This window comes from Rhipicephalus sanguineus, chromosome 4 (assembly GCF_013339695.2).
Source record: "Rhipicephalus sanguineus isolate Rsan-2018 chromosome 4, BIME_Rsan_1.4, whole genome shotgun sequence".
NCBI lineage: Eukaryota > Metazoa > Arthropoda > Arachnida > Ixodida > Ixodidae > Rhipicephalus > Rhipicephalus sanguineus.
Window position 1 is genome coordinate 99,117,758 of NC_051179.1, and position 72,089 is coordinate 99,189,846.

At 45.7% G+C, this 72,089-nt stretch overlaps 1 long non-coding RNA gene across 1 annotated transcript; it reads right to left on the reverse strand.

Annotated features, from left to right (window-relative positions):
* Window positions 1–25,364: 25,364 nt before the first annotated feature.
* LOC119391434 (uncharacterized) lies at window positions 25,365–49,510 on the reverse strand. Its single transcript, XR_007415820.1, has 3 exons — window positions 49,418–49,510; window positions 48,234–48,518; window positions 25,365–25,498 (listed from the first exon to the last, which is right to left on the reverse strand). It is a non-coding gene; the product is annotated as an uncharacterized LOC119391434 (long non-coding RNA).
* Between the last annotated feature and the right edge of the window lie 22,579 nt (window positions 49,511–72,089).

Consider the following 72,089-nt stretch of genomic DNA (forward strand, 5'->3'; position numbering starts at 1 on the left):
GGCCCGTGCTGAACTCCGCTCAGCTAGCTTAAACGGGAACTCCGGGGGTTTCTCGATATTCACCGATTTCAATTAAACTTTCAGCATGTGTTCTCTTTGGTACCGTGATGATATGTGCCAAATTATACAACCGTAAGTCATTTAGCTTTTTCGAAAACAAATTTTAAAATTGGTAGCCAATTCTGCAATCACGCCTGTTAACGCAAGCCACCCTGTGTATGTCACGTAACGTGCCTACTTTTTCCCGACCCCGCCTCGCCCAGCAGACGGTTGCAGCGCGCGCTTTCTGCTACGAGGCGGCGATGACGTGAGCAAAGTTGTTCGGCTTTGTTAGCTGCATTGCGTGTTAGTCGTCGTTGACATCTGCTCTTACAGAAGCACGCACAATATTGAGCAACGAGGAGATCGATGCGGGACACGTCAGCTACTTCACACGCCTGCGGGTGGAAATCATAAGACGATGCTTCCGCGCTCATATAGTAGCTGCAATCATTGCTAAACTCGTCACTGGTAAGTTGAGACGGGTTGCCACAGCTTGATTTAGCGTCGTATGACATCGCCAGCTTGCTTTTCGCGTGATAGATGAAGCGCGTGTGCTATGTTTACAACCTGGCCAGCCGTGGTGGCGAGTAGCGTCCTTCGTGACGTCATCGCATACCCAGCATGGCGCAGCTCAGCTCCCAGTTTCGGTTTGGACTCATCGTTTATTGCTTATTTAAAATTATTGACGAGTGTCTGAGCAAAATGAACCATTCTTGCTTTTACAGGACTGTTAATACTATTTGAAAACAGCATTATCGCAATATGGTCGAAAATGCACCGGAGTTCCCCTTTAAGAGATTACTTCAAATGAAAGTGAAAGAAGGGTACAGTCCTTCTAATGCTGGTCCCCTGTGTTCGGCGCCGTTTTTATTTCAACCATTTCATATTACTTTGTCAAGTATCCACATTATCTAACGCGCACTTGCTCAACTCTGTGCGGCAAGCTTTGTTGAAAGTTATCGCTCGTCTTTGCCCCTTCTCTCGTCCTGTGTCAATGTTTTGCGCTACGTGATCAGTTATGCAGGACCAAAAAGCCAGACTTGTCGACTCTTCTCAGCTCGTGAACGCAGCCAGGATAAACATAAATAGGGTATTTTTTTTGCAGAAATATTGCGAATTAAGACTTACCCATGTTAAACTGGAATGTCCTAGACAGTGTTAATGCTTTCTGTGGAAGATCCAACTTTCGACACACACATCGCAAACTTTGCCACTATGTAGAACTGCTTTTAGAATGAAGTCGGCGCTGCCTTGTACAAAAGAACATGGCTGATCCCTCTGTCATAGGCATCGGTATAACATGAAAGTGAAACGTGTCTTCTCAGACGTAGTTGAGCGTTTGCTGCGCATTCTTTCGCCTCAGGGGCGAAGGAATGAATGCCACAGCAACAAATTGTAATGTCACGCGAAGACCGGCAAACAGCTCGAAACTTGCAACGCGCTGCTCAGGCAGAAATGACGCACGGAACCAACATACACAGGACGAGCGCAAACTGTCACAATTGAAACTTATATTTTTGTGAGCAGCGCGCTCCTTTCGCAAAAACGGCCGCTGCAGTGAACGAAGTGACAAGACGTGCAAACCACCGTCATCACGATATAAGCGCGCGCTAGCGACCACGCCCTGTAGAGGCGCGAAATCATCGCGACGCGTGGGGCGGCTTCTTTAAAGCGCGCTCTTCGAGCCCTTTGCTCCATCTGGCTAGTGATAACGAAAACACGCTGATGTACTATCGATCTCTGAGTAGCGCCAGAGGAAAATGGTGTATATAATTAGCTCGCCGTTAGCATGGCGGAGAACGCGCCGGCTGTGGCCTGATCGCTCGCCCCGCGCGCTGCGGAGCGAGGGGTCGTAGGTTGGACTCCCCGTGACGCAACTTTTTCTTCTAGTTTTTTGTGTGCAATCTTTTAGTCTTTATATTTTACAACGTCATATCCGTGACGGAAATACGTCAGTGGAGCCGTGGTGGGCGCCGGCATAAAACACTTTCGTTTTAAAATTATTTTATGAACACAAAAAGGTCCCAGTTTCGCCTAGAGGGCGACGCAATCAATGCGACAGCGACAAATGGAATTGTTGGAAGAAGCGAGACTGGCGGCTCACTTGTTCCGCATTGGATCCGGTGTAACTCAACAGTGCGCTGGCGTAAGGGAATGCGGCCCCTGCAATGAGCGTAGCTACCACTTTCTTCTCTATCACTTCATCGAAAAACGAGCACTTATACCACAACGCCTACGAACGTGTGAGCCGCCCGCTTATTCCTGTAAATACACGGCGCGTGTGTCCGCGACCGTCCACGCCCGGCAGGTCAACGTACGCAGTTCCTGCGGGAGGCCACGCCGCATACTGGCTCCCCTCCACACGCCTTCACCGTGACGGTGACGGCAAATGTGTTTTCGGAGTATGCATATTACTGCTATCCCATTAAAAATAGAAAAGACGTTCATTTCTGCACGCGACTTGGTAGGGCCATTTTTAAGTACTGTTGCTGGTTTCTAGATTTGTTTAAAGTTGATATGCCTTTGATAATCACCCACTTGACTCCGTATACGTAATAAAAATATATAACAATTAGTTAGGAATAGTATTAATATCTTCCATTAGTCGCTATCATACTGGGGGGGCACTGTAACTATTCCTCTTAGACGAGCTTACTTCGAAAGTTTTTCTAGAAGGTTGGTCATTTAAGTTATCTTCTTAAACACGTGACCAAAGGATTTAGCTTATAATAGCAACTAAAACAGAAGTACCCGTTTGATTTGAAAGATATGATGTATACATAGCCGTGAATAATGGATTAATTACTACCAAAGAAACTGGCATGCGGAAAAAAAACACTGCATACAGCACGTCTCATGTGCTGTAAGCGTTGTGCACGAGATCGAGCTAACTTGTTCAAAGTTCTCTATCGGACAAACTGGCCGATGCTTTAATGATCCTGCTTGGGAACCCGAGCTGTCTCTTTATTATAATTCATCATTTCATTCAACGCAATATTTTGAGTCGTGTGTCTGCGAGTCAATTTTGATTAGCCTTTGATTTTTCGGTAACAGTGGGAATTCAGCTGCCAGATAACTAAGGAACGTGTACCATAACAGAAAGGAAGCAAGTTATTGTGTCAGGGGTGCGTCTGTGCTCTTGCGCGACAAAGAGGAATATTTCGATATGATGCTCCAATCTTCACTTTGACGACCTAATGTAGTTGGGGCTATGATCGCTAGTGCCCTTGCGCATGATGGCTTTATTGCGCGTGATGACATGTACATGTATACATGTAGGAAACACTTTCATAATGAAGATAGTTGAGAATTGGCGCTTGTCATATGCTGTGCGTGTACTTCTGTGTCCGGTACGTAATTTACGCTTTGGTGTTTGTCATTATAGACCAAGTAGCCCAGCAATCAATTAACTTTAAGGCGCAGAGTGCAGTGCCGCCACGTCAAGGATGTCAAGGAGCAAAATATCAACCACTAAAATCCGGTGGACCGACGCATGTACCGACGCAACGTCGGCACTCACCTTGGCGCAGAGACCTTAGTTTCATCGCCAGGAAGTGCATGCTACGGTGTCATTATGTGCATAAGGTAAGTGGCTGTCGTAGGTATATTCGCGGAACGTTGTACTATGGCGTGAGGGGAGATTGATATGTAATATTTGTTACTAAAAATAAAAGCGGTTAGTTAATATTGCCGAAAAATTTGGCGTTGTCCAGACATAACGCTTGTATAGGGTACTTTGTCGCTCAGCTTCAATCACTGGTGAGGATGTGTGGTAGAAAATAGGACTGCCATGTAGAATGCCTGGGTTCGATTCCGGCTCGAGCCGTGATTTTCACGCTTTGCTTCCATCGGAATATTGCATCTCTCGGCAATGCTGTCGGCGCCGGCAACACATCGTCTGTGACACGCGCTCCTACACACTGTGGCGTTGAGATTTCCGAAGTATGGGTTGATATAGACTGCGAATCACCTTCGACGCCTACCTGCATAGAGTGTGCCGCGGTATTCAAGCATGTACCGCACGTGAGTGGTGGAAAGCAATTCATCAACTATTCGACAGGGAAGTGAAGTTATTCATGCCATGTGCCTGTGAACCGTGTTTATCACGAATTGACGTCCTGCTGTGCAATTTCGGCATGTACCAAGCTAATGAGGTGACCACGAAACCCCCCAATGTGGTCTGGTAGTTACAATGCTGGACTGCTGAACCGAAGGTAGCGGGATCGAATCCCGGTTGCAGAGCCTGCATTGTTCATGGCGGTGAAAATGCTTGAGGCCCATGTACTCAGATTCAGGGTCAAGTTAAAGAACACCCGGTGGTCGAAATTTCTGGAGCGCTCCATTGCGTCGTCTCTTAGAGACGACTATGAGAACGCCAAATGATAGATAGATAGATAGATAGATAGATAGATAGATAGATAGATAGATAGATAGATAGATAGATAGATAGATAGATAGATAGATAGATAGATAGATAGATAGATAGATAGATAGATAGATAGATAGATAGATAGATAGATAGATAGATAGATAGATAGATAGATAGATAGATAGATAGATAGAAACGGGCAAGGTCTCTTTGGTAGGGTAAGTGTTTCGCATTTGAATATAGCCGGGGCTCCTGAGGTGTGATAAAATGCTATCCTCTAGCACTTAAGACAAAGCCATCAAGCTTCGTCACTTGAAGACGCTCGATAAAAAAAACTCAACAGGACGCTGCAACTTTGTCTTCAAGAGTAAATTTCGAGAGCCTATCCGGGCCCCTGTGCATCACCTTCAACGGCGCCGCAAGGAAAGCAACGTTTCTGCACGTAAAATTGACTGTTTGAAACTATCCTACAATACCTACTGGAAGTGCAGTTGCAAAGTGCCCACTACGCCGTAATCCTTCCTTTTGAAAATTGACGAAGTACCCACCACTCGTCCATAAAGTGTCACGCGCACCTGCGTACTTTGTAATGTATGGGTAGCTTTAAACCACCCACTCTTTGAGGAATCAATATTTTTTGACGCCTAGTGCGATTCGTCGAGTCTGCAACGCGTGCGCATTACATGCGTTAAAGGGGTCATGAAGCACCCCTTGGGCTTGTTGAAAAAGCACATCCTGCGGAAAGCTGCCACGGCTATGAACTGCTCTGCAAAATATTACAGTCGTGCGCGCTGCGTAAAGGCCACAAGCGGAGCGCGAAGTTGCCGTTTCCTCAGGCGCCCTCTTTTCAAACAGAGGCCGGTTCTCACACTCGTCGGTGGGCGGGGCGCCTGCACGTTGACGTCGCAAGAGAGAAAGCATGCTTATTGGCCGATAGCCGGATGAGATGCGCTTCTTGCCACGGGGTGCCGCCACTTGCCCACACCGCACTCCTCAGTCTGTTAACGTTACACGGTAGGCGCACTAGCGCATCCGAATCACAGCGGGAGAGCAATCGCGTTTCATGACGCGCGCTGACGTAACTTCTTATCCCCGTGCCATCCCTCCCTGTGTAGCTTCCACTGCGCTCGTCGGCACGAGAAAAGAGAGAAAGCGCTGAGAGCGTGCGCCAAACCCCCGTAACTCCGCTCATTCTTGATGGATTCGAGAAATTTTTGCGGCAATCGATTCGGGAGGCAGTAAACTCCGATACTGAGGTCCTTAGATCATTACTTGGAAAAGTGTTTTATGACCCCTTTATAGAGATGCTTCCCCATACATGACATGCTTATAGCGTTTTGTACGAAGCAGTCTCAATCACAGGCATAACTCCATGTTACAACAGCTGCTTGCCACGAACAAGGCCTGGGTTCGATTCTCAATCCGACTGAATATCTTTTATTAGTTATTTATTCGCATCTGTCTCGAATTTTTTCTCACGGACCATGCCGATGGTTCACTGACAGCCAACAACGAGGCCGCCGATACCAGGATTTTTGCGAAACGAGCTCTCTGACGCTATCGCAATAAAGAAGGAGCAGTGCTCTCTGTAAGGAAAGCAAGCCTGACAAACATTGATCGTCCACATTTTACTTAATTACGCTAATTACGTTTTCTCCACGTCCATTCTACTGCCCATTTTTGGCGTGATTATGGTGAACAATACCACTCAATGTCAGCGCCGCCCCGCATGACTAAGGCAAATGTCCCGATAAGTTCATTCAACCAGCATTCATATATTATTTTGCGGCCTGCGATTCATTGACGATACGCCAATTTGTAGCAATGATTGCTTCGTGAGAGCGTATCCACGTTTCTTGTGCTTTAGAACGTTTATATTAAATTATTTTTGCAAATCATTTGTCTATGAAAGCATATTTCTTTGAAAAAAGAGTCCTAATATTTTTACATCTATAAAAAAATTGCCATCAGTAATATGAAGGGATTTAAGTTCACCTCAGGTTCGTACGACGAGACAAAATTCAAACAAGCATGGTACATCCCAGCTGCTTTCTGCCACGAACGTTGATTAGATTCTGGTATATACGGTACGATGAGACGTAACAGGGTGAAGAGGCGAATGGACTCCCGAGTCTGGAAGGAAGAACGAAACATGTTATAAGAACTTTATGGAGACTATGTTTTATTAGGTTAACTAAAGTTGTTTACCAATTCAGCGGTGTGCTTTCTTTAACCAGCTCACTAAGGCCCGATCTTGTTACATCCAAGTTTCCACCATTCAGTTTCCAAGCAAAAATCCGTTGAACATATATAAATTTGCCAAAGAATGTACGCACGCTTGCTGTTCGTAAACCTTTAATGTGTTTAGTGAAAAAAGGATACCACTAACCAGGACAAGTTTCGCTGGTGGGAACACACGTGAACGTCATGTCTGCGGTTCTGGAGAATGCAGAGGGCAAGAGATTTCGTCCGCCGCTTGACAGATTTGCCAATATAGCCCGCTATACTTGCTTTGGCGAAACAAGTTCGCGTTGCCATGAAAGCCAGATAATATAAAAAAGTCACAGTTTCGCCGCAACGGCGAACCAATGAATGCGACAGCAACAAATTGGACTGTAACGCGAAGAACGGAAACCAGCTCGAAATTTCCAGCGCGTCGCTCAAGCGCAAAGGACGCACGAAAAGAACACACACAGGACGAGCGCGAACTATCATGCGTCACAGCTCGACACTTGAAGCGCACTGCTCAAACATAAAGCAGGACGCACGAAACGAACGAACAGGTAGACACAGGACGAGCGCAAACTAACTGTCACAGTTCTTACTTATTTCTGTTTGAACAGCGCGCTACTTTCGCAAATGCGGCCGCTGCAGTAAGCGAAACGACCTTCATACGCTCTGTGACTTCAGCGCGGGCATCGCGGGGAGAGCACATGACTGACAACCCTCCGCTCTATCCCCCCCTCCCCGCCCGCCTCCTTCTTTCCTCGGATAAGCGCACGAATGCGCCCACGCCCTGCAGGGCGAAGAGCAACGGCGTTCGCAGGAGCGGGGCGAGCTCACCGACGCCTTTGAGTGCGCCCGTTGCGCTCCTAGCGCCATCTCGCTGGTAATGAAGAAACGCTTATAATCGCCTGCCGTCTCTTAGTACTGCGGTAAAGGCTGTGTAATAACGCTCACCGTTAGCCACCTGGACAATCTGTGCTTTGTGGCATAGTGGTTAGAGCCACGCGCTGCTGATCGAGAAGTCGCTGGTTGGATTCCGCGCTTCGGAAACTTTTTCGGAATTATATTTCTTTGGGACTTTCATATATATATATATATATATATATATATATATATATATATATATATATATATATATACTTATACAAATAAGGTGAATGACGGCGACGGCAACGGCAAAAACTAGCCGAGACTGTCCATATATTTGCTATCGCAATAAAAAACTGTGGAGCAAATATGACAGCGTACGTAAGTGATCGCGCATGGTTACAGACGCAGTTACACTAGGCACGTACTTACATGGCCACACATGGTAAGCGTAGCAGCAGTGTGCACATCGTGGGCTTACCAAGAACGTCAACAACACAGGCGTTGAAGGGGTAACTTATGGTGCGACGTAACGTCAGCCCTCACGTTCGATGCATACGTCAGCATTATCGAAACTAAGCGAACTTTATGGTGCAATCATGCGATTATCACACGTAACTTTCTATAAGCAATGCTTCAATGTAGCTTGCTCAATCATAGGAATAGAAATATAAAGTTTTTAGACTGCTTTAAAAGCGGAGCCAATGCTGGAACCACATACGGTAATCTTAACATGAGGCCTGTATCATAGGAGTGCATATGTAGTGTTTATTGCTTTCTTGTAAAATTATATAGCCAGCACCTCAACGACAATTGACTTTGCACCGACATTAGGCTTGCATAGGCTGTTTTTCCAAACCAGTTTATAGACCTGGCGTTGCTGTGTGGTAGAATATCTGATTGCCACGCAGAATGCTTGGGTTCAACTCCTGCTGGGATCCAAATTTTTATTCTTTCTATTCGCGGGGTGAACGCTGCCGATGTCGGTTTTTCTTAACGCTCTGACTTTTTAAATTACCAATGTCTGTTCTCCCCGTTCCTGGGTAGATATAAACTGTCAATCCTCTGTCGGGCATACCTGTACACCGCGGCCCGTGGTAAACGGGTATGTGCCACACGTGTCTGGAGGAAAGTGACGACGTACGCGACAGGGTTTTCACGTTATCCATGTCGTGACCCGATAGTAATATTCGTCAAATTCTCTTACCTTCCCATAAATATTTTGGTCTACACCAAGTTAAGGAGGCGTTCATGAGAGCACTCATACGTGGGCGGCAAAACAGATAGATATGGAGATAGAAAAGCTCAAAGGGCCAAAGGCTCGCTAGGAACTGCTTCGCATTTTAAAACACTGGGCTTCTTGCTTACAAAACCGAACGTAAATAATAATGAACATAATTTGGTAGTGAAATGTAGGGTTCAGTGGAAACCAGTCAAGTAAGGAAAATTCATGTCGGCAAATAACAGGCGCTGACGAATCGTTAAAACGCAAATGATATTTCGGCCCCGCTACGCGGACAATGCTAACGAAGAATGAAAAGTTTTTGATGACGCTGGTTACATGGGTTTGATGACGTGACGGAAACATCGAGTGTAGATCGGGGGTAGATTGCCTGAGTTGAGATTCAGCGTGTTAACTATTTTCTGAATGTGAAGAATTCCATATGAAGCCTTGCGATGTTGTCCTTTCCTCTTCGCGCTATCCCAGTCGATGTCATTGCTCGGGGACACTGCACGTTCAGCTAGACGTTTGTTGCCACGTGCTTGGTTTTTGCTTAACAAATTGTGCTGCTTAATTCCTTTTCCGAAGCCGCCAGTTTCACCGGTGTAAACGTTGTTAAAAATGGCGCAAGGGATACTGTATACGACGCCAGGGCACTCCTCTTTTTGTATCTTGTCTTTCACCGTCCCCACAGCGTGTCAGAGCTTTCGCTTAGGCAAATGAGCGACGTCGACTTCCTACCCCCGAAGAATTCGGGACAACTTTCGCTTACGCAGGAGACATACGGTACAGGAGTTCATTTTATTTTTCTCTCGTTATCGTGTGGATTGGAATGATTTGCCGTTGGATGAGCCAGGCTCTTTCAAGCAGCTGGGATGAACGAACTAGGGTAGCGCGAAAATCAGAGATCACGGTGTATCGTGGCTAGCTCAGCCGCTCGGCCGTTCGGAGTTGAGCAAAGTTTCTCCTCCCGACGCACAAGTGAGGCGACCACGGTGTTCTTGTGACAGACACTTAGGGTGCACAGAGCAGAAGCTTAGGTACATGCCGGTGTGTGTTTCCTTCCTGAAAACGCTCAACGACAATCTAATGCCGTCGCGTTTCTCGAGCACGTACAAAAATGGCAGACGTGTATCGATGCAGCACTTGGCTGTAGCAAGGTTGAACATGGCTTGACCTCGGCTGTAGCAAGGTGCGACTTGATTTGAACTTACCTGTCGCGAGGTTGAACTTCGCTTGAACTTGACCGTAGCGAGGTTGAACCTGGCTTCAACTTGGCTGTAGCGAGGTTGTTGCAGGTTTGGTCTCCATCTTTGCCTTATCGCCATCAGTTCTCCACCCGCGTTACTCGTATTTCACAAGGAGTGCGTTGTTTTGACAATGGTGGCGCCGGCGCCACCGGTAGAGGCACGGGCTTGCTCCGCTTCGGGGTAGGCTGGATCTTGCCGCAGAGACCCCATGTGAGCAGTATTTGTCGCACGTTCGCGCTCCCTGTATTCGGGATCTTGTTTCCAACGCAGCCTCTTCTGCTCCGATTCGCCGACCTTATACTCCGGATCTTCTCGGCACTGCCGGTGACGATTGCGCATAGCGGCAAGCCTCCTCTTCGGATCGGCTTTCTTCCCCGAGAGTGCGATCTATCTTCGGGTGACCCACGCCTGCGTACGGTTAGGCGCGAGTTGCTTCGCAGCCACTTGTTGGGCTAGTTGTTGCCTTCTTCATTTTTAGTGGACCAGCGGTGAGTATTGGGATTTACCCCATTTTTGAGGCACATAACATTTTATTGTGATGGTACTTTCGTGACATGAGATACAAGGAACGATTTGCAAAACTGCTTCGCTGTTAATATTCGGATCTGCGTCAATTGCTTTTGGTTTGGTTAAGCTTCTCTTGGGGGTGGTGTCCCCTTTCTCTCTACGAAAAATTTTGGTCGCGAATCAGTCAGTGAGAAAACTGAGTCGGTAGAATGAAATTGAAAAATCGTGATAGAAACGGGTTTCCATGGTACGATATTGCTAAAGAGCAAATGTATTGCGCAACGTAGTGGGTAGTTCTAACTGCTCTTTTAGCAAGTTCATTTTCACATGCGTAATTGTCTCTTAATATGGCAGTACATCACTCACTAAAGCGGTTGCATGATCTGTCTACCGCCTGGCACAATCCGCACCTGAATCTACCAGAAAACTAGGGAATGTTGCCGTTTGTTCTAATCTGCCCAAAACACAACTTGCGTTTGAGACTCGGAGACACTGGGGACCGTGCTCGCCGCTGTCATCTCCACTTTTCACACAGCGGCTGAACTAACGGTTTCAAAATATGCGATGTCGCCTTTCTCAAGTCAATATCAATCAAATGAATGGCAGTAGCGGTAATCATCCTGACTTACGTGGGTAAACTCGTCGTTTCCTCTGAAGGTATTGCAGACGTACGCGTAGAAATCCGTACAAGGGTTGACTCTCTGGTCGAGTTTCGCACGTATCCGCTGTGCCAATGCACGGCAGGGACAGCCTGTGCATATATTGTTACCTTGAAGAGTGGACGGAACGTTGTGCTGTTTGTCGGGTAATGCAGTCGTTGAGGTATTCGTGCCGTGCAATCGAGGCTCTTGCAATGGCTGCGTTACAGCGATCTCGGATGGTTTGGGAACATTCTGCGGCGGCAACGTGTCCACCTGGTTGTGGGGGCAGACAGCAAATTATTAGTCACATGCCGTCTCTTTATTTGCTTATTGAGTACGGCACTTCTTGGCCCAGTGGCAACATGCTCGCCAAGTTGCATTAACAGAACGACTGTAAACGGTCGTATCATCTGTAAACGGGCGCTCTTTCAGTAATACAAATGACTACTTCACGAGCTTCCTGTCTGTGACCGAAAATATAAGCTTGAACAGAAGAAGGTCTAATTTTTCACAATTGGTGATGATGATACGTTACACGAGCACGATTGTAACGCGAGGGGCGACTTCTCATTGCCTCCAGGAAAAAAAGATAATTATTTCGGTTTTCGATTGTAACGCGAGAGTCGACTTTAGGTCTCAAGAATGGTGTGAAAAACTCACATTACATTCTAGTAAATACGGTACTGTTTTCGGCGACTTTGTCAGTGCAGCTTGAGCTAAACCCTAGTCGAACATATATCGGTCCGTCGAATGCTTTGCTGACGTATGGGTTCATAATTTCTCCGCCTCAAAGAATTTTGGCGATAGCGCCGGTGCACACACCAGCTGATGACGTTGCTTTCCCAGACGGTTCTCCTCAAGAAGAAGCCTTCACGAATGTCGCCTGCTTGCTTGCAATCCCTCTGCATTGGTTCACCATGACCCATCTCCTGGTATTGAAATATATACTGAGGCCCTTGGCCACATAATTAAAGGTTGTTTCCATGCAACGGTGGAAAGAGCGCGTGACTAAATATCACAGCTGTCTCCTCTCGAAATTAGCGCAGCTATGTTACATAAGAAAAACAGGCACTCACTACATCTCTTTTTTGATAACGTGGCGTGAACTGCCCATAAATTCCCTATTCGCCTTTTTGTACTTAATCTTAGAGGTTGCACCAACGCCATTTAAAAGCCCTCAGTCAACCACAAGGCCTATCCTTTAGCAACTCATAGCCAGTTTTATGGCCATGACCTGTGACCAGTTTTTTCCCTTTTGCTTCTGGAATTGCTACCCTCAATCTTCGTATCGCGGCGTTAAAACATTAAATTGTTTTAATTTAATAGTAAACCTATTAGCTTTGAAACGGTAATAATAACTTCAACCTGGCTAAGAATAACTCCTCTTTCAGTGACAAATATGAATTACTGTTCAGGTACACCTACCCGAAGTTTAATCACAGACTTGTTCTCTAGTTCTCGCCGAACAACAGTTACATCATGCGCAACATTTGTGTTGCATTGTGTTTCAGCTGCCATTTATTCTTGCCAAGTAGTTTATTATGAGCGTTTCTTTGTGCGCATGTCAGAGCGATAGAAATCGAGGTGTTACATGAGGGCGAAAAGTCTGCTAATGTTCCGTGCTTCCAACGAGCTTACTGTGGTATTGATTTCTTGCGAGTGGATGGAACGCATAAATTGGAATACGAATAAGCAACAAAGGATTCCCAGTCCGGCAGCGAGCATGGAGACCAGGTACAGGTTGATGCAGTTGTACGCATGTCGTTTCTGAGTTTCGTCTTCCGGGAGTTGCTCGTTGCGTATCAGGTACCTCTCTGGATCCTGGCTTATCGGTGAAAGTGAAAAAGGTCACCCGTTATTACGTTATTACATTTGAAGCGGTATTTCAATAATTCTCAGGTGCTTGAACCTTCTATATATTTCTCAAACTTATAGAGACTGAAAATGTTAGGTAGTTGACTGAATTATTCTGCCGGATATCATTTTCTTATCCAGAGAGCGAACAGGTATTCCAATGAGGAAGGGTATAGAAAAAAAAAAGATACATTGTAGACTCAACAAATAATTAAACACAGTCACCAACATAGCGTTCTCATTTCGTTCCTAGTGGTTCTCTTTGTTCACCAGCCGTGCTCGGGAATAAAATTAGGAAGAATGACTGCTGGGTGATTCCACGTAAGATCGAACAAACGATGGCTGGGCGACCTCTTAAATTTATTTCATAATTTTATATGCTATTGCGTGATGAGTTGAAAGAAGAGATTCGCAATTTGTTTTTCCACCAAAAATTTTTTTGAAGCACAGAGAATTATTATTGACGCAGAGGTGAAGTGCAGGGCTCATCCGCTCTGCTGTTCGGGCCAACTTTCGTTATGAAATCCTCAAAATATATTGAAGTTAGGTAGCTGAAATTTCCTTAACTTAATATATGCATGTTCGTGCTTCTGCTCAGGCATTTTTAGTTTTTATGTGACGTGTGGATATTTTTATAAAAAACCTCAAATTGGCCCAGCAAACGTTATTTTCTTTATTTGAATGTCTTATCTAAAAAATGCTCAAAAAAGCCTTTGGCAGAGCGACAAAATTCCTGTGTTTTGAAAAAGATTTCCTGTGCTTTGAAAAATGTTTTGCCGGCAAAACCAATTGCGCATCTCTTCTTTGCACTAATCAGGCAATATACAAAATTTTGAAATAAATTTAAGAGGTCGACCAGCCATCGTTTGTTCGATCTTACGTGCAATGACCCTGCTATCCCATGAAACAATTCCGCGTTCATATCAAATATTATTACGGTTCGACAACCCTTTTTATCAAGTCGCTCACTCATTAACTTTAAATGAGCGCGTGGGCATTCTTTAGTGAATGGTGAAGCCCAATAAAATAGTTTAGTTGTGTTACGTGGTTAGCATAATGGAGCAGGAAGTCCCAAAGTTTCGGAGAAACTGACAGGGCGATCTGCCATCCGAAGGAGGCTGTTAAAGCTAAATATTGCAAAGATCGTGTATGTGCAACATGGCAATCTAATAAACTGAAGATTACACGTCAAAATGAGCTAAAAACTAGTGAACACTGCGCGAATTAAAAATCAGTGCTCAAGCTAAAGGGCGCAAATTAGAAAGGACTAAAGGTCCTTGAACTACTGTTCGTATTGTCGTTTAATTTTTGGGCCCTTCTGTTTCGGTAAAATGAGTATTAAAAAATCTTCGCAAGATGGCTCCGGTCCTTTTACAAAATATATAAGTAAGGAACATGCACGCAAAATTTGTTGAAAACTACAGCTGCGCGCGGACAAATGGCGCTGCCTTGACGAAAAAAAAAAATATTAGATGTGCAGCGAATTATGATGCAGAAGGCATGTCGTTGCTAGCAATATTGACACATGTACGTGTGTTCGATAACGACGAAGATTCAGTGGATAAAGCTGCACTGCATGTTGCGGTAGGGGCTTCTTTAGATGAAGCTGAAGAATGGCACTGAAAAAAACAAGCAGACAGGAAGAACGGGAGCAGTGCCACTACACTTCCGCCGTCATGCGCGTGGTTTCTCCACTCAATGTTAAGCTTGCAGTATGTTCCAACATACCCAGGAGTGTTTTAGCCAATTGTTTGAGATGTTTGTGGTGAATGTTCCTGAACGGTTAAACCTCGTTTCGTTATCGCTTGTTGTACAGTTATCACCTGTCCTGCTGAAAATAAAAACATTTTCTATAATAATGTCCGACTATGTGAACGTGTGCGTGCGCCGCTATCAGCGCTGCAATGTGCACCTGTACGTGCACACAGTGCGGAGGTGTTCAATTTGTGTATCGTATTTGCGACCCTGATAAACGCAGTTTTCATTGAGGTATATCGGACAAGTGTGGCAAGCTCGACGGGTTTGTAGAGTTGCGTGCGTGCTTCCTTTAGCACAGAGTGATAAGGTACGCGCAACACGACTATGATGTTGACCACGTTTCTCTGACCTTGTTTTCAAATGCGAATCATTGTCTAGCAGACCACAGGCACTCGACTGTTTCTATCTATATCTAGCTGCCTATACGTCCTGGCGCTCTCGTGGTCGTCTCTTCAACTTGGTGGATGCCAAATTGACACACGAGGATTTCAGTGTGTAACAAACACGATCCGCAGATCATGACATAAACAACGTGACTTGCGTGTAGCGTACGTCATGAAATATTATCCGCCAATCACGTGTGGCCCGTACCCGCGTATCTCTGACTCAGACCTCTTGTACGCGGCTATTCGTCACAGGTGATTCCTATTGTACATCAACCCAAACTTTGGAAAACATAGCGCGACAAGCGTGAAGGAGCCCGTGTCTTCGTTGTCGAAGGGTGCCGTATCCAGATGGAAGTCGAAGGGTGCAGTAACCAGATAGAAGCAAAGAACGAAAATGTCATGCGAAGCCGGAATTGATCCTGGCTATTCTGGTCGGCAGACAAGTACGATGCCATAGAGCCACGGCACTGCTTAAAGGGGTGGTGCCACCAAATTCATGGCTTGCGCGTTCTTTGCTGTAAGCGCTTCCTATAGCTCCAGGAAGCATGATGCACGCACCAAGATTCATGTATTCTCGCTAAATAATTTAATATCGCCTTTTGATTTGGACAACTTTCGGTTTCGGTTTCTGGGCGCCGAGGTCGGGCAGTGACGTAGAAGTGTAGGGGGCGTGGTCACGTGACCCCAGAAGGCTGTGACGCACATAGCCAGGAAGCGATCGAAACTCGGCGAGTGATGTAGCAACCGATGCTTTGCCGGTACTATAGTGAACTAGAATATATTCTAGTTCACTACAGCCGGTGCGTGCGTTGCGGAAGTGGCGGAGGTCCGGACGTCACTCACGTTACTACAGTAGATTTGGTGTGACGTCACTACAACGTTCGTTGCCCATCCTACTGATCTACGTCAGTGTTGGCACGCTAGCGATGGGTTTCGATCGGGAGAATGAGCATTTAGGTACACTTTGGAAGTGAATTAAAATATATTCTAAACGTTTGCTGCGTCCGACCCTTCGTGTGGAATGACCTTGCATACGAAGGAAACCCACAACAGGCTTGTTATAGCCTCGAAATTTGATGGCACCACCCCTTTAAGACTGCTTTGGAAAAAGACCCTGTATTCTCGTTTTGTCAGGACAACGATAGTTGCGATTGGAGAGTTTTCCATTTTATTTTAGATGAATGTAATAAACTTCCCATATTTAGACCTATGACTGCACAAGGCATAGACATTCGTTGTGCTGAACTTTATATACACACTTTATCGCAACGTAGCGTGCACTTCATGACAGTAACACTGGCGTATCTACTTTAATGGGAGTGACGATGTTACGTCGGACCAAAAGCTCCCCTTTACACGCAAGTGTACCCGGTGTGCCGGGTAAGCTCACGATACGCGCATGCAAAGACGTCGACTCACCTCGTAACACTTGGCTTAAAGAAAAAAAAAGATATCCGGCATAGGCTGGTGCACGCTGACCGCTCCGCGTCGCATTAATTCCCACAAGCTGCCGAAATTTCGCTCTAGCGCTTTTTGTAAGTATCATGTAGCATTTCCTTTTGCTGGGGCAAGTTTACTCAACGAAGATGTCAACCTGGATGGTTTCCCTGCTGCATTGTTCACAATCGCTGCAGCGTGACGTGCAACGCAAGTGCTGTTGGGAACAAACCCTGATGCGCAAAGCCGAAGAAGATATCACAGGGGATATTCACAAGCTATAAGGTTTTTTCCCTAACTATTGAACCTCTCCGTACGATATTAGGACGATGAATGCTAATGATTTATGTTCATCGTGCTCCTACACCTGAAAGGCCATATATACTAAAGCAACACCTCAAAGCTTTGTTAAAAAAACTTAAGAAGTTTTCTTGTGTAAACTTCGCAACATTTGGTCCGTGTGCTGACATGGCGTTCGCAGTCACGGCGATTGTATTATTTCAACATTGTTCATAAAATCAGCCGTAAAATATGGGACCCAAAATACAACACAACGACATTCACGAGCATCGTATAAAAGAGACGCATCTATATTCTACTGCAGTCTAGAGCACAGGTTTGTAAAGAGAAGTCTCCACCTAATAAAAAAAAACATTCCAGTGGTTTGTTCCGCTACACTGACTCAAACGCACCTCATGAGAAGGTTGCTTTCGTGAGGCACGATTTAAGCTATTCCATTGCCGAACGTGCAACACCTCAAAGATGTTACCAGAACGCTATAGAGGCATAGTTACACATCTCGTAACTGGGTGTACACAGCTAATGAACAATGTAAACCAGCCACGGTGGTATAGTGGTTTTAATGCTCGATTGCACAAACGCGAGTGAGGACGAAAATGCTTGAGACCCATGTACTTAGGTTTAGGGGCGCGTTAAAGTACCCCAGGTGGTCTAAATTTCCGGAGCTCTACACTGCGACGTCTCTCATCATATAGTGGCATTGGGAAGTTTAACCACGACACTTATTAAACGAGCAGGTCTCAAGAGGGCAGTAGAGGTCAACTGAATACCAAAATAGGTCAAAAGAGGGTCATGCAAGTGAAGTGAATACCAAAATAGGTTAAGATGGGGCGCGACTGCATCACAAACTAAGGTTTCCTTTCCTGCCATGGACATTGAGCAGGCTTCACGTTTGGAACAACAGTGCGCTCTTGCCCGTTAAGGCCAGCGTCGCAGAAGGGTAAATTCGTCTGTCCGAGATAACGAAGCGCCAAAGTCTGGAGTTAGACGCAGATCAACGGAATAGAACAGCGGGGGCGAAACACCGTCGAATGCGAGCTTACCCTCAGATTTCAAAGAGTGAGACGCAAGCCGAGCGCTAACATGACAGGCGAACCCGCAACTTCGAGTCGGACAAACACAAGCCAATTGTCAACAGAGGCAGGCAAATCCTTCGCTCTTCTCGGCAGTTTCTAGAGTTTTGATGAAGTGGAAATTGCGCAGTTTTTCGCTGCGACAGAATTTCACTGTGAAAACCTCTTACACGTGTCACAAGTCGGGTCTGGATGTGTCGGGATTTCTTTTGGAATATTTTAGGCGGTCGTGATCTGGCTGCGTGATTAGGAGCGTATATTACCACATGCAGAAACATTACCTCGCAAGAACACTTAGCCGTTTCCTTACATAATGTGCCTTATTTTGCGCCGACGTAAAAACAATTTTGGGTTCATGCTTGCACTCTATTTTCCGAGAGGAAATAAGCATTCGATCAGGATCAATCGGAAGAGTCCTGTTCCGGTGTCTTTCCTCTAAATGGAGTCGCTAGTCTAGGTTTGTCTCAGTAAATCCGTCAGAAAATAGGTCACATCACCATTTGTGTGGAGTCCGTGTGGATCTTCCAGGAACAGAGGCGATCAAAGGGTGCTCGAGGTGCTTCCTTGGTGGTAGTGGCGCAGCGTAATCCTGTACAGCGGGTCGACAAAGATTGGCAGGATTCTGGAAGCAGCGCGAGCGATTTAGATGATGATGATCGCCCCTCAAACTGACCCATACACACTGGGACAAAAGTCCCTCAATGGGCCGCTCGTGTATGTTGTAAATCTTCAGAGTTATATCACCTATGCTACTGATGTCCACAAGTGTGCTGTCACGCAGGCTTTGTCTAACCCGATATTAACAACTCCTGAATACCACACTTCATCTCAGTGAATTATTAAAGTTAGCAAGTACGTAATATTGATACGTCCCTTGCCAATAAACAATTCGCAATTCCCTTTCAGCATTTTTGTGTATGAATGTCTCACCTGAGGCATCGTACTTTTCGCAGTTTCTGGAATAATGAACATAGAGTACTGTGTTCTGCCATAGCTGCCTAAGCACCAGTAGATATTCAGCGAGCTCACGTATATCAATGTGCAATGAACGACGAAGTACTTCTGTGAAGACATGGTTTATTTTCGTGTTATACCGATTCCTACATGACGGAGGGATCAGGCATGTTTTTCGAAAACTCGGCTCTCGCCAATTATTTATCACGAATGCTATCTCACGTTCACCCGCCATGGGGGGGGGGGGGGGGTAGTGGTTATGGTGCTAGATTGCTTACGCAAAGGCCACGGGATTGAATCCCGGCCGCGGCGGCAGCATTTCGAAGGAGGACGAATATGCTTGAGGTACGTGTACTTAAATGTGTGCATTTAAAGAACACCAGATTTAGGAAATTTCCGGAGACCTGCAATACGGGGCCCTCATAGTCATATCGTTAATAAGCCCAAACACTTATTACCATTAACCGCACAGATCACGATGGCGATATTTCGCTCCCTAACATTCAGATTTCGCCTACAAACATTCTGCATCGATTGCTTCTACTGATAACAAGCACCTTTTATTTCTTTGGCGCAATGATTTAGCTCAGTCAAGAATGAAGGAAGTGGCCATTAAGAAATTTCGTGGCCGCGTTTTCTCCCTCAATTTTAAGTTGGATAGAGCAGGTTTATTGACTTCCCCTCTGTGCCACTTATGTAATAAGGAGGAAACCATTAGTCTAATATTTCTATTATGTCGCCGGTTCGCGATATTGTGGAAAAGAGTAAGAGTACCACCTCTTCGAAAGCTGCGCCTGAAAAGTATCAGAACCGGTTATTCTTTCGTTTGGGACCATTTCCCTGGGATACATCCACGCAGATGTTTTCTTCGCCATTTAGAACTTTATCACTCAGGCTAAAAAAATATGCAGCTAAATTCAGCATGATTTAAATATTTCATTACTAATAACTGATACTTCAAATTAATGCAATAATATAATAATAACCAGCACAACGCACCGTTCACCACACAGGCAAATTACAAGAAAGGTAGATAGGGCACTGGGCGCTCTGGAGGTCAAGAAATTTCCACACGCAACAAAAATAACCTCATAGCCACTCCACAATTCTCGCCGCAATGCCGCTTCTGCAGAGAACCTGGGTTTCTTGCATTTGCATGCAGAGTACCCCCATTAAAAACACTCAACCCTTACTGCATTAAGGAGCTTTGGGAGTGAGCCTCGGCCTGCTACAATTCCGACGATCAACTAACGCTGATTGCGAGAGCCCAGTAGACGACCAGAGCTGAATGCATCCTGGACTAAGGACTCCTCTCCAGAGCTCTCTCTCTCTCTCGTCGATTTTCTCTCTCTCAAATATTTTAACAAACAATGAGCATGCGTAATAACAAGGTAATGGAGACGGGTGTGCTTTTTCTGATGAGACTAATAATTAGGAAGTGCACGCTTTAATTCACATCTATTTCGACTGACTTGCTTGGGAAGTTGGACGGCAAAGCGGCGAACCAACGCAAAAAGAGCATTGTGGACCAGTAAATACATCTCTTCGTGAAATTCGTACATACTCTGCTACTGGCACTCATTGTTACCATTAACGTTGAAGCAACGTTTGCAACGTTGAGATTATTACCTGCAGCATTGTGGCAACGTTGCGTGAACAGGTGGTGCTACTAGGGCTCCTGTTACCTACGTGCACATAATCTACTAAAACGTGATGCAGATGCAACTGCTTCCCGCACACCGCCGGTATGATGGGAGCGGCTGTTTTTATGGTGCAGGTTCTTTCACAAATAATTTCTCAGCTTGTCCCGTTTTAGAGATTTTAATTAGCGAGAATGTGGGAAGTTCACATCCCCCGCAGCCCGGATATGTGTTCTTGCAGCGTGGGGCGGCTTGCTTCGGTATAGGACACCTCTCCAGATCACATCAGAAGTTTTATTTAGACACTGGATGTTTTTTCGTGCCGAATAAAGATCTATAAACCAGAATAATTTTTCAAATTGGTTCATTACGAGCTGGGAAAGCCAATAATTTGAAGTGGCGCGAGACCATGATGTGGGGCGGCGAGCTTGAAATCATTGCCACAGGTCCGTGTAGCCTTCGCAAGCCATATCATTTCTCTGCCCTCTTCGGCATGAGAGCCGCAGGAACACATGACGCATACGCATCAGCACACCATACGCACGCAAGGTCACGTGCGCATGGCGCGCCCGAACAGCGCCTCCTCTAGCCCGAGCACTCGAGCGGTGTTGTGTTGTGTCGGCGTCCTCTGCTGCAAGTTTCTAGCACCAAGGAATTGGTTCAAATAACGTTGCTCTGTGCTGTGCTTCCTATTTCTACGGGATGGATCTCTTGGTGCGTTCACGTTTGGCGAGTCTGGAACGGATAATGGATCCTTGCCGTGACACAATGCGTCGCACCGCTGGACCTGTTGTCAGGAGCGATGCCACGGGAACATTTAACGCGGTTTTTATAACTGTTGGGATTTAACTTCCCAAAAACAAGATATGATTATGAGAGCCGCCGTAGTAAAAGGGCTCTGGAAATTTCAATCACCTGGGGTTCTTTCAAGTGCACCTAAATCTAAGTACACGTGCCTCAAGCATTTTCGCCTCCATCGAAAATGCGGCCGCCGCGGCCGAGATTCGATCCCGCGACCTGCGGGTCAGCAGCCGATCACCATAGCCACTAGACCCATTAAAGCACGCTCTAAGAAAAAATCGAGCATTTGGGGAGTAATTCTGCCATACAAAAATAACCGTCATCTGGCTCGCTCCCGTTTCCTTTCTTCAAAGCCCGGCTTTCGTCATTTCCTAACAAGAATGCTGTGTCACGCTGAGAACGCGCGTGCCGTTCGTGACACGGAAGTGCCGGGACCGCGGTGATAACGCGAGGAAAGTACGGTACGTGGACGACGACTATTGTGTGGCGAAACTACTCCCCAAATACTCGTTTTTCTTAAGACTGTAGACGCGGGAGGATAAATTAGCATAGTGAACGATAGGACGCGGTGAAAAATTACGCAGTTTCGTTTCCCGGGCTGGCGTCTGCAAGACGTGGAAACATCGAGAACACGAACACATGCCAAGCGAAACGGAGACAGATTAGTCTTGCCTCTTGCTGCGATTCGAAGTACATTATTTAAAAACATGCACACATTCCGTTTGTCTGTTTTATTCATTTATTCAAGTTTCATTCTTTTATTTAAGCAACAAATTTCGCAAAATGCATATGTCCCGTCGAATAATTCTCGCAGTTTTACTTGCTACTGTAAGCGAAAGCAGAGCACCGATGTCTAGATAGAGGAGCGACGTCAGAACACAGATGACTTCGCATGGCAATTCCTTTCATATAGGGGCGTGCGCCCGCGAGGTGCAAGCGGCATTCAATTTGATATTTGACCTATTTCCGCGGCGCGTAGCGTTGCAAATCTTGGCAGACGAGATCGTGATTGCACATTGTATGCATTGTACTCGTCTGCTCGAAATGGCTTGACCTGGTGTGGGCACCTACACAGCTGGCGATGAACTTGGATGAAACAGCTGTAATTGAGATGCGGTACGAGTAAGCATGAGGTAACCATGACACAAAAATTGGGGGACGCTTAAGCTTCGCCTGAAAGACTTCAACGCGATAGCGAAATCCGGCCCTATCCTCATCGCGCTTTGTTTCGCTTGTCATTATATTCGCACACACACACACACACACACACACACCACACACACACACACACACACACACACACACACACACACACACACACACACACACACACACACACACACACGCACGCACGCACACACACACACACACACACGCACGCACGCACGCACGCACACACGCACGCACGCACACACACACACACACGTTGAAGAATAGACAACGACGTTGAAGAATAGGGCAAAGAGAGCACTTGCTGGCTCATGATGATGATAGTTTTCTGTTTCCGACATACAGATTACGTTTTGTTTAAACAGGTCCGCTGTTAAAAGACCTATCGGACACACACACACACACACACACACACACACACACACACACACACACACACACACACACACACACACACACACACACACACACACACACACACACACACGGCATACTTTTAGCAAAGGGAAAGGGTTCCGCCCTCTTCAACAGCACTTTTATGACGACAGCGTACCCACTGTATGTGTAAGAGAATGCGCGTACTAGTGTCTATGCCCTTTGTAATGGCTCGCATGCTTTAAACCGGCAGTAATTACGCGTGTGATGCTTTTTCGAAGTTGCGATGCACCTACTACATGTTCATAAGGGAATGCGTGCACTAACGTGCGTACCTTTTGTAATGGGTGGCCGGCTTTGAGCCACCAACTCGTCATTCAATTCACATGGTGTGACGGCCAATGGCAGTATACGCTTCTTCCCCGTTTTACTGCGATATTACATCTCATACTGTGACACCTGCACTCATGACGCGTATGTTTGTGAAGCATTAAAGTTAATTTCAGTGCAGTTCCAGTTCATTCCAGTGCAGTTCGTCACCGAATCGTTCTCTATCGGCGCTAATAAGTGTGGTATCATATCACTTCACTTCCCCGCTCAGAAACGGCGGCACCACCCCGCCCCGCCTAGACCCGACAACAGAGAGCACCGTGCGAGAGACAATGTGTGAGATATATAAGGCGCGTTTGTGGAGTGGCGTGCATGTGCCTCGGAACCTTTATCGGTAGAGCGTCGGGCGCTTGTAGTCGAGGCCAAGCACTCGCAGGTTCGATTCCTGGCGGGGGAGCTTTTTTAGTTTTTTCTTTCTCATCTCAAAGCGTCCACCTTACCAGCGTCATATCCGTGACGGAAATACGTCACTAAAGTCTTGCTGGACCCCGGAATAAATCACTTTCGTGGTGAAACAAGTTTCAAACCCACCGGATCACAGAGATTAAATATATCATTTCATGACAGCAGCACTACAGCTAAATGGAAGCCGACCGCATGTTACACACACGTTTTGCAGTATCTCTTTTGTCCTCGGTTTAGCGCAACGTTCGCTGCTTTGGGACAACAGGGCGAGTACGTGCGCCTGGAAAGGCAGTCTACGTTAGCAGCGCCATAGCGTATCGTAAAGGAATCGTCCGCACGCGCTTCTGCGGTGAAATAAGCTTCCGGTTTCTTCATTGTGTCGACGGTTTTGTCGCTGTTCATAGGCTTTATGAATACGCAGCGAATCTCACTGCGCTCGGGGACGCAGCCGCCTCTGCTGGAAAGGCGGCATATGTGGCAGCATGTTGCGGTGTTGACCGCACGTGGAACGAAGGAAGGCATTCCCTAACACAGACACCGCCATGGTGGCGCAGGCCACGGGATCTCCGTGGCTGTGGCACATGTAGGGCTCTACGTGTACAGATCATGATAGTCTAAAATAGAAATAATTATACAAATTGATCCGTATTTATTCGCAATATACAATATCCAGTGACGATTACGAACGTCTTTCTCTTCATAAACGAAGAAAGCGTTTTGTTGCCTCGAAGTCACTACGACACACGAATGACAGATCGTTGAAGAGAAGACAGAGATCTCCATTGTGTATTACCACAAGTCGCACTTCTCAGGTGGATTCATATGTGTACCTGCAGCGCACCCAAATGCACTGGAGAACTCAGGCATGTTCATTAACGGCACTATGCACCGAGAGCGAGATGGCGCATAGCGATTACTAGGCGCGATATACTGAGCACACCATTTCACACAGTGGTTGAAGAAAAACAATTGCTCCGGTGACATGTCCAGCCCGGCTAGTGTTTCCGTCCTCTCTTCTGGGATCAGAGAAGCAAACGCCTGGTAAGCAATCTTGGTGCCCACGAGATCAGCGAGGTTCTCATTGTCCAGTGCATTCAACTCCTCCTCGCCAGTTGTGGACAGCTGAAAATAAGCGCGACGCTGTGGATTACGTTATATACATATACGTTTCTGTTAACAAAAACAACTGTGACAACACTGTACGACTACGAATTTGCGCGGAAGCGTTCGCTCGCACGTATAGCGTACGACACGTAGGCCGATGTTACAGCCGCTCCACGTTACCTGGACAGCAACTGGCAGGAATAAGCCCGTAGGGTCCATATACTTCATATCACCATATAGGTTGAGATACTGAGTGTGGCGACCAGGCGGTTCTCATACCTAGTATAGGTGTGTTCTTGGAGAGCCGTTACCAGCTGACAAATCTTAATATTAGGTAACTGCATATATAATATAATATATATATATATATATATATATATATATATATATATATATATATATATATATATATATATAGACGTATGCGATTCAACGGGCAAACGAACGAAAAGTTTTATTGGGGCCTACATTGACGGGATACGGTCTTCGTCAAGGAATACTTAGGTATTGCCAGACGAATCTCTGGATCCGCTGAAGCCAGTGACATATAATTTATATATACGCGAAACTAGAGAGCTATACTCACGACAGATCTATGTGACTTCCGCAGGCACAGGGCCCGTTTTGTATATTCCTTCCGGAACGCTTCCCCGTTTTGCCTGTTATCACCTCCAAAAGTTGTTATGCCTTGTGCATCGAACGCGTGCATAAACTCGTGGGCGGCGATCTGTAATGGCAGTGACGATGACGATGAAGAATAGGACAAAGAGCACTTGCCGGTTCGTGATGATGATAGTTTTCTGTTTCCGACATACAGATTACGCCTTTATCTTTGTGGAACAGCGCTCACGAGACGACGACGAAGAAAGAAGGCACAGGACAGGCGCTGTCCTGTGCCTTCTTTCTTCGTCGTCGTCTCGTGAGCGCTGTTCCACAAAGATGAACGCATACCAACTCGCTCAAGTTTCCATTCTTATGCAGATTACGCCTTGTTTAAACAGGTCCGCTGTTAAAAGACCTATGGGACAACCGCATTCTAGAAGTTCAAGATGTGCCAGGCTGCAGGTACGATGGGGCGAAAAAACTCTTGCTGATGCGTCAACACCTATCCGGCACAGTAGCGTTACCCGCTTATTCGCGCGAGCTCAGGGCATTTGCATTGGCATTGCATTTTTATTACCCGAAAGCGGGAGTTGGCAACCTGTGGCTCCCGTCACGACCTAAGAACCCCCTCCTTCTCCCTTCTATGTTCCGATCTGAAGGCCGACATCGTAGTTTTGCGCTTTATAGGAGCAAAGAAAAATGGGCTCTAGTTGGCATTGCCCTCTATATTCCCAATTACTCAAAATTTAGCCAAAACCTAGCCAATTTTGTCCAATGTGAATTCGCCAAATTTCCACTTTGCCTGCAAAGCTCCCTCCCCCCCCCCCCTCGCTGTCGGCCGTCCTGTCTCCACCGTGTCGGCTTTATGTAACCTTCTAAGGCCCTCCACCTTAGAAGGCTGCCCGCGCCTGCCCTCGAGCATGCCTATTATATGTAGGAAATGTTTTCGACACGCGCCTCTACCATCTAAGGACACTGTGCAAATGGTAGCAATCGGTTGATAGATCTGTTGGCTTTTCACAAGAGGCACTGAGGACATTGGCTATGAAGGTGAAACAAAATTCATAGAACCACCATTTCACATTATGCAATTCTGTTGTAGATGAAATGGCCATTCGGAGGAATGGGATAGAAAAAGATTACACAGGTGTGTTGACATATGCATTGAAGTGATATTTGACAACTTTTCTCTTGACGAAGATGCATTCGCTTGAATGATTGTTGCAATCAATGGCAGGTGTAATCTGCCAATTAGCTACTTTCTAGACGGAGGCTTTGGCAGTGAGCAGAGGTGCGCTTCTTTTCTGCAAGCTGTTACCCGAACTCACGAAAAAGGTGCACTCATTGTGATTTTGGCTTGCGATGGTGTTGCAGCAAATTTATCAGTGCTGCGAGGCCTTGACTGCAAGCTGATCTGATTAAGCTGACTGCTTCTCTTCTCCATCCATTTGCAAAAAAGACTGTACTTGCCATGTTGGATCCCTATCGCATGTCGAAACTGCCGCAGAACACTCTGTGTGGCAAACAAAACTATTCTGAATGCAAACAAAGCACTAATATTGTGCAGACACATTGATGAGCTGCATGAAATACCCTATGCCAAAGGGACTCATTCGGCAAACAAGCTTATACAGGGACACAATAATCTGCAAAATGAGCCCATAAGAGTTCCATTTGCAGCTCAAACATTTAATCTATCCGTAGCAAATGCTGTAAATGATTGCGGAGCTAAAAATAGCAAAGTTTTCACATTCTTTGCCTAAAGAAGAGTTCATCGGACATGTGAACACTGCAATCAATATATTAAATTCAGACATGCAGGGACGGTATGGTGCGAAAAGCCACTCTGTCCTGTTAAGGTGGCTCGTGTCACTGCGTATCTCAAAGAACAAAGGTGTACATTTGCTCAGTCATCCAGTCTGCCGTGCCGCAGGCAATGCATACACAGAGAAAAACTGAAAATAGGCTTCACAGGCTTTGTGGTGTGCATAGGCAATACCATCGATCTACACTACCACTTGTTTACTGAATATGACCTATTGGCATACCCTCCAATTTCTAAGCTGAGCTAGCACCACCATGAGCTATTTTTGCTGCAATGCGATCTTTCGGGTCCTGTAACGACAATGCAACAGCAAAGCAGTTTGGAGCAGCATTTAAGCGTCTGATTCTTCACAATAAGGTGAAGGACACTGATGACTGAAATTGATCGCCATTGAATGATACCAAAATTCTCTTTGTGACTTCGTCTGAAAAGTCATCCTGCATGTATACAATTCAAATTACCTCCCCTCATAGAATCCCTACAGCCAGTGAACCACTTTTAGTAGCGATCGCACGGGATCATGACAACTCCACTGACCCAGGCAGGCTGTTTGAGCTTGGTGATGCAATAGGGTTGAGAGCTGGGCAAGTTCATGACTGGTCATTATATCGTATGATGATGTCCCTGTCAAAAAAAAACAGCTTAGCCAGTGCCTCCCAGTGCCTTTCAGCGCATTGGTTGTCACAGGAAACGCTGTACAGTGTGTCCCAGTGTACTACAGTGCCCTGGGGGGCACTGGGACAACCTGTACAGCGTGGCCAGTGCCGCCCAGAGCGCTCAAAGCCGCTGGGAATACTGTACAATGTGGCCCAGTGTCTTAACAGCGCACTGGGAGGCACTGGCCACGCTCTACAGTGTCTGCCCGCGCACTGGGAACGCTGGCAGCACATTGAAAAAAACTGGGCGCGCTAGGTGGAAATCATATAAGATTTGGTATTGGGCCGCGAGAAGTCGAAAGAAAAATTTACGGAATATCTTGGAAATATTATTCTATTTTGTGTCCTACAGATTAGGTAACTGCTTCATTTTCATTTAAGCGACGGACGTACGTATACGCTAAAACAAACATTGTCGAGCACGCGCGCGCGCTCCCGCTTTCTCTGAAGTGTGTGATTGAGTGGGGCTCTTCGATTTTCGGACTTCTGGTAGTTCTCTTACAGCCAGAGATAGCCAGAGGGTCAGCCAGCTAGTTCCGGTCGGGACAGGAAGCAGCGTCTTGGTCACGCGTGTGGGAAGCACGAGACAACCCGAAGCTGCCCCAAGGTTACAAAACGCTACCGCCGTGGCAGCAAACGAAACTTTGCGCCGCGTGCGCGTTGGTTTTTCTGCATTGCCCGCTTGAAAATATGTGGCTAGGTTTGCTGAAGAGCTGAAGTGATATTCTCGAGCATACGGACTTGGGATACGATCACGTACGCTTGCAAAATCCTGCGCAGCTTGCCCCGTCCGCGAACAAAACAGCCAGCTGGCGCACGGCGCCACGAAAGCGATGCAAGGTGAGCTGCCGCGTCGCTAACGGCTTAACCAGCTCACGTCTGCTCAGTACGTGTAACAGTCGCAGCACAACACGACGCGAAAATCTCGCGAAAGTGATCGTGTCCCCAAAAGAGCTCGAGGATATATCGCGTACTACGCCGCACACACGCTTTGACCAGCTTGCGTTTTGTCATAAAAACTTGAGACATGCGGCGGTATGGGTAGCACGAGTGCGCGTTATATCTAAAATAAACTTCCGTGTGACGCGTCTTCGACTAGTCTTGGCAGATGTTACCTAAGCCTCTTTTCCAGTCCTAAGTGGCACTCCAAAAATCTCATGTACTAGCTCAGCTTTTATTTGAGGTACTAGGTGATAACCGCGTACATACTGCATGGAATTATTACTAAGAGGTGGAAAAAGACAAAGCCGACGATGAAATAGGCAACAAAAGGATGTATACATTTCTGAATTCATCTTTGTTTTTTCACATCGACGCGTCGTAGCATAACATAATACCATACTTCATATACTGGCCCGTAGATCGAAGTACGCTCGCACGCCATTCGCGACCAACGAGGATCACACAAAAAACAATGTCGCGGTCGCTTTTATTCGATCAGTGCATTTTATCAACATCGAAGACCTAGTTGAAATAATTAAGTTCTGACGGGGTTCACGCAGGCAAACATACGACGGAGCAGGAGCGGAATAGCTAGTTCGATCACAATCGTCTCAGCTAAATGCACATAAAGCACACACGACACCACAATCGAATACTACTACGAAAAAATAAACTCGAAAGGGGTCTCCATGCGTTCGCACGAACGTGTACATAACTTTTGGGACATGTGCACGACGCTGTTAGAATGGTTAGAACGCGACAGTTCGCCGCGTTGTTTACGGAAGGAAACTTCACGGGACACATAAGAAAAGCAATAAACATTGGCTCCAAATGCTCGCCGCCACTCGTAATCGCGCCATCTCGCACGGCGGAACGGCGCCGAGCGTAAGGACAGGCAAAGGGGTAGCACGGCCGCTGGAAGTCCGCAAGCGCCCGCATTGCGATCCGTCGAGTCCTCACAAAGATGGCGGCGAGCGCGTATCGTCTCTTTTCGACGTCTGCTAGCCCGAAACCTTCCAGAGAGCTTCCACGACTAAATTGTCCTGGAAGCTTCTGGCGACCCTCGGGCTCCCCGCGGGTCGCCAGAACCGTCCAACCCGAGAAAAACGAACGCCAACCGGAAGTGCGCCGCGGGGGAGTTGGAGCAACCCGAGAAAAACGAGCGCGCTCTGGCTGGCTCTGGCAGCCCGCGGGTAGCCAGAAGTGGAAAATCGAAGAGCCCCAGTGTCGTAAATGTAGTTCATATAACTGCATCAAAAGAACTTATCATTCGCAACACAATATGACGTCAGAGGTACTTCACCATACGGTATAATCAGTGCTGGGCAGTATCGAAGATACATGTATCTTCGATACTATCTTAGATACTCTGGGTATCTTGTATTTGTATCGCGATACGTCTCGCAAAACAAGTATCTGTATCTGTATTTCCGATACATTGAAGAATGTATCGTGTATCTTAAGATACAAGATACTGCGATCACACCACCACCGTGCGAAGCAATGAACGTTGGCTGAGCTCCACTTCCTAAGCTGATACTGCTACCACTAAGTCACCAGAATAAAACTAAAGCCAGTGACATTATTTTATCTTTCCGCAAGAGCTTTCCAGCCAGGATAGGCGATAAGCTCTGAGCCTCCCTATATATTGGTTGAGCAGTTACGAGGTGGCGCTCGCGTCGTCTCGATAGACAAGCGCGAACGTCTGTGCCCAGGCAAACTTTTATTTAATCGTGTTTTTTTTCTGTTTTGTCAGTGCCATGACACTTGGCACTTAGCCACTCTCCTGTGCCGCGTACTGATGCCGCAATGCGTGCGGCGTCTTGCACACACATGTTGATGCCGCTGTAAAGTCATTATCGAAGTTCCTCTTGTGTGGTGCTTCTTTAAGAAGTGTGAATAATGCAAGAATGGCAGGTTGCTTTGCCTCTCGTGGCTTTCACACATCGGCGATTTGAAGGATCTTGTGGATGTAAGTTTGCATTACATGCAATGAGATTGACTTATACGCAAATAAGATTCTAACAGCTACAGCACCAACGGTACCGATGCTGGATTTAACAGAACAAGCATTCATCTAACAGACGCTATCTTGGCGTACGTCTGTTTTTCGTTTATTCAAAGAGTTTATAAAATCATAATTTGATTGTTAGCAAAAGTTGTTTCTTAGCTGTCCTTCTTTTCTATCCCATACATTGCCTATGTCTCTATATTGTTGTTTTTCTGCCGGTCTGCTTACTGCAATATGACTTCAACGTACTTCCAAGGTAAGCTCTCTGCTTTATTCCTAGTTTTAACTGCCTGCGTCATTTCTGCTGCTGTTCTTCTTCAAGTGGAATATAAGTTTACATACTAATATTCCACTTGAATTTACTGTTTAAAGGTGACGTTGAGAGCAAATATATAATAATTCGGGCGCGCTTGGAGTATACAGTAACGATAATTCTGCTTACTGCTAAGTAAAATAGCAAAATTGAGTTTGCATTATAATAACGTAAATTATTAGGCGCCATCTTAATTACGTTCACATAGATATTCGAGAAACACTGTTATATCAAATACTTTGTTTTTCTCATGAACGTCCCAAAGCGTTGTTTTACGCCATTTTCCACAGACACGCAATTTAATTTTCGTAGCTATTAGGGGTTACCCGCCGCGGCGGTACAGTGCGTATGGCGCTTGACTGCTGGCCCGGAGGTCGCGGTAGCCGGATTTCGATGGAGGGAAAATGTTAGAGGCCCGTATGCTTAGATAATAATAATAATAATAATAATGCCTTTTATTTCTTCAAATAAAGCAGTACATGTGGCTAGGCCTGCCAAAGCCAATTGGTGGCTTGAGTGGCAGAGCCTGGCAGACAGCGAAACAAACCGAACGCGTTACAAGGTTGTAGTACATGGCATAAGAGCGATGATAGCAGGTTTAGAACCCCAGGTGGCCAAAACTTCCGGAACCCTCCATACAGCATGTTTCATAATCATATCATGGTTTTTAGACGTAAAACGCAACAATTATTATTACCTCTTGTGGGTGCCTCCTGTATCATGTTTCTATACTTATTCGCTGTGTTTGATACGGAACCGCTTTTCTATTTTACATAAATATATTTGTTTTCGTTGTTTAAGCTTTCCTGAATTCTCTTACTGTTGCTAATCGCCATCCAATTGGATCTATAAGTAGCAATAGTGGGAATAGCGGAGGTGTCCTGCAGCGCTTTGCGCAACTTTACAATACGTCTGAAACGTTTCTGGGCTGCATTTGTTCTTGGTGACGTACATCTGTCCGGTGATCAGTTATTGCGAAAACCGTAATATGTTTACCGGCAAGGTAGAACTCCACAGTGGTATTTGCACCATCGTGCGGAGCTTTCTTATTGAAGTTCATATGGTTAGTTGACAACCCGCTTGCTGGTCAGCAAGCAGAGCAGCGACTAGCTCCCATGTTAAGCAGCTGAAACAACGCCAGTAAGTTTCTTCGGAATGAAACAGATACACCATGAACAAGAAGTACAAAACTTTTGAGATATATATATATATAACAGTTTTCATTGAAATGAAACACAATTGGTCGCGGTTAATAAATTTTTAATAAACCATTTATGTGCAAGCGTTTAATGCTGCATATATAAGTATATATTACAAAAATTGAGATTGTATCGAAGTATCTTAAGATACAATTGGAATGTATCGTATCGGATACAATCAGTGTTACAGTATCTTGTATCTGTATCTCAAATACTTCTTGCCTGAGTATTTTGTATCGTATCGCGATACAATTTCAAAGTATCTTTGCCCAGCCCTGGGTATAATGATGCTTGGTGATGCAGTTGTTGCACACATAGCTGAGTTTGTAGTGTACAACTTACTGCTTCCCATTCATTGTAATTAGCGTGCTTCTGCACAAAAGGTTTCAAATCCTCCATCAATGGCTGCATATTCCCCGATTTGCCGGAAAACTCGAGGTGGCCTGATCTAGGCTTCTAGTGAATGCCCTAACATCTACCGACTATGCGAGGAAGAGCTCCCTAGAGCTCTGGTGTGCTCACCGCTGCCATCGAAACGATTTGCAGCTAAAGTGACAGTGGCCACTATAAGATCATCTTTCATCAAGCACTTCCTTAAAGTATTGAACCAGCACGAGTTATAAAATTACAGGCTTAAGTGATTATTATAAGATCCTATGATGGCAGTAATAGGCGAATGCATAGATGTGAAACTGCCCTATGTTGCCAAGGTGACAACTGGGCGTCTTCATAAAAACTGAATTTGCTAAAAGGAACAAAGTTGACGAAGTTCAAGGGCCAATAAATGTAGAAACTGTTGATATTACGTCTATTATCACTGCATAATCAATCGCAGGACAGACTCTATTGGCGGCGAGACCGAGCAGAGTCGGCACCTAGTGGCGAGCGGACGAAACACCGCGGTGTGAATGGCTCCTTACGTCGTCTGCTAGCCATACCATGTTCGCATGTGTACGCACGTCATGCGCGTCTTCAGATTACAGCTTATTCCGTTGTGCTAACACAGTATCAAATGTTTGTACGTATGCCTACACGATTACATAAGCATTTCGCATTACGAGACTAGTATGCACTCTAATAAGTGAGTACACGCCCGTGTCGGTATGGCGCTAGGTCTAACCATCGTACCGTCCATTCGCCAAAATCATTTCAATGTGGGTACCACTTTCTCGTTCAAGCACTACACTTAGTTCATTCGGCGTCGTGCTGAACGAAAAAAAAGTACTAAATATCGAGGTGGGAATGTAGAATTTTACTGGCACCATCTCGTGATGCGTTGGCGATTTGGAAATCCTTGTGATACCGCAAAGCATGAACTAGCATCTGCAGAGGATGGTAAGCGGTAGAAAAGACCTGAAGCCACGCATTTCTACAGCAATACACGTATTCATGCAAACAGAAAAGCAGAGTGCGCAAAGTTCTACTTCATCTAATTACGCAGAAATACAGGCTCTCTTTTTTCGAAAGCCGCTAGCGCAAGAAGTGAATACTTCAATGCATCAGTCGCGCAACACAGTTTATATTGCGGTATAGGCAAAACACAATTTAAACACGTGCAAATAAAGCAAGTAGAAACATCGAGCACGGGGCAAAACACGAATGTGACTGAAGGCCAGTACACCATTCATTGGCAGATTGCACTTCTCTCACAATTAATAGGTAAGTTAGAACGGTTGTGTGCATTGATGTGGCAATGGAGGGCACATATATCACCATTGGGCTGCAGTCAACGCGCTTTCCTCGCAAACAATATACTCAAACCGCATACGGCGATGCGCCACTGCGTACATTTGTACACGCGCCACCGACCGCCTATGCACACAAACGCGGCGGCGGTGCTGCCACCTATAGCCCGATATCGCGGCGAATAGTCGCAGCATCTCGACTATCTCTAAATGTCTGTATACTCTTCAAAAATTGCGTTATCTCGAGTTCATTGTTTCATCCATATTCTGCCCTCACAGGGATGAAACCACATTGGCAAATTTCACTCGTGTAATAATACTACTGAGCTACGATGGCTTGCTTATGAGTGCAGTATACACAACTCGCAGGTCGCGGTATCGAATCCCAGCCGCATTTTAAAATGGAGGCGAAATTGCTTAAACCCATGTGCCATGTACGCACGGTGGTGTACATCATCGGAGACTTCTACTACGGTACCTCTGATAATGATGTCGCCGCTTTGAGACGTTGAACCTGAACAATTATTATTATTGGCGTTGTACAGAGACACGAAAGCTGTTAGAAGAAAAATGTGATGGCTAGCTGTAAATTGTGCTGGTGCATATTTATCGTCTTGCTGAAACTTCTAGCTTGAATCATGCTCACATCAATTCTGCGAAAGCAATTGCCTTCCACAGAATTGAGGTAAGCAGTACAAATCCTTAGTGCTGGCCTACTTTTCACTAGAGCGGCTTGTTAATAGGGATATGCTGCGAACACGGACATACTGCGAAGCGGGTAGAGCACTTAGAGGGCGAGAGTAGATAGATAGATAGATAGATAGATAGATAGATAGATAGATAGATAGATAGATAGATAGATAGATAGATAGATAGATAGATAGATAGATAGATAGATAGATAGATAGATAGATAGATAGAAGAATTTAAAAGCATTGCTATTCTTTTACCTCTGCATAACTGGGAGCATCTGTAACCGCTTTCACTGAGTGTTTGAGCTGCCATTAGAACTTTGATGGGCTGATTTCCCCAAATAATATGTGTCTGTCTGAGGTTGTTTGCCAAATTAAGGGCTTCTGCATAGTGCAATCCATGCGGCTCATCAACGCGTTTCCAAAATATGAACTCGTTTATGCATTGAGAACTCTTTATTCGAATTTTTGGCTGACAGGGTGTTCCGCAGCAGTTTCAATATGTGACACGGATCAAACGATTAAAAAACAGGTTTTTTAAACTAGACACCGAAAAAAAGCATCCAGCTCCATCAGTTCATCTTGCAGCCAAGACTTCGCAGCACTTATATCTTTGCTGCAACGTCATCGCAAATCAAATTCAGATGTGTGTACATTTTTCATGAGTGAAGATAACAGCTTGCAGAACCAAAGCGCACCTCTGCTCACCGAGAAAAGCCTTCGACTATAAAGTACCCAGTTGGCAGCGTCCATCTGTCATTGATTACAACAAGCAATAAAAATACTGCGCTTTGTAAACTGGATAGGTAAAACTGGAAATTCTCCAGTTTATGGAAATTCTCCAGAACACAGATTCACGATAGAACCTGCCACTCGACGAGTCGGCTTGTCTTCGTCATAGTAGCTACGGATTTCCGTAGCATCGTTTTAAATGCGAAGCATTTGTTAGAGAACCAACGGCACTGTGACCATCCATCCGTCCGTCCGTTCGTCCATCCGTCCATCCGTCCATCCATCCATCCATCCATCCATCCATCCATCCATCCATCCATCCATCCATCCATCCATCCATCCATCCACTCCGTCCGTCCATCCATCCATCCATCCATCCATCCATCCATCCATCCATCCATCCATCCATCCATCCATCCATCCATCCATCCATCCATCCATCCATCCATCCATCTGACGAAGGCAAGCCTCCTCGTCGAGTGGCAGGTTCTGTCGTGTTTCCGTGTTCAGTGAGTTCTGATAATTTCATTGAACGTACTGCTTGCATAAAACACTTTGTATCCAATAAATGCATGGCATGTGACGTGCATCGTAGAGCAATAAGTGAAAACAATATTTCGTGAGGAGTGTTTGCTGAAAGGGACTCGGATAGATTACTTCACATACTGTATGAACACTACGTATTCATGTGATAACTAATCTTCCGCTTCGCTATGGATGTGTAGCAGTAGTTTCTGTTTTTTTTTCTTTTTTGAGCGTCAGATGAAGGTCTCTGCAGGAAAATGCAACAACACCGCCTAATGTAGCGTCGGTAATGTAGTTTTGTGAACCATGAACCGATGATTCAGTATTTTTTCCATAACATGCATTTAAAAGAACATGCGTCCTATACACTCCGTTCGGGACCTATAGAGGGCGCCTTGAAAGACGCACGCAGCGCCACTTGCGGTGTGGCGAGCGTGCCACGTTGAGAGCCTTAGCAGATAACAGTGCCTCATTGCTTTGACAGCTATGGCGGCGCAAGCGCCCGCCGCAGGCGCGTTAGTGCTTCGAGCTGGATTTAAAGATATCGTAGTGGGATCGTTCTTCCGCGATGCTACCATTAAAAAAGGGGAAAACCTGCACGAGAGCGGCCACGTTTTTGACGTGAGTGAACGCTTTGCTACGGCGTCGTCAGTACTGACGGCTAAATGCGTGCGTCAGGCGTGCGTCCCACAAGAGGCTTACTCCATAGCTATCGAGGTAAGCTTTCATTTTTTCATGCATAGAATATTATTGGTGCATGCCCACTACCCGTGTACTTGCGAAATGCTCAAAACATTTAGAATTATCCACGGCGAGTGGCCGTGGATAATTCTAACTTCGGCGAGAGGCCGAGTGGCGTGGTTATTTGTTGGCGGCTTCGTGTCATGTCGATTCGCAGCCACCGAGTATTTTGCTTGAAATAGTCGCGCGTAGCAACAACCTTATTGCAGCATCATCATCGCTCATCATGATCGTTTCTACCTCGCCGCTCGCGCGGCTCATGCCAAGAGCTTGAGGTGCGGGTGAGAAATAAGCGTGTTACGATCGGCCCCGCTTCGTCTTTTGCTTCAAGTGATGTGGCGCCGACGACGGCACGGTTACGATCCGCCATCAGTCAACCTCATTCGCTACAACCTCTTTCGTTGTTTATGCTTCTTTCAGAAACAAGCATTGCGCTTCCGTCGCAATGCTTGTGTGCACATTTGTCTACATGCTGCCCACTTTGTTTGTTTCGTCAACGCCGAATGATTACAGGGTCAGCTGTTTACTACAAGTATCAACCACTTAAACTGCTTGCGCACTTGGCTCTCTCGTCTGCGCGAGCTCACCACGCTTTTATAATTTGCGCAAACTATGGTGTAGCCCAAGCTACGCCCTAGCGCAGACGTGCGCTAACATTTTCGGTACCAAGGCGTTGGACTGGGTTAGTTGGTACATTGTCCAAATCAATAAAAAATCAGCGGTAAACACAGGACACAGCGAGTGTCCCGTCGTTTCCTCGCACTGTGTCCTGTGTTTGCCACTGCTTTTTTTTGTTTTTTATCCATTTTAACATTTTCGGGACCAAGACCTCTCGAAGCTTCCGAGTGCCATAAGGCTACCCCAGCCGTAGTCTTTCTGCTTTAATCCTAGGATCTATCCAAAGAGCCGCGACCACCTGACATTTTTGTTCCTCAACAGCTCGGGGGAAAGGGATCGACTCCCAGTAAGCGCATCTCTAATTGAATAGCTGCGCTTCCGCCAGTACTGAAATCATGATTGCTGGAACAGCGCGAACGTAAAGCACGGGACGTAGAAGACACATACGACGACACGGGCGCTGACTATCAACTTATCTTCTGCAAGCACGGACGGCTTACGATACCCGTCAAGAAATATCGTTGGCACGTACGACGGGGACGACACATCCTTGGACGGCACACCCCGAACGAAATGTGCACTGCATGTCTTCGAGTGCCGAGAGGGCTCCATGTTTGTTCCGTCATGGCTGAAATGTACTGATCCTAGCGGCACAAGAAAAACAAAACCGCAGAACGCGAGACGGCAGAGGGAGCGGGAACCAAGCTAACTTTTTTCGTCGCACAGCCGTGACCCACTTCTGCCGCTGCCCAATAAAGCACGGACGAGTTGAGAAACGGTGAAACGTGGTTCCCGCAGGGCACGACGTGTACCTGTTGGTACAACCGACGACGCAGCAGTTCATGACTGCGTCACAGAACACCTACAACTGCGTGCTACCGGGCGCGGGAAAGCGTTCGCTTCTGCTCGGGCTCTCAACGATTGCCTTCTCTGACGGCCGCGTGGTGGCGTGCCAGTCGCAGTGAACGGAGTGTATAGATGTTGTGATCCAGTAATCACGCAACAATGAACTCTAGAATTGATTTATATAAATAAAGTACAGCATGCGTGCATACATGAAATGCAGTGGTGGAGAGTGTACGTACCATTCCGATCCCACCATAGGTGAGTGCCACTGGCCCGAAAGGATACGCCAACGGACGAAGCATGTCAACTGTTGTTATTGTGAAATCATTGAATGCATACGAATAATAAGAGTTGCGATTAACCTCGTCGTACCGCGGGGTAGACGAGTCGCTCCAAATGTGGTGCGAAGATAAAGACAGGGCCTGTATCCATGTCGGGAACAGTAGGTCAAGTGGGGCATCCGGGTAAGGCCCTGTGGCAGGGGATCAAGAATGTATTGTTACTCAAAGAGGGCTGTGTTGCTGTTTACATACTTCACATAACGAAAAGAGGCGTGATCGGTGTCTGGTGAACTCGAAGATCGCAATGATAAAATTGGCGCGATAAGTCTTGTAACGCAACGATATCTTTCTTTTATTTGTTGCCGTTTGGCAGGTAATAAATTTAAAATGAGTATGCTCCCAGAACGTCATTACACAATGGTATTGGCAAATGGTGAGTGTGTCGCACAGAAATGTTAAACACAAACGTAGAAGAATACTTGAAAATCAGAAAGAAATGTCCAGTCGAGATGCAGAAATCCTGTGCAGGCTACGGCTGCGTAAGCGGACTGATTGCTTCACTCTTACGGGGCTCATGTGTGACTCGGTCTCTGCTGGCTGCATGACGTGAACACAACGTGTGTGGCACCTAGAATCAAGATTTTCAGCATTTGACGACATACGTATATGTTGAAGTGCCACGTTAAAACCATCCTATTGTGACTGCATAGGATTATGGTCGAAAACGAAAACTCGACCTCGCTAAACTCGTCCCACCAGTTTTGATGGATAGATACAAGCAGATGCCAGTGTAAGCTTACGATGTGCGTCTGCAATGTCAGGAAGACCCAGGCTTTTTGGATAGGATAATCAAAGCAGACGAAACTTCCACATTGGAATGCGACCCGCAATTCGCAACGGCAAGCTTCGGCCTTAGTGACATTCGCCCTCAGTGGACATTCGCCCAAGTGCCATCAAAGAGCTTCTACGCGGTACCTAAAGACCTTCCGGAATCCGCAGACCCGGGAGCCTTCGACAAGTTTACAATCAATTGCAGAAGTGTGTCGACACTCATGGGGAATGCTTTGCACATTTTACAAGCATTGCAGCTCGGCCGTGTAACTGAACCGGAGCCTGAACCGATATTATCATCATCATCATCATCATCATCATCAGCCTGTCTACGCCCACTGCAGGGCAAAGGCCTCTCCCATATTCCGCCAATCAACCTGGTCCTGTGCTTTCTGCTGCCACGTTATACCTACAAACTTATTAATCTCATCTACCCACCTAATTTTCTGTCTCCCCCTCACGCGTTTGCCATCTCTTGGAATCCAGTCAGTTACCCTTAATGACCACCGGTTATCCTGCCGACATGCTACGGGCCCGGCCCATATCCATTGCATCTTCTTGATTTCAACTATGATGTCCTTAACCCCAGTTTGTTCCCTGACCCGCTCTGCTCTCTTCCTGTCTCTTAAGGTTACACCTATCATTTTCCTATGATATCATTTTCATTTTCATATGATATTATCATAGTGTGCGTGAAATAGAACGGAACTTGCGACTGAAGAAATAACACTTTCGCTTAATGGCGAACCAATAAATGCGGTAGCCACAATTTATAATGTAATTAAAGTAAGGTAAGCAGCTAAATCTTTTGCATGCGATCTCGCGTAACTCTACGAGACGGCGGCGAAGGGATAACGGGCGTTCAAGGGAGAGAAGCGGTTCACGTGCACTTGCTGTCTCAGCACGAAGCCTTGAGAACGCAGCACCTAGTAGGGCATATGTATGTCGAGATAGCACGCCCTTCGAGCAATATCCCCTATTCACTGGCTGGTGTCCCTATATTCTGCTTATGAAAGACGGGCGGTGCGTTTCCTCTCTGCTTGAAGAGCAATCGACGGCAAGCAACGCACGCGGGGTGTTATGAAAGGCGCCCTACATGCGACGGAGGTGGCCGGGTCGTTTTTTCTCAGCTTCAGCCGTATTTGTCTCCAGCGCTCGCTAGCGTTTACTCGGGGGTTCAACATACGATGCGCGGGGGGCCTTATACGTAAAGGCCCCCCGCGCCTTATACGTAAATTTGGGTCTTATACGGAAATTGACGCCGACGACGACGGAAGAAAGCCGCCAAGAGTGTTCATATATTGATATCGCAATTAAAAATATCACTTATTGATTCTGAACCATGCAATTGAAATTGCATTGGATCAGAATAGTTGCAGCATACACGAAGAGGATGATTAAAACTGAGCCTCACATAATTGATCCCACTGTGTTGCTATCGCGCAGGTGACCGGTTACCTGAAGAAACACACGAAGGAAGTAATTTATGTCAAATAGCTAGCCGCCGTTGATTAGACGCATGGCTTCCCTTTACGCAGCCTATAATTTCATTCTCTCTTCTTAAACAAAGCTGTGTATTATTCTGCCGGTAGCGAAGTGTATATTTTCCGTATAAACGATGCACAATGTTGTAGCATTTACGTTGCCGAGCACCGCACTCCACACTAGGCGCATCTCGGGCGTAATACTCTTTTTTTTTGTTAATTACTATATTGTGATCGCACAGCAGGTGTAACTAGCTCTCAAAGATGTGATGTACTCGGAGCAAATTGCTTGGACTGATTTGTTCCTAAGGAGTTACCATATGTTCGCCATATGTTTCTATAGGTGCCTATGTAGCTTTATACACTGATGTTCTTACCACTCTGTCAAAGAGGCTAAATCATTCGTCCTCCCGATGACATTCGTGGTCGTTAAGTGCGCTCTGCACAACACCTAAGTATACACTAGAAAGGAATTAAGTCACAATGAGCAGCGCTGCTCGGAGTATCTCAGCACACTGAATTCAATGGCATTGTGCAATTTGTTGAGCGTAAACATTACGGTGACGAACAGGTGCGCGAACGACCATACACTTGTGTTCCTGTCTTTATTTAAATATTACCGGCCTGATATGGCCGGTAATAAATACGGGCCTGATATGGAGCACGTAGAACGAGAATTTGGACAGAACCCGTATTTTTAGCGGTCCCAATAGCTGCTTGAAACACGAAATTTCTACGTGCTAATTATTGTAATATTATGGGACGTGTCAAGCAGTGTTCTAAAAACTCATCTGCATTGGTGTTGCAGTCGAAAGTAAATAAAAAACTGCTGTGCGCCATCCCAATCGCTGGAAAGGTTCTCCATTAGTATCAGTACAACTCATAAAAATGATATAGTACATCCATTGAAATGAACGAGCGCCATTTAGTAGGCCATATTAGTTGTGTTGGTTACATGGGGAAAAATTAGACTCTATGAAATGCGTATTGTTGGCTTTATTTCTGGCTACCAGTGCTCCTAATTTTAGGTCTTATTAGAGCGCTAGATTCTTCAGGCGAAATTAAACAAATAAAGTCATCTCATCTGTTGCATTGCGAAACATAAATCACATTGATCAAATCGCAGGGTAGCTCTGGTCACAAGCAACAAGAAAAATCTCGAGCCGCTGATAACTATGCAGCACCTGAGAAGTGTGCATAGTATTTAGTACTCACTGTAAAAATCTTCGATGTACTCAGGGTCTAATCGCTTGCCGGGGCTTCCTACATAGGTCGTTATGTTCTTCAACTTGCTTATGAGAGCTTCTCGGTATTCGCGGCCAAGCCAGGTTGAAGATTCGAAAGCTTTCTGGTAGGTGCTGCGAATTGTTGATACCATCTCCTTGCCCTTTCCAATCATGTACTGTGGAATCTCTATGCAGGAAAGAATCATGTCAGCGCACCGTATAAGAGGAAGTGAGATAATACAAGGCATTGGTTATCAAATGCGTTGTCGGCTGTATGAGCATCGTTATGGTCAGGCTACTGCAGATCCTAGAGGATGTAGAACAACTGGCGCACATTAACATCGTCTCTTATTCCAGTACCGGCAAAACATTAATTATATTTCAAATGCAAAACATTTCTTAGCGAACCCAAGCCACTTTGATCTATCTATCTATCTATCTATCTATCTATCTATCTATCTATCTATCTATCTATCTATCTATCTATCTATCTATCTATCTATCTATCTATCTATCTGTCTGTCTGTCTGTCTGTCTGTCTGTCTGTCTGTCTATCTATCTATCTATCTATCTATCTATCTATCTATCTATCTATCTATCTATCTATCTATCTATCTATCTATCTATCTATCTATCTATCTATCTATCTATCTATCTATCTATCTGTCTGTCTGTCTGTCAAGCCGCCCACGTCAGGGTGCTCTCGTGATGGCCTCCTTAAGTTGGCGTGGACCGAAATTGGCATGGGACCCGCCACGGTACTCTAGCGGTTAAGGTGCTCGCCTGCTGACCCGCAGGTCGCGGAATCAAATCCCGGCCGCGGCGGGCGCATTTTCAATGGGGGCGAAAATGCATGAGGCCTGTGTAATTGGATATAGGTGCACGTTAAAGAACCCCAGGTGGTTAATATTTCCGGAGCCCTCCACTGTGGCGTCTCTCGCAATCATACCATGGTTTTCTCAAGTTAAACCTCATTAATTACTATTTTTAAAATTGGCATTGGGGGCTAAGAAGATATGACGAATAAGACTGCCTCGTCATAGCAGGAATAACGTGAAAATCCTGTGGCGTATGTTGTCAAACCCTTTCCTGGGGGTTTGTCCTCGCGCCGTAGTTTCTCTGGACCACTCTAGGCCACTCTAGGCCTCTCTAGACCGCCTCTAGGCCGTGCTTAGCGCCTGTCCAGCAACGACAACGACGGATCTCCCCCTTCCTCTGCCCCCAGTCCTCTATCTGTTGTGACCTTCCCTTCGCTCCCACCATCTATCTCCTCCTACCCTTTTACCCCCCTTCCCCTAAAGTGACGCGGTTGTGGTGTTCTCGACTGAGAGACAGTTACTATGTCAATCCCCCACCTTTCTATTTTCCATTTGCCATCAAGAACCTCTTCTCTTATCTGGACCATAATAATGTTCTTGCCATGTCATCCAATGTTTCCTCCCCAAACGTGTGGCACATACCCGTTTACCACGGGCCGTGGATTATGGGTATGCTCCACAGGTGATAGACAGCCTATATCTGGGCAGGAACGGCGTGAACAGACGTTGGTTCTTTTTATTGCGAAAGCGTTGAAAAACCGATATCGGCAGCGTCGACCCGACGAATGCAAAGAATAAAAATCAGGATCTCAGCAGGAATTGAACTTGAGCATTCTGCGTGGCAGTCAGGTATACAACCACAGAGCCACGGCAGGTCTTGAAGCTGCTTTCAAAAAAACACCCTATGCAGACATTTTATCGGTGCAACGTGAATTATGGTTGTGGTGCTGGCTATCTAGTTTTAGAACAAAGCAAGAAACACTAAATATGTATTCCAACGACACAGTCGTCATGCCAGCTTGACGTCTGTGATTGCAGTGCTGAGTCCGCTGTTTTTCTCGGTCTAATAAGCTATACATTTGCAATCCTACAATTCAGCAGTCTATACGAAAGTGCTGCTCGACCCCGGAGGAATAGCTAAGAAAAGTTACGTATGCTGTTCAAACCATCGCACCGTGAAGTACACTTCGGTTCGATTATACTGATGTATGTGCTTTAACGGGAGAGCTGTCGTTACGCCACACCATAAGTTACCCTTTAAACGCCATTGCTGTTGACGTCCCTGGTAAGCCAACGATGTGCACACAACTACTACACTCACAAATACACGTCGATACACTTCATAACGCCTGGGTCTAAGACAAGAAATGCAGCATAGTACTCGCTGACTGCTTCACATGAAACCGATTCGCACAAGTGGGATCTGCCGAAATTTGTTTTTTTTTTGTATTTTATATATATTGGCCATTATGACAAAGATATACATGTTAGTTTTTTTAGGCGCGATGAAAAAAGTTTGCAGCATCGAAAGAGGATTAGACATTTTTCGTTCGTGAATTTAGGAGTTCTGGTCTTATGCGTACGGATTATCACGTTACTGTCTCTATACAGAATTATATGGAACAGGAGGCAATATAGCACTTTGATTTTTATAAACTTGTGGCTTTGCGCACTGCAGTTCGTTGACTATTTGCAAGAGGCCCTTCGAACATTGCAAAAGTCCAAAAGCTAAAAAAAAAGTGCCACAAATACAAATCGACTTCCAAGCATTTATGATCAAGAGTAGTATACATTGATTTCGTAGAGACGCATACCTGTTTTCAACTAATATTGTTAAGTCCACCGGGGTTAGGTGTCCAGAAAACAGTGTTCTCAAATTTTTACAATAATCAGCCAATGTAATGTTGCAATATTACCGCTCACGGAGTTTTAAAACAATACTTGGTGCCCCTATAATCAGCTTGCAGTTTCATGTATTAGTAATATTTCAGTCTATTAAATAAATGACTACTTTAGTGCAGAAAAAAAGCTTCACTTGCATCCAACGCATGTAAATCGGCAATGACTGCAGACAAAATTTCTAATAAATGTTCATTCTAAAAAAAAGATCGGGCGTGCAAACACGGACACAAGAAAGAAGTCAGGACACTACAAACGCCGACTAACACCTGAAGAGACGCACAACGGCAGAAAAAAAAGAAGGCACGAATGCCCATGCAATAGGCGAACTCAGTAATCCGGCGCGCGTGGGGGTCTACGTGGAAGATAACTGCTAAGGCCTTTGATTTCATCTTTATGCAAGTTAATCGACGGTTGGTTCACGCATGCGCTACCACTATTCTCGACATGCCAGTCTTCAATCATCAGGCGAGTTTCATCATTTCTATGCATGTACAACACTGCGCATTCATCGAATTTTGACGTGCACCTACAATCTCGACAATGTAAGGATAGATTAGAAGGTGAGACTCCGGTTAGCGATCACTTATGCTCCAATAATCTCTGGTTATTGCAGCGGCCCATCTGTCCTACGTAGAAGCGGCCGCAGCTGAAAGGGATCTTATATACCACACTCGTACGGCAATCAGTGAATTTGTAGGTGTGTTTTACGAAACAAATATCGGTCCGCTTCTTGTCTTTTACTCGCTCATTCTTCCTCTGCACAGCGGCACAAATCTTACCTAGCTTATTGACAGCCGTGAAAACAACATTAACGCCGTATATACTTCCTGCTTTCTTTAGCCTGGGAGACACGCGATGAATGTACGGTATACCTACGACACGTTTCTTCCTATCGCTTTCTTCAACCATGCTCGCACTTAACATAATGGACTTCTTTAAACGTTCACCGACAGGGGCCACTGCATCACGAGGATACCCTACATTTTAAAGACGCGTAACCTGTGCGTTAATGCTATCACTCATTTTGTGCTCACACGACTTGGTGAGGGCTGACTTAAAGGCTAACTCCGGCGATTTTTTGGCCATGTCAAAGTAATGGTGCTTTTATGTTCCTGAGACGCTCCTGTTACGGGCCCGATAGCAGAAATGCTCGGCAAATTGGAGAATAATTTTAAATAAGCAAAAAAGCGCAACACCGAAACCGAAACCCAACCGAGTGTACTGTCTACGTATGACGTAGACGTTGTTACGAACGAACCGGAAGTCGTGCAAGGCGTGCCGGTCACGCCAGCGCGGAGTATGAAAACTGTGACAGCCGGGACGACCAGCGAAGCGCCGGCCAAACCAACGCTGTCTGTCGCCTTGTGCACAGCAGACGCTCGCTGTAGCGGCCTAAGCGCCGAAGTTAGCGGTGCCCTCGGCTGCGTCACTTCCGCCGCCTTGCCAACACTGACGTCACAGACGCAATGTTGCCAATAATTGTGGGAAGCCAGGAGGGCGTTTGCAGACAATCTTTAAAATTCATTTGCAAACAATCTGCGCATGTCTCAAGCCTGTAATTTGGCATAAATGACGGAAACGTGCAAAGGAACGTACCCAGCGAATTTCACTGAGATCCATCAACCTCGAAAAATCGCCGGAGTTGGGCTTTAAGGCAAGACATGGCAATGCCGTTTTTTACAACATTCGAGTGCTTCGAAGAAAAATTTACCAGCGGTTTCTAAGACCTAGGAGAATACTGCCAGCACACGTGGTTCTTATGAAACGTTAAGCAAATTCCAGAAATTGTATTCCATTATTCTGAGACACTTATATTGTAATGCGCAGCCCTCCTTCATTTAATTCAATTTTTTCGCTCACAGAGGTTACCGCCGTTTCAACGTATTCATCACTACAAAAATCAAGTAATCGTCCACATAACGAAAAACCTTAATAAGCGAATTACCTAAGGCGCATTGACCATGTTCGTCAATCTTGCTATGGTATAAATCAGTAAGAACCGGAGAAACCTGACACCCAATACATATCCCTGATTTCTGCACACAAACGCCTTCCTTCCAACCTACCAGCGTCGACTTTAAATACATGGAAAGAATTTCTATAAAAGCCCCCGTAGAAAGACCACATTTATCGGTGAAAACTCTTTCGTGCCCTTGTTCGTTAAAACATTCATTACAGAAGAGCGATAGGAAGAAACGTGTCGTAGGTATACCGTACATTCATTGCGTATCTCACAGGATAAATAAATTAGGAACTAGATACTGCGTTAATGTTCGTTTTCACGGCCGCCAATAAGCTAGGTAAGATTTGTGCCGCTGTGCAGACGAAGAATGAGCGAGTAAAAGACAAGAAGCGGACCGATATTTGTTTTGTAAAACACACCAACAAATACACTGATTGCCGTACAAGTGTGGTGTAAAAGGTCCCATTCAGCTGCGGCCGCTTCTACGTAGGACAGACGGGCTGCTGCATTAACCAAAGATTTTTGGAACATAAGAGATCGCTAACCGGAGGCTCACCTTCTAATCTATCTTTATATTGTCGAGATTGTAAGTGCACGCCAAAATTCGATGAATGCGCAGTGTTGTACAGGCATAGAAATGATAAAACTTGCCTGATGATTGAAGCATGGCATCTCGAGAATAGCGGTAGCGCAAGCGTGAGCCAACCGTCGATTACCTTGCATGAAGATGAAATCAAATGCATTAACAGTTATCTTACACGTAGACCCCCACGTGTGCCGGATCGATAGGTTCGCCTATTGCATGGCCATGCGCCAATAAGTTTTCGCGCCTTCTTTCTTTTCCGCCGTTCTGCGTCTTTTCAGTTGTAAGTCGGCGTTTGTGGTGTCCTGCCTTCTTTCTTGTGTCCGTGTTTGCACGCCCTATCTTTTTAGGATGAATACTTACCAACTAACTCAGCTCTCTGCTATTCTAATAAATATTGTATGATAAGCTAGCGGTTCATGTAACACAGCCTATATGTTACTCGTTTATTTCTTCTACCTCAGTTTGCGCCAATGAGTCTTTCATTGGCGCCGGCGGTTTCCCTCCGTGGCAGGAAAGATCCCAGCCCACGTGCGCCAGTCGTCTAGGTGTTTGCTATGACGAAAACCTTAAATGTCTTGTGAGGCAAATAACCCGCCGTCCGGCGGCGTTGTCAACACGAATAGTACAAAAGGTCACTGAATAGGTGACACCGCCACAGCATGACATCACGCAATGAAATCTTTATTGGCACCCTCTCCTGACGACATCATATGACGTCGTCGCATTGTTAACGGTGGGCGGATCGCGGAGGATGCGCAAGGTCAGCTGACGCGCAAAAAACTTCCTGGCGGGGCGGGGCTACAATGCAGTCGACAAAGAACGCCAGAGCAATAAACAAGTGCCTATGCTGGCGCCCGCTATGGCCCGTGGTCTGTTTCACGTTACCTAAAGAGAACCAATAGAACGTTTCTACACTTGAAGCAACGATACAATAATGAAGGTCGTGCAAATACCACGGGAGACGCACAATGTAATAGACTCACCAGACAGGAAAAAGGGGCTGATGACCGCCAAATTCATGACTTTTCTAACGTGCTCGTAACAAGCATCGCTTGTAGTCCTGCCCCGAAGAAACATGTATGGGTCAGTGAACTGGGCCAGCTGCCTGTACACGCTCCAGGCGACTATGTATCGTAGCCCTTCTTCGCCCACCGACTTGTTGCTGATGAGTTTCACGAGAATTGTGGGAAGATGTGAGTCATACAAAATTTGGTCTGAACCTCCATAGGTGCCATTTGTGTACGTGGAAAAAAAGGCAGCCCATTCATCTGGCAGAAATGGGACGGCAGAGATGGACAGATGTCAATATTATTGTCGCAATACTGCACTCTCATACTGCATTGCACCTACAATACACATCACAATATATATTCGGATATCTACTGTAATAGCACAACAATTCGAACAGTTTCTGTAGACAAGTTTTAAATGAATACGGGAAAATTAAATGAATCAGGTAAAACTATTGAAATATGCGATGCCATAGGTTGGTACTGCTGGTCATTGAGGTTATGTCAGAAATGTTCATTTCTTCTAAGCTGTGGCGGTAAACTGACTCCGGATATATGAAAATACAAAGCCCAGGACAACAACAGCCAATTTTTTACAAAAGCAGTTTTTCGTTTTAGATAATATCCAATGAAGCGATTGAACAAAATTAGCGATAAGAGGCATCTTGCGCATTCTGGTAACAGCGTACCAGGTCGTTTCCCGCCACTGATGTCTCCATGAATTACAAGTGCATTAGGAGAACGTAAATGCGCTGTATACTTTGAAGTTCGTGGTTAGTTGGTGCATAGCAGTGGTCGCAAAAGCTCTCTGCAGCCCGACGTTATCGCGGTATCTTCCTAATATCGTGAAAGAAAGCTGGACTGGGCTTTTACTATAATATAGAAGCGTTTAGTGACGCGTTCTAGATGTTATTTTTCCCACTATTCGCTATTCGCGAGTAGCCCGTCAATCTGCGCGCAACGCATGCCGTGTTTCACTTATTTTCAATCTACATTGCTGCAACGCATGTTTTGCTGTCATCAAGCTTGACTTCGTTCCTAGAGACAAGCGAAATATTCTCATCACTTATTGTGAAGTCGCACTGACACGTTTAGACAAGGTGACGGTTAGAGACGTCCAAAAAAGGTTGCAGAACAGGTACAAATTCTTCTCATACCTGGTGTAACGTATGGTTTTGTCATTTGGCCGAGGACGGAAATAGTAGTGTTAACCTGTTCGAGTTGAGATGTGTTTTTTTGGATGCTGTCCACTGCTGAAACAATAAAAGAGGAGAATGCACAATATTAAAAACATCTCCAATTGAACTATACGACTTGCGGACAGATGAAACAAACAATCGCCCAATGTTTCAATATTAACTGAAACGAACGCTGCAAACACCTACAATAGAACGCCCCGAAACAAACGCCGATTATATAACGCATGACATAAGGGCGATAAAATTATTAAACCGCTCGCATCAACTCTGACGGCATTGACCTATAGAGGATTATCTATGACACTAACAGTCAAGCATTTCGAAATCCACTGTCGGGGTTTCATCTACCTCGACTTCAAGTTCAACATCGGGCCTCTAATGAAAACGCACTAGTCTGGCATTAAGCAAATGAACATGTTCTGTCTACGATTTCACACTTGACGTAATTCACAACGAAATGTTACGAAAACCTGGTGGTGCCTATGATAAGCCCAGATGAGCTAGTCCAAGAATGGTCACAGACAATTTTGCACACTCTTGCGCTCATTATGAAAACAAATTTAATTAGAAAATGTGAGTGGGACTTTTCAGATACATGTCAGGGATGCCGTCGGGTAGAATCGAAAAGGCGCCAAAATTCGTGCTAAAAGTAGTCAAAGTAGCGATACCATTAAAGTGTATCTCAAAAATTTGTAGTCAAGAAAATAGAAGTGGTATTTAAATACGGGTTTCCTTATTAGGCAATGAATATTATCATGTTAATAACAAAACAACTATAGAAATATGAGCCCAATGTATTTTTTCTCTTCTTTGGTTTTGTAGCCGAAGGTAATTTGCAAATACACGATTTATTTCTTTGTTTAGCGTTAAGGCGAAGGATAATGCACAGCGGAGGAGAAGAAGGCACGACGAAAACTAAAAATTGGGTAATGGCGGAGCATGTAGGAAAGAGTGTTCCAGCTCCACTAAAGTGAAACCTGGGGAGGGGTTGAAGCATGCAGTGTGCGTCGTTAGTTTCCCACAGCAAGATCGCTGTTAATGGGGAATGAGAGACCGAAGAAGGAGGAGAACGGACTGACCGAGGTGATACGCCACATTATTTTGAGAGGGAATTCTTCGATGAAGCACCAATGGTGCCAAATCTGAAACCTGGCATGTATGGAAGGGCGTTTCAGCTCCTTTAACGTCGTCGGATAAGTGTGTCAGCTTTTCCGGTTTCAGTTACCTACGGCATGTAGCATGTTTCATTAATATTGTGTCTAACAAAGAAAAACGAGCCTTTAAGAGTCATCTTCTTTCCTTCATTCATAGCAAGGGTCTCGTTCTGGCAGACTTGATGCCTTCAGGTAGTATGCGAGGGATTATTGGTCAGCTGCCAGCTCGTAAATAGATCACGTGCTACGTGACGCCAGAAAGGCAGAAAAAGAGTGTTTCACACTCGCCGCCATGGCTGCGATTGGCGCTGACTAACACTCCAAGGTTTAAATGCACATATATACCCCATAAAGTGGACGGGAGGATGACCGCCGCCGTAGCTCAGTGGGAGAGCATCGGACGCGTTATTCGAAGGTCGCAGGTTCGGTCCCTGCTGGCGGCAAGTTATCTTTTCGTCCACTTTATTTCTTCACATTTATATTCTAAATACTACAGATAACACCCCCTATACTTTCTTTGGCGTTATTGTTTGATAGTTCTCATTAATATTGTGTCTAACACAGAAAAACGAGCCTTTACGAGTTATCTTCTTTCCTACGGCATGTAGGGAAGGCTGCTTCAGCTCCAATAACGTCGTTGGTTGCTCGTTGGGCTAACTGTTGCCTTCTTCATATTTAGTGGACTAGTGGCGAGTAAAGCTGCCATCATTTTGCAGATATGTTTCAAGAACGTGCTGTTTCAAATAGATGACTTTACCGTAGAGATTCATGTTTCTGTCCCTGGTTTTAGATGGGAGAACTTGAGCACACTGGTAAATTTCGTTGGGAATTCTGACTCCACTGCTAAGCAAACAATGTTTCAGGTGTGAAGACGGTTCATTGGTTGTTCAAGGACGTATTGGCTGTCAGCGGCAAGACAGCGAGAAGAACCGTCCAGAGGCACAGCAGCGATCCGAAACACGAGACGAGCGAGCCGAGCGTTGGCAATGCTGCTGGAGCGAGGCGCATATTCACAATCGCCCCCGCTGAAAAAGAAGCCATCCTGGCGACCTAAGAAGTTTCAGGTAGAGGCTCATGGTACGGCTTTAAGTGGGAAAGATGGATGATGTCACGTCCCCACCGGAGCAAGTCATCCGGTCAAGAAACTGGCTCGATAAGAAAATGAACCGGAGAGGTTTTCTCCAAGATAGTGTAAGACCCCTCGTACCTTGGAACGAGCTTCGAGTAGAGTCCCGGAGTTTGGTATGAGACAGATAGCCATATCACAGACAGAGCTAGGATGGGGCAAAGCTAGGATCTGGAAGTGAGGTGTTGCGGTTTTCTTTCTGACGTTGCTTCTCTTGCGAGGTAAACGTGCGGGCGAACTGGCGGCACTCTTCGGCTTGTCGAGCAGCTTCGGAGACAGGTGGACACTCGGAAGCATCAGGACGGTAGGGAAGTAGAGTGTCAATAGTAGGTGAAGGCTCACGTCCGTAAAGGAGAAATTAATGCGAAAATCCGGGAGCTGGGTATCGCGCTGTTGTATGCGAATGTTAGATAGGGGAATTGCTATGGTCAGATGCGACGTACATCGAGAGCATATCACCCAGCGTGCGGTTTTCTATCGACCTTCTTTCTGTGGCACAATTCCAACCAGTCGCTCCACGCATGATCAACGCAGCCAAGTGTCGCGTAGCAACGGATGCGTGGCTCTTCCTCCTGTGCATCTTTCTGTGCGCGTCTACTTCTTCATACTATTTTCCGCGGCTTTAATATGTAACGAACACCCTTGTATTCAAAGTGATGGCGAAATGACAGGCCTTATATGGCATTTTCTTTCTTGACTGCGCAAGCTGGAGCGCTGGAATTGGTCTAGTATTTGTCTGCTTAGAGCACCACAATTGCGGCGTCCGTGACAAGAGAAGCCCATTTCCCTTATCCGAAGAAAAAAAAAAGCACCATGAAATTTCATTGCACGGTGGCTTAGTGCTTGAAGACGTCATAATGTCACACCGTCCATATCAAGCACTCTCACATGAGGCTTACCCCTATCTAGATAATCAGGAAGAGCAAAACCGAATCCGTCTTACGCTGGTCGTTGTATGCTTTTATCTTCGAAGATAGTTCCTTGTCCTTAGGAGGCTTCGCTCCATACATTATCAAAAGTTTGACGTAGTCTTCCATGCCCCGATTCTGCTGTGATTCTTGCCACTTAACTTGTTCTTCACTGTAGAGAAGCTGCAAACGAATAGAGCGACATAAATGCTCGTTGAGACTGACCAGCCTAGAATAGCTGGAAACACGCTTTTGAGCTTTGCGGCAGCTCCCGCCACATGAAACATCTTAGACTCGCAAATGTCGATGCAAACTGTAAATAATATCAAGCTTTAATTCTATCTGTTCTAGGTACAATCTGAAATTTCCAAGCGGACGCTACTTTAGAGGCAGTCACATGGGGTAATATTTGATGCTTTTTTGCATTTGATACGCTGATAAATGAACACCAACACGCAATTTCTTGGGTATTTATTATAAAGAAGCACACTTATACAAACTAAAGACCACAAATAACGTCCCCTATACATTCCTACGCCTAAATATGTGTTGGTTTTCATAGGTTATATAGAAGTGTACCATGAGCGACACCCCGTGATCAAACCTTTACGATTCGTCGTTGCCTCTAGTAGCTTTGTGCATTTGTCTGTCTTCTTTGTCACACACACTGTTGTATATCTGCGTGCGTACTTTCTTACAACAGGGCTGTTTGTTCCTGTGTTCGTTGACGCAATTCCCAGTTCAAGAATTGCGCACTGCCCTCTCCCACATCTATTTCGTTTGATTTCCGCACTATTAAATATGCGTGACAGCAAATGCAACAAACCCAACTGCCAAACTTTATTCTATAAATACACGGCAAAGGCCGGTGTACGGGCAGACCAGCGTTTCGGAAAGCCGAACGTGGCACGCTGGGAAACACAGGATGACAACAGATCGAAAGGCAAAGCGGCTGTTTCTGTACCAAACGTCACAGCAGCCCAAGCATAACATAATCTCCGAGGATCTTCTTTTCTTCTAGCATCGCTAAGACACCTTGGTAGTTAACGTGGGCTTTATCGTGCTTTATTGCTGCTTCTGAAATAAATCTTGCTGCTCTTTCATTTCTGTTGTAATATTTACCGTTCATCCTGCAGTCACACATTTATTTGCAAGACCAGGCCTGAATTATAACATTAGTCTGAGCTGAACTACCGTTAACATTTTTACGGTGAACTCAATTTCGCTCTTTCCTAGTGCAAGGGAAATCCTGGACCTTACAAATTTTACAGTGTCATTCTTTACTACAGTTCGAGCTTATCCGATCTATACTCTGCCACGTTAGGAGCGACGCCATTTATGTACTCATTCTGTTATTATCCTATAACCTTACCGCGTTAAGGCGTTTACTAAGTTGCAACCCCGCGCAGCCTTAAAGTTTGGAGCGCGCACCGAGGTTCCGCTAGCGCTATAAAAGCGAACGTCTTCCTCATATTCACCTCTGTTATCCCTACCTCACAATACCTAGATGCATATACCTAAACTACCCTATTGGAAAACCCAATGTCACTGTCCCAGTGGCATACATGATTACTGGACCAGTGTGGCGCTGGGTACTGGGACGCTGGACGCTGGTGTGCAGCGCGGCACGCTGGACGCTGGCGCGCTGCGCACTGGGACACACGTTACGGGCCAAAATTGGGCTTTTGAATTGTTGTTAAGAATTCTGGTCAAGCCCAGATCGTAATTAGGGCTGAAACACGAGCGCTGTGACAAAAAAAAACCACCTAAAAAAAAAAAAAAGACGAGCGAGCGGGATTCGAACCCACCACCTCGACGCACCGTGCATGCTGAGTCGGACACGCTACCGCTACGCCACAGCTAAAGTAATCCTCTTATTACTTCATGTTGTAACTACTTCCGGTAGCCCGTATTTTCATTTCCACGTTCAATAGCGCAGATTTCAGTCTCTTCGTGCTCGCGAGAACGTAAGAGAAGATATTCAATTTGTTTGCCATGTGCTGCCTAGCATCAGAACGTCTATCTGGCACGTTTTGCCGCAAAAAATGCTAGCGTAACCGCAGATGTGTTGCGGCGATCGCACTGACTCGCTAAACAGCTAGTCGTACCTATGTAGAAAACAATGTTTATATGAACTGCACATGAACACTTTAGTTTTTGTCACACGTTTGAACATATTTTCCGTCCTCTTTGTTTACTTTCCGCGTAATTTACAGCTGCAATAGTTCACCCTAGCAGAACCAACCGTTAGGCTTAGAGCTGTACTCCGTGCGCCGCGATCGCTGTCAAGAACGTTCAAAGTCAATTCACGAAGAATCTAATAACCGTTCAAATGTAGTTTCGATCATGCCTGACTGAAGCGAGGTCATATATGCACCTTCGATTACACAAATCAGAAGCTAAAAACGCCGAGATTGAGCGTTACATTGGTTCACTGTTGTCGGTGACGTGCGGCAATGGTGCGGCTTTCAGCGGTTCGAGCCCACATGGAAAGACTGACTGGTAAGGTAGGTTGATGTTATTATCAGACTAAACCTAATGCCATATTGTGTTGCGAATGATAAGTTCTTTCGATGCAGTTATATGAACTACATTCACGACATTCGATCACACACTTCAGCGAAAGCGCGCGCGCTCGACAGATTGCTTTAGCGTATACGTACGTCCGTCGCTTAACTAAAGCTAAAGCTAGATATGCGTAGGACAAAGAATAGAATAATATTTTGAAAATATTCGATAAGTTTTTCTTTCGACTTCTCGCGACTCAATACCAAATTTTATACGAATTCCACCCAGCGCGCCCAGTTTTTTTTCCAATGTGCTGCCAGTGTTCCCAGTGCGCGGGCAGACACTGTACAACGTGCCCAGTGCCTCCCAGCGCGCTGTAAGACACTGGGCCACTGGGTACAGTATTCCCAGCCTCTTTCAGCCCACTGCGCGGCACTGGCCACGCTGTACAGTCTGTCCCAGTGCCTCCCAGCGCGCTGTAGTACACTGGGACACACTGTACAGCGTTTCCAGTGCCACCCAGTGCGCTGAAAGGCACTGGGAGACACTGGAAACGCTGTTTTTTCCGATAGGGTACGCACGAATGTGACAAATATTACCTGTTTTATGTCCTTGTTAAAGATTTCTTAGGACTATTGCCCATCTTTTGGTTTTCAAGAAAAAAAAACGCCAAGTGTATTTTACCCTCCGAGATTCTACCAGGCTACCAGCCTGTTTCTGTTATTCCTAGAGTTCATGCCGCACTTATGGTCCTGTTGTTCCTCCTTGGAGCTTTTGCAACCTTCGAAATTTAGGTCGCTGTAAACTGACCCGTAGGTGTTGAGTTGCGCACAGCACGCTTCTAATGCGAGAGTTACAGTTACTCTGCGTGTCACTCTTCTATACTTTCACCGGAGCTACAGTGTCATCTGTGTCGCAGAAATCATGTATATTGGATTCAGCTTCTTCACGAATTAGACATTATGGCCGATATTCTGTCCCGATTGAGAGACTCTCAATTGCATTTTATTATGACACAAAAATGTATATATTCAATAATCAGTTAAAACATCGGCCAAGCCTATTCAGTAACGAAGGCTCTACGGCCCACAGCTTCACGATGACGGACAAGAATCCGACAGAATAAACTGACAGGTTGCGAACTCCTGCCCAAATTATTTATGAGATACTGGAAAATTATTCTACAATGAATAGTGGTAAATATTCCGCAGAACACTAAATTGAGGCATATTAATTCTAATTTATATAGGCCTCACTGGCGGTCCTGCCGACATGGAGGGCAACACTTTCTGAGGTTGGCCCTATAATTATCCAAACTGCAGGCATGGTAGCTTCACTCGTCAAAGGTCACGTCTTGTATTCCGTAAGATGTTCTATTTTCAATATCAATCATTCCGATGTGGCCGTTTTTTTTATTTCACGTTACCTGATTGAAATAAATGCGTACAATTTTGCTTGTTAGCGCAGTGATCGAACATTCATTAAAAGCGGTAAACCTGAGGCTGGGGCATGCGATAGCTGAATCACGTTACTTTATCCAGTCTGCATGTTATCGACCCGCGAGTAGTCCATACTTTTGAAGCCATAATCCGCGTCCCACTTTGTGCTAATTCATTACAAATATACAAAGCACACGATGCACCTTCGTAGTTAAGGGTGTCTGCTGTAGAAGCCACCATGCTTGTACATCAAATATAAGCGCAGCTTTTAACATCCTTGCTCGATGCTCTCTTCCTGTTGCTTTAGGTAATGCATGCACACTGGAAAACAAACTGTATATGTTAAACCCAGCTTTACCAAGGTTCTACGGCGGACTTCACCAGTACCACAACAGCTGCGCTAGAATGCGCAGTAATTAAATATTCCTGCTGCGCGAATATCAGCAATACAAAACAACCGTTACACCTGAAACTGTACCGAGACGTACTTTGCTAAGCGAATTTACGTTCGACGACCGTAACAGACATTCATCATTGAACCTGCGAAAGATGACAACAGTGTTGCTGGTAATATCCACAAATCGTGATATTACCTCTTTACTTAAGCTGTACGATGTTAAACGAGGATTGATCGATTCACCTGAACCAGTCTCTTCTCGATTCACGAATTCCTTGTCCTTGAAAAGAATGGCAATCACAACGTGGAGCCCGAGGTCAAGAGAGGCGCGCACCATCATCTCAACCGGTTTCACGGTCGCCAATCTCGTGTCGTTTGTAAGGTCCAGGTTTCGTGACCTCATCCACTCGACGAGATACTGGGTCTGCGATGAAAGCAGTTCAAGACATCAAATAAAACTCATTTTTGTGGTGAATTTCGCGTTGTGCGTCAAGGGCTCTCACATAAGCGTAATTAAGAAGAATAATTTGAGACGCTATTGATGACAGATGATTTCATTCTTCCATTGAGAATGATCGCTCGGAAAGACGGTATTTAAATATGCTCTTGTATATCTCTAAAAAGGTCTACTTTTCACTCAGAAATGACAAGTTGGTGGCACGTATAAGGTAGTGCCAGTGTATTTCATCAAACGTTGTATACGTACCTCGGAGCATACACCGCGATACTACTGCCGTACCAAGGCCCACAATTACCGCTGGTGCCAAGCAGCCATCCCCGGAGTCGCTTAAAGCTACCTTCACTCTGAGGCTTTCATAAGAAGTTTTCCAGAGAGCTCCGAATGTTACTAGCAGCAATGACACTGCCTACACGCGATGGCAACAACGGTTGCTATACTTGCAGTAAAACGCACGGGCCTTTGCATCGACTGCTCCAGGCCTTTATCCGCGAAACTGAACTCTCTTTTTATTTAGCGTATGCCGTAGGGCATACTGGCACCAATAAAAAAACTCTGCTTTATTATTTATATTCATGTACAATGGAGCAAGCTCTGTTTAGGCTAATTGCCCAATACGTCACCGGCTGTGTCGCACATCGCAATTAAAAAAAAAGGTCGCCTTTTCGTGCCTGAAAACTGAATGATTTTGCTAGAAATCATTTTAAATGTATCTAAGGCATAAATTGCAAAACATACATTCATGCTGACTATGAACAAGATTGTAAAATTTTCCAAGCTAGAGAATTTCGATAACAACAAATAGCAGCAACTTAAAGCAGGAGTATTTACATCGCATACAAAAAAAATATTTTATAACCATCAGTGCTTTCGCTGAATGACATAAAGCGTGCATCGATGATGTGCCTCATTCAGCCAGCATTGTGACCGATTAAACTTGCAGTGCCTTGTTTTTAAATCAGAGCCCACTGAGATTCGATGACCTCAGCACCGTTTTATCATTACACATGAAGTATAGGAGCAATCACTGCAGTGCTGAATTTAGGGAATTTGCTTGAAATGAAACTAACGTGAAAGATAGAGGTCTAGTGAAGGAAGGACGCAGTCCTTCTTATGCTGGTCCCCCGTGTTGTGCGCTGTTTCTGTTTCAAGCATTTCATATTATATTTTCCAAGTATTCACATTATCTAAAGCGCACTTGCTCAACTGTGCGCGGCTAGCGTTGTTGAAAGTCATCGCTGGTCCTTGCACCTTCTCTTGTCCTGTGTCAATGTTTTACGCTAAGTGATCAGTTATACACGGCCAAAAAGCCAGACTTGTCAGCTCTTCTCAGCTCGTAAACGCAGTCCGGATAAACAAAGTTAGGAGAATTTTTCTGCAGAAATATTGCGAATTAAGACTTACCCATGTGAAATCAGAATGTCATAGACCGTGTTAATGTTTTCTATAGAAGATAGAACTTTCGACAGACACATCGCAAACTTTGCCACTATGTAGAATTGCTTTTAGAATGAAGTCGGCGTTGTCTTGTATAAAAATTATTTTATGAACATAAAAATGTCACAGTTTCGCCTAAAGGTCGTCGCAGTGAATCCGATAGCGACAAGTCGGAATGCTGGAAGAAGTGAGGATAGAGGCTCACTTGTTCCGCATTAGATCCGTTGTAAATCAACAATGCGTTGGCGTAAGGGAATGCGACCCCTGCAATGAGCGTAGCTATGTCTTCTCTATCACTTCATCGCAAAACGAGCACTTATACCACAACGCCTACAAACGTGTGAGCCGCCCGATTGGTCCTGCAAATACACGGCGCGTGCGGCCGCAAGCGTCTACGCCCGGCAGGTCAACGTACGCAGTTCATCCTGGAGGCCATGCCGCCTATTGGCTCCCTTCCACACGCCTTTCGCGCAACGGAGATGGCTGGCGCGTTTCCTCACCCCTTGAGCCGTGGCCGTAGGCAGTCATTGCGAACTTTCAGTCGCACATACAGCAGATGACGCACAGGTCGATGGTATAAATTGGGACTTTATATGGGACGTCACGGCGACGATGACAGCGAATACGTTTTTGGAGTGTCCATATTATTTCTATCTCATTGAAAAGTAGAAAAGGCGCTCGTTTCTGGAGGCCACTTGGTAGGGCCATTTTTCGGTACTGTTGCTGGCTTCTAGATTCGTTTAAAGTTGATGTGCCTCTCGAAATCACCCACTTGACTCCGTATAGTTAATACAAATGTAAAAATATTTAGTTAAGAATTGTATTCATATATTGCAAAAGCCGTATCTTACCGGGAGTAACCTGTAACCATTTCTCTTAGACGAGCGTACATGGAAGATTTTTTCGAGAACGTTGGTCATGTATAATTTATCGACTTAAACACGTGACCAAATGATTCAGCGCATATTAGCAACCAAAATCAAAAGTGCCTGTTTGACTTTTAAGATAAGGCGTATACTACGGGGGCGCTCGGCGGCTGTCAGCACTCGTTCAAGACAACGATGATCGCGGGTGCGCTCGTAGCACGCGTCAGCCGCTGACAGCGGGCAATCGCGGCTCTATGCAGTAAAGATGTGTCAGCTGTTGTCTTGGTCTCCTTCCTGAGGGGTTCTGGGCTAGCCGCAGCCCCCAAAACCCTATAATACATAGCCATTATTAGATGCGAAACACCTTTTGCGCTTGGCTGTGTCCGTTGTTCCATTGGCGGCCGTCCCACCTATCATAGCCATTTGAGCGCGCGCTCGCGCCAAGGAGACGTCTTCTTCCTCTCGTTCTTCGACCGCCTTGATGATGATACGTGCAGAGCCCTTTAGGGGCCCGGGCTGTCGTATGCCGTCCTAGCTTAGCGTAACGCAGACAAAACCATGTGTGCTGGTACGCGCTAGCTCGTTCGGGCCTGTGTGAGAGGCTGGGTAAGACGCTGTGGCCTCTCCCCCTTACACTATCTCAACAATCACGTGATTGCGTCGGGGAACGAGATTTCGCAGACGCGCGATGAACCCGCGTGGCGTGCTCCAACATGAGTTCGGGACGACTAACAGCAACCGCCACTGCAGTGAATTCATGGTTGCTCCACTTGCAAGGACGCGTTGACATCGGGCAAGGGGCCCGTGATGAACGGAACTTTAAGTCGACCCATGCGCTGCTTCCCATCCCCACATGGTTCCCTTTAGTGGGAGATGGTGTAATTTTCTGATGGGTTGGAAGCTTTAAACGACCCACTAGTTACGTAATTCGCATTGTGTAACGCCCAGTCATTTTTTATGGATTGAGGGCCACCGACGAAACTGGCGTGCGGAAAAAAGCACGCCAGGTCACACGTCACGCGCTCTGTAGGCGTTGTGCAGGAGATCGAGTTAACTTGTTCAATGTTACCTCTCGGACAAACTGACCGATACATCAATGATCGAGTGTGGGAACACGAGCTGTCTCACTTAAATATTTCATCATTTTATCCAGCGATGCACTTTACGTCCTGTATCTGCGAGTCAATTCTGACTAGCGTTCGATTTTTCGGCAACAGTGGGAATTCACTCGCCAGTTAACTTATAAACTCGTACCATATCAGAAAGAAAGGAAGTTATTGTGTCAGGGGTACTTGTGTGGTTTTGCGCGACAAAAAGAGGAATATTTCGATATGATGCTCCAATCTGCACTCAGACGACGCAATGTGTTTGGGGCTATGAAGGGTAGTGGCCTTGCACGTGATGCCTTTGATGCGCATGATGACATTGTACAGTCGCGCTCAATATGACTTGCAACATGGGAGTGCTTGGCCACATGACAAGATTGCGCATGGGTTAAACTTGTTTTCATTTCAGAAAATAAATGATATTTTCTGTAGCTTGATGAGAGATAGATATGTAATGTTAATTACTTAATATAAAAGCTTCAGCCAATAGTGCTACGAAATTTGGCGTTGTCCTGACATCACGCTTGTATAGGGTATCACGCTTGTATAGGGTATAGGGTATACGGTAAGCACTGGAGAGGCTGCGTGGTAGAAAATAGGACTGCCATGCAGAATGACTGGGTTCGATTCCGAGCTATGCAGAGTGTCTGGGTTCGATTCCGTATCGAGCCGCGATATTCATGCCTTGATTCTATCGGAATATTGCACCTCTCGGCAACGCTGTCGACGCCGGCACCGTATTGTCTATGACACGAGCTCCTTAAGACTGTGGCGTTATAAGATTCCCGAAGTCTGGGTTGATATAGAGTGGGAATCGCCAGCGGCGCCTACGTGCACACAGTGGGCCGCGGCATTCAAGTGTGTACCGCGCGTGACTGGTGGAAAGACTTTCATGAACTAAGCGACAGGGAATTGAAGTTATTAACGCCGTGACCTGTGAATCGTGTTTGTCATAACTTGACGTCCTGTTGTGCGAATTTCGGTATATACCAAGCTAATGAGGTTACCACGAGACCCCCCAATGTGGTCTGGTGATTACAAGGCTCGACTGCAGACCCGGAGGTCGCGGGATCGAATCTGAGTTGCAGCGCATGCATTGTCCATGGCGGTGAAAATGCTTGAGGCCCATGTACTCAAATTCAGGATCAAGTTAACCCTTTCTTCTCTGGCGATGCACAACTCCCTGTGCATCGCCTTCTACCCCGCCGCAAGGAACGGAACGTTTCTCCCCGTAAAATTTACCTTTTGAAACTATCCTACAAGACCTACTGCATGCGCAGTTGCGAAGTGCCCTGTACACCATGATCCTCCCTTTTGAAAATTGACGAAGTGCCCACCACGCGTCCATAAAAGGCCACGCGTGCCTTCGGAGCTGCTGTGTAATGTAAGGGCAGCTTTAACCACATATTTTCCCACATAATTAATCCACATATTTTGACGCCTGGTGCGATTCTCCGAGTGTGCCACGCGTGCGCATTACATGCGTTAAAGAGATGCCACTCCGTACACGACATTTTTGTAGCGTTTTGTGCGAAGCAATCTCAAGCACAGGCGTAACTCCGTGTTACAAGAGCTGCTTGCCACGCAGAAGGCTTGGGTTCGATCGTCACGCGGACTGAATACCTTTTATTAGTTATTTATTCGCATGTATCTCGAATTTGCGCTCACGGACAACGCCAATCGTTCGCTAACGGCCAACAACAGAATTCCTGCGAAACGAGCTCTTTGAAGCTATCGTGATAAAGGAGGAGCAGTGCTGACTGTACGGAAAGCAAGCGTGGCACACAGTGATTGCCCGCAACTTAGGTAATGACGCTGTCTCCACGCGCATCCTTCTGCCAATTTTCGGCGTTATTATGGTCAACAATACCACTAAATGTCAGACGCCGCCGCTCACACTAAGGCAAATGTGCCGATAGTTTCATTCAACGAGCATTCACGTATTATTTTTTGACCTGCGATTCATTGAAGATACGCAAATTTGTAGCAGCAAGTGTTTCGTGAGAGCGTGTCGACGTTTCTTGTGCTTCAGAGCGTTTGCAAATGAGTTGTCCAATGAAAGCGTATTTCTTTTAAAAAGGTCCTAAATTTTTACATGTACAAACAACGCCATCAGTAACACGAAGGGATTTACGTTCACCTCAGGTTCGTAAGACGAGGCAAAATTCAAACAGGCGTGGTACATCCCAGCTGCTTTCTGCCAGGAAAGTTGATTGGATTCCGGTATATTCGGAACGATGAGACGTAATAGGGTGAAGACGCGAACGGAATCCTGAGCCTGGAACGAAAACCGAAACATGTTATAAGGACTTTATGGAGACTTTGCTTTCTTAGGTTAACTAAAGTTGTTGTTCACCGATTGAGCGTTGTGGTTTCTTAAACGACTTTACTAAGGCCCGATGTTGTTACAGCCAAGTTTCCAACATTCAATTTCCAAGCAAAAATGTGTTGAAGATTATTAAGTTTGCCAAAGAATGCACACACCCTTGCTGTTCGCAAACATTTCATGTGTTTAGTGAAAAAGGGATCGAGCTATGCTGGACAAGTTTCGCTGGTGGGAACACATGTTAACAAGTCTGCAGTTATGGAGATTGCAAAGGGCAAGGTCTGCTGCGCTGATTTCATCGACCACTTCACAGATCTGGCAATATATTCCGCTCTACTTGTTTTAGGGGAAAAAGTTCGCTTTGCCATGAATGCGAGATAATATTAAAAAAACGTGGAGCGAACATGACAGCGTATGTAAGCGATTAAGACGCAAATACGCTAGGAACGTACGTGGTCACGCATGGTAAAGCGGGCACATTACAGCTGTTCAGTTTGGCTCTCTCGGAGCATGCGTGACATTGAGCAAAAATGGCCGTCCTCTTCTCGTGAGAGCGCATTGAAAACAAATGCGTTTACTGGCTGCGGTAATTATGAAAAAAAAAAATCGGCAGATCCCACGCATTGTGCCAACCGGTTTCATGCGAGGCAGCCAGCGAGTACTTGTATGATGTTTTTTTTTTTTTGGCTTTGAGCCAAGCGTTGCGCGGTGGATCGGCGTGCTTTTGTAAGTGTAGTAGCTGTGTGCACAATGTGGGCTAACCAGGGACGTCGACAACACTGGAGTTTAAAGCGTAACTTATGGTGCCACGTAACGTCAGCCCTCACGTTTGAGTACATACGCCAGTGTAATTGAAACTGAGTGCACTCTACGGTGCAGTCATGTGAATATCATATGCAAGGTTCGTTAAGCAATGTTTCAATATACTTTTCTGAATCATAGGAATACAAATGTAATGTTTATTAGACTGCTATAAAAGCGGAGCCAACACTGGAACCACATATGTCAATCTCAGATGACGCCTTTATCGTAGAAGTTCATATGTATTGTTTATTGCTTCCATGTGAAATTAGATAGCCAGCACCAGAACCACAACTGACGTTGCACCAACATTACGCCTCCATAGGCTGTTTTGCCAAACCAGTTTATAGTCCTGGCGTGGCTGTGTGGTAGAATGCCTGATTGCCACGCAGAATACTTGTGCTCGATGCCTGCTGGGATCTTAACTTTTATGCTTTCCATTCGTCGGGTCAACGATGTCTGTTTTTCTTAACGCTCTCGCATTTAAATTACCAATGCCTCTTCTCACCATTCCCAAGTAGATATAAACTGTCAATCACCTGTCGCGCATAGCCGTGCCACTTATGTCTCAAGGAAAGAGTTTGACGACGTACGCTTAAGCATTTTCACGTTATTCATATGTCATGACCCGACAGTCATATTCCTCGAAGCCTCTTACCCGCCGATGCCAATTTTGTTCTGAACCAAGTTAAGGAGGCGATCATGAGAGCATCCAGGCGTAGGCGGCTAGATAGATAGATAGATAGATAGATAGATAGATAGATAGATAGATAGATAGATAGATAGATAGATAGATAGATAGATAGATAGATAGATAGATAGATAGATAGATAGAAACGCTCAAAGCATCAGTTATATTGATTCGCTAAGAAATGCTTCGCATTTGAAAAAACTGGCATTGTTGCTTACAAAACCGAACGCAAGTAATAGTGAACATAATTTGGTATTGAAATCTAGGCTTCGACGAGAACCCGACTTGTCGGGAAAATTCATGGCGGGAAATAACAAGCGTCGATGAATCGTTAAAACGCAAATGGCGTTTTGGCCCCGATATGGGGGCCATGCCAACGAAGGTTAAGGAGGCGATATATATATATATATATATATATATATATATATATATATATATATATATATATATATAATATATATATATATATATATATATAAGGAGGATACAACTTTATTGACGCCATGAAATGGGTCAGGTGAGGGGGGGGGATATGGTTGCAGGGAAAAGATAGCCGATGGGCCCTCCGGCCGCTTTAGGTGGCCGAAAGTCCTTGCGCTTCGGCGACCCCCGTGGCCCAGCACGCTATCCGGAGTTGGTCGTCCGGTCGTGAGCTGCGCAAAGCAGCCTCCCATCGCTCCTGTCGCTCAGCCCCCTCAATAGGGGGATTTGGCTTGTTTGGACAATGGCGATACACGTGATTAAAATCGGCTCGCGGACTCGAGCAGAGACGACAGTGGGGTAAGGCGTCACCCTGATGAATTTGGGAATTGATGAAGTGGGATATTAAAGTGGCCGTTTGGATTCGGCACCAAACGATTTGCTCAGCCTGGGACAGCGATTTATGGGCTGGTGGGTAGATCATGCGGGAATTGCGGTAATGTAAAGTAATTTCCTGATATGTGAGTAGGAATTCCCGCGCGCTGCGAAAGGAAGGCAGACCGTCCACTGCCCGGTTGACGAGAGCTCGGACTTGCTCATGGGCGGCTGTATCCCCGGGATGTCCACAATGCGCCGGAAGCCACGAAAGAGTGATTATTCTTTTAGGACGTGGAACGAATTGTAGGATACGGTAGGCAGGTGCATGAATTCGACGCATAGCAAAATTACGAATGGCCGTTTTTGAGTCTGAGAATATATACTCCGCCTGGGTGTGAGCAATAGCTAAAGCAATCGCAGCTTCTTCCGCCTTGATTAATTTAGCGACTCGGTCGAAAGTGGCGCAACTGAGTAGCTTGTGGGCATTATCTGAGACCGCCACTGCGAAGGCAGGGCGATGGGAGTATTCTGCGGCATCTACATAAGCGACCGGGGTCGAAGATGCGTAGCGTCTATGAAGCGACCTAACCCTGCCTATTCTCCGGTCGTGATTATGGGTTGGATGGGTATTTTTGGGTAATGGTGGGATGAAGAGACTGTCGATAACGCACTCGGAAAGTGAATTCGTGGGTGTGGCGCATCCTATGAGGTTGATTTTGAGGCGCTGAAGGAGCAGCCTTCCTGCTTCAGACTGGGAAAGACGAGTATAATGGAACTTCATTCGCACGCAGTTTGATGTGATTTTTGATATACAAAATAGTTTGCTTGGCTATGTTTAATAATAATAATATAGAAGAAGTACAGCCAGCTTTACGTAGTTTAAAGTTGGACAACGATACATGCGCTATGCGTGTTATGCGTGTAATCAGTACTACAGGCAACACTTGTTATACATTAGCCACATAACATTATGCATGAACACAATTACGTCCATGGCTACCTTTTCAGCAGTATATATTTGTACCATTAAATCCAATTAAATCAAGCTAATACTAATAATTGCATTTTAATCTAGGCAGCAATGAGTACACATTTTCTTTTCATTAATTATTAATACTGCACTTTCTTCCATATTTACAGGTTTCAGTATATTATATTTTGCCTTATTTGCTCTTAGTCGGAATAGTGTTTCTAGTGCGTTATTATTATTATTATTATTATTATTATTATTATTATTATTATTATTATTATTATTATTATTATTATTATTATTATTATTATTATTATTATTGCCATAGTTGTTAGCTTTTCCACCACAACTTTCCCTTAAAATGTAACAATTTGTTGTTTTAGAGGCGTAGTACATTCATTCTACTCAACGTATTTGCATTTGCGAGCTTGCTTGGAGGACGTTCCGCTCCCTCCGTTTTAATGTGCCTATGCTAATAGGTAAGCACAAATTTTGGTTTAAAATGTGGGCGATCGTAACGTTACACTATCCCGCATTATTTCCTTCCGCATTGGTCGTCAGCTGTTTATGACTGGTCGAAATTTTCTGGCTCATGCACACAACACCTGCTCGTAACGCGATGCAACAAATGACACCAAAATGATTAGTCGCGTAGTGACCACTTATGCATGACGGCGTAAAATAAAAAAAAAAACACACTGTATTCAAAGTAGAATATTGGCACGAGTAAACATCGGCTAGTATTGTTGCTGGCAGGCTTGTATGCGCCGCTGCTGAAAAGATGATGAGTACGAGCTCGTGAAAAAAATCACAGCATATCCACGGAGTGAATGATGATGAGTGGGCGAAGCTGCGGAGGTTCATCGGTAAACCGTGAATCTTCCGTGAATTCTGCCCAGTACATCATCACCGACGTGAGATCGGGCGCGTTTATACTAAAGGTTCGATGAGTTATGACGACTTGCAGCTCACTTTAATTTTACATGTACGCTGTGAATTTTCATTGTTTAGAAAACCATTGCTTTAGAAAACATCTGGCGTCTTTCGTTAAGCAGCTGGCGTCTTTTCATTTTGCTTTAGAAACATCTGGCGTTCTTTCGTTTTGCTTTTACAAAACATCTGGCGTCTTTCGTTGGTTTATTTCATCAATCAACGGCGTTTTGAACAAAATTTTTATTGTTTAATGACGCACAGGAGAAACCTCACCAGGCACTACCTTGGAGGTAAACAATGGCTGCTAATGGGAATGAGAGACAGAAGAAGTCGGCTTTTAGCTAACACTTACACTTCTACTTCTACTAACGTTTCCTACTGGAACATGCCAATGGCTGCTAATGGGGAATGAGAGACAGAAGTATTCGGCTTTTAGTTAACGCGCACGCTGCGAATTTTTTATTGTTCAACAACGCACAGGAAAAATCTCCCACCGGCACCACCTTGGAGGTCAAAGCGTAAGAATGGTTACGCACTACGACTACTACTACGACTACGAGGGACGAACGGGTGCCGCCTTAAGGAGCTTCGCCCCTAAAAGACGATGAGATCGTTTTGCCAGTGATCGGACCAGCCTGATGTTCTGCTGTACCGCTAGTTAGAGGTTTTCGTTACAGCATCACGTGACAATATTTTTGACCACTGGTTCTTCGGCATTCATGAAACAAAAGTTCGGTGTACCATAAAATCGCCTCCTTCTTACGGGACGTAACAAATCTGTGAAATCTCTCGGCGTTAAATTGACGCATGCCAATTAAACATTGCATTACTATGCAGAAGCATACCTAAGTTTTTTCGGAATAGCCTGAAAGTGTCTCACTATGAATGCACATTAGGAAGGCTACCCACCGCTCACACAGGCAGAGGCTTATCATAGCAGCTGGCGAGATGAATTCGTACGAGTATAACAAATGTTCTCCACTGTGTAAGAGATCTTGAGCTGTTTCAGGGCGTATAAAATCATGTGAACGCAGCTTTGGTGAAAGAGGGAGAGCGAGAGATATAAACAGCGCTGTTCGTGTGTCCTTCTTTGCCATGCGATTTGTATTTTGCGCTGTACAAGTCAATGCAAGATGAATCAAGACCAACTAGCGCGGCTGGAAATTCAGTCTCCTTAGTCCAGAAAAGCATGAACCTTAACGATATCCCTGGTCCGGTAGAACACGTTGCGAGGCAAGCTTGCATGCTGGGCTTCCCAATGTGCTCAAGTCCAAGGCCTCATTCGTCGCATTGTTGCAAGACGCCGCGATCGCTGAAAGCTACCATACGATAAGCAAGGCGAAACAGGTTGATCGGAGACTAAAGCGGAAACCTTTTTTAGCGCTCCCAGTTCGGCCCAGCTTTACACTTCACACTTCTGCACTCTCATCGACCCACAGCAGCTTGAATATAGAGCAGCGGTGGTGCTATTCCTTTTCGTTGAAAGAAAATTAATATCGTGAAACAGGAAGAGCGTTTCGTCGGTCTATAAAAAGTTCAGTGGTCCCCGCCCGCTATTGCGTCGTTGATGATGTACAGTTCAGGCCAAGTAAATCAGAATAAAAGCATGACAGAGTGTCCTAACGTTATAGAGCCCCTGTTCAGCGGTATCCTCTTTTAGAACGCTTGAGCGCAAGACGCGCAAGCGGCGCATAGGTGGCCTTCCTCGCAGGGAGCCTACAGTGCGTGGTTCAGAAGCGGAAAACAATTTTCACAGCAGAAGCGTAGCACAAATTTCGTTATACACTGACATGATTGCTGTGTTGAAGCAAAACTTCGCCACAATGGTTCCTTTCCCAGTGTGGAGCCGACAGTGACCACCGTCGATAGAGGGGGGGGGGGAGGAAGGGGGGCTCCACACCCTAACTTTTCTCAGCGGGGGGGGGGGGGGGCGGCTAGCGCCCTCTTCCCCCCGGCAGATAATAGAGGCTTTGAACATTCATAACTGTCAACAGCTCATGCATCAGCGTTCCGTCCATCGCCCTGCAGCAAAACGAAATTTCGTATTTGAGCAGGCCAGCGTGATAAAACCCTGTAAATTTTATCACCTTCGCGTGTTTTTTGTGTAACCACGTGCATGTATATAAGTGTGTGTCGACGTGAATAAAGATCAGTTGAGAGTCCGGCGCCTGTCCTCGTGTATTCTTCGTTTGCATATCGTGTCCGTTGCGCCGCGTTTAATCTTGAACTTGCCTGCAGCGATGTTGACCCTGGCATAAGTTGGCTGCAGCGAGGTTGTTGCAAGCTTGTTCTCCATCTTTGCCTTATCGTCATCAGGTCCCCACTCGCGGTACTCGTCTTTGACAAGGAGTGCGATGTTCTGATGATGGTGGCATTGGCGCCACCGGTAGAGGCACGGGCTCGCTCCGGTGCTGGGTAGGAGGGAGCTTGCCGCAGAGGACCCACATGAGCAACATTTGTCGGACGTTTGCTCTCCCTGTATTCGGGATCTTGTTTCCATTGCATTCTATTCTCTTACGATTCAGTGGCCTTATACTCCGGATCTTCTCGGCACTGCCGGTGACGTTTGCGCATAGCGGCAAGCCTCGCTCTTCGGGTCGCGGCTTCTTCCTCGGGAGTGTGATCTATTTCGGGTGACCCACGCGTGCGTACGCGTAGGCGCGAGTTGCTTCGCATCCATTTGTTGGGCTAGCTGTTTGCCTTCTTCATTTTTAATGGACCAGCGGTGAGTATTGCGATTTACCCCATTTTTGAGGCACATACCATTTTATTATGATGGTAGTTTTCGTGACAGGAGATACAAGGAACGATTTTCAAAAGAGTTTCGCTGTTAACAATCAAATCTGCATCAATTTCTTTTGGTTTGGTTAACCTTTTTTTGGGTGTAGCGTCCCTTTTCACTCTATGAAAAATTTTCCTCACCAATGAGTCATTCAGAAAACTGAGTCGGGAGAATACGCTTTTGTTTAGGAGAAAAGGTATTGCGCAACGTAGTGGGTAGTCCTAACTGCTCTTTTACCAAGTTCATTTTCACATGCGTACTTTTTTGTTATTATGGCGGTATATCACTCAATAAAGCGGTTGCATGATCTGTCTACAACCTGGCACAAACCGCACCTGAATCTACCAGAAAACTTGGCAATGTTGCCGTTTGTTCTGATCTGCCCAATGCACAACTTGCTTTTGAGACTCGGAGGCTGAACACAACGGCTGAACTAATGGTTTCAAAATATGCGATGTCGCCTTTATCAAGTCAATAACAATCAAATGAATTGAAGTAGCGGTAATCATCCTGACTCACGTGGGTAAACTCGTCGTTGCCTCTGAAGGTATTGCAGACGTACGCGTAGAAATCCGTACAAGGGTCGACGCTATGGTCCAGTTTGGCCCTTATCCGCTGTGCCAATGCACGGCAGGGGCAGCCCGTGCATATATTGTTGCCTCGAAGACTGGACGGAACGTTGTGCCCTTTGTCGGGTAATGCAGTCGTTGAGGTATTCGTGCTGTGCAATCGAGGCTCTTGCAATGGCTGCGTTACAGCGATCTCGGAAGGTTTGGGAACATTCTGCGGCGGCAATGTGTCCACCTGGTTGTGAGGGCACAAAGCAAATTAGTACAGTCATATGCCGTATCTTCATTTGTTTATCCAGTACGACACTTCCTGCCCCAGTGGCAACATGCTCGCCAAGTTGCAACAAACCAAACGACATTAAACGGTCCTGTGATCGGGCGCTCATCCAGTAATACAAATAACTACTCGACGAGCTTCCTGTGAGCGAAAATATAAGCTCGAATAGAAGAAGATGTTGTTTTTAACAATTGGTAATGCTGATTGCATCATTACTGGGGTGGTCTGTGTGCTTTTGTTTATTTTTGCGAAATCCGATTGACGCGTCCATGTAAATTAGGCATTTATGTAATCCTTTCGGTGATGAATACAGTTACTGCACTGTATTTTTTCATAGCCGCACAAAAAACTCACAAAATTTCACACATCTCCGAGGACCTGCTTAGGGTCGCGGGATAGAATCCCGGCCGCGGCGGCCGCATTTCGGTGGGGGCGAAATGCTATAGCCCCGTGTACTTTGATTAAGGTGCACGTTAAAAACGCCCGATGGCGGAAATTTCCGGAGCCCTCTCCTACGGTGTCTCTCATGATGATATCGCGGTTTTCAGGGCGAAAAGCGATCTACGTGCGCATAGAAGAAAAAGAATGCGTGTTCGAGGACACATAGGCTGATATCTCCGTGTAAGGAAGGAGTTGACTAGATACGAACACTGCGCATATGTCAATAAATTTAGTGGGGCACACGATGATTTTTAAACGCGTGTTTTCGTTGTTATTGCGAGAGCAACATTGCGAAAACACCGGCGCACTTTCGCAGTCGTCTTTACAAGTGGTTCTGTATAATGTACAAGGGCGATAGCATCGGGCCGCGCGTCCTGCGTTCTACGTGCGACTGAAAGCGCGCGAAGGCAGCTGAAAATCTCGGCAGAACCGGAGAGGATACACAGCGGCCGTCTTCGGTCACGTGAAAGGCCAACCAGAGGGTTCCTGTGGGGGCGGGAGGGGGCGTGCTATGGCTCTGGCAGGAGCTCAGTTCTTTGAGCGGCCGTGGGCGGTGGCGCGCGCCCTCATCTTGACAGGGATTAGAGGATGGTAAATACCTGTGTGTGTGCTGTGTTCTCACCGGTCAGCTTGCGTTGCAGCGA